The sequence below is a fragment of the Rattus rattus genome, chromosome 4, assembly GCF_011064425.1.
Source record: "Rattus rattus isolate New Zealand chromosome 4, Rrattus_CSIRO_v1, whole genome shotgun sequence".
Lineage (NCBI taxonomy): Eukaryota > Metazoa > Chordata > Mammalia > Rodentia > Muridae > Rattus > Rattus rattus.
The window spans coordinates 122,877,209-122,949,297 of NC_046157.1; the positions used below are offsets into that span (position 1 = coordinate 122,877,209).

Here is a 72,089-nt window from a genome sequence, read left to right on the forward strand (position 1 = left end):
GGGTAGGGGACAACATTTGAAATATAAATTTAAAAAATCTCCAATAAAAAAAGGGAGAGGGGGGTGATGTCAGGAGCCATTTTGCCTGATTCTGTGAAAGCCTACCTTTGAAGCTCAAGGCTAGGAGCTAAATGTTTTGTTAATCTTGGAAGAAGGTACAGGGAGGAATAGGGAAGTCTCTGGATTGGTACAGATATCCAATGTACATCAGCCATTGTCTCTGCTAGTTTGTGACTTTGTTTCCCATGATACTGTAAACTATATAAAGCCTAAGAGAAGTAAACTCAAGGTTGCTGCAGTATTCACTGGACAGCCCTGCCGATTTTTAACCTTTGTCTCTGTGTCTTCTTTTCCATCTTTCCTATAATCATCCTCACTACCCCCTCACAGAACTGATTGACTTCATACTAGCCAGGCCAATATGCTCCATCACCAAGGTATTTACTTAAGGAAAATATTTGCCACCATTGCAGATTTTGTTTCCATAGAAAAAAATTAGCGATCCATAGAAAATGACAAAATTAGAATTTTTAACATTTTCTACTATTGGGCCATGCGTTGTGCCCACTATAGTCCCAGCACTCAGGAAGCAGGGACAGGAGGATCAGCACACTTTGGAGATCAGCTAGGTCTATATGATGAGTAGAGCCTATCTCAACACACACACACACACACACACACACACACACACACACACACACACACACACACAGTTCTCACATATTATTAGGTAAGCCTGAGTAAGTATCAACTCTAAAAATGTAACTGCAATGGTATGTGATGAGAGCCACCCTCAGCACTTCTGTTTTTAGGAGTTTCAGATCTATGTAGAATATGTGCACTGTACACTGTCCTTTTAAAGTGTCATCTACTAATTTGTTGTGACAGTTAACCTGACTCATCCATATGAACGCTTGATATTTTTTGGTATCTGGTTGGATGTTCAGACAACACAGATGTTAACTACACTATTGTAGTCAAAGCTATCAGTTCATCTGCCTAGGGCTTGAACGCTTTTGCTTTTTTGTATGTGTGTATGTGTGTACACATTTGGGTGTGCACCTCTCTAAGGGTAGAGATCTGCAGTCTATATCACTCCTCATCTCATTGTTTTGAGATGAGGTCTGTCCTTGAACTGGGAGCTTGTCAGTTTGACTAGGCTGGCTGGCCAGTCTAGGTATCTATCCTGTTTCTGCTTCCCCAGCATGAGGTTATACACATGTGAAATGGCCATGAACTCAGGCTTTGTTCTTTCACAGCAGGGACCTTACTGACTGAGCTTCCTCCCAAGCTTCTTCCTTTGCTTGTTACACCTTTGTACTTGATACACTACCTCTTCTAGTTCTAGTTCGGTGAAACACTGAGATCTCTCTCTCTCTCTCTCTCTCTCTCTCTCTCTCTCTCTCTCTGTCTGTGTGTGTGTGTGTGTGTGTGTGTGTGTGTGTGTGTGTGTGTGTGTCTCCTATTAGTCTAGTCATCCTCTATTAGTCACTGTCTAGGCTCCACTTAATCCCTGCCCAGGCCTGGAACACAATTAGGAGGCTCTCTCAGAGGGAATCCATGTTAGCAGGATTTAGTCTCAGTCTTTTCTGAGGTCTTTGTCAAGGAAATACTGTACTCAGTACTTTTCTGTGATTTTTTTTCACCTCTCCTGTCTGCTTCAGGCAGCTCCTAAGTACACAGACACCTTTGTCTATTTCCTGCCTCTCCCCACCTTTCTCCAACTCTTGCCCATTTACTTCAGAAAAGCCTCTCTTCAATTCCATCCTCTCCCATGTTTCTCTTTTCCTTTCATGAGGCAGGAAAAGAAAAGGGCTTTATTTTTACTGCTGAGTCACACAGCTTTTGTCAAGAAAAGAGACACAATTTTTCTACCTACCCTTACATGGAGTGTTAGTGGGGCACTCCAGCTGTGTTCTTTCCTGCTGAGTGCCAAGCACCTAATGATGCCACTTTTCCATCTGGGAAAGTGGGCAGAAGATGCTAATCTCAGCAAAGCAGGCCAAGAAATCAACCTGGAGAGTGGGGAGAAGAGGCCAGAAACCAAAGGGAAGTGAAAGATCTATCTCTTAAAGAAGGCTTAAAGAAACCTCAGAGGCTAGATTTGTTCAGTTAAACATTTGGTTGTAATTACAGCCTAATATCATGTTTATCTCTTTGAATTAGCAGTATACAGTAAATATTTCCTTAGCTATAGAGATTAGATGACTTCTAAGATCCTGTCTAGTTCCCCAAACCATTATAACAGAATGACTTCCCATGCATTTCAAAAGCATTTGTACTTTGTTCTGAGAATTATTTCACTTGTTTGTTTGTATTGCACTGGGAATTGCAATATAAGTTCAATACTACCAATTTACAAAGAAACTACAGGGAGCCAAAATTACTTAAATACTTACTTTCTGCAAGGTATTTAAATATACTTTGAATATTCAAAGGAGGGAGGTAGGGGACCATTATAATAACTTACCCCTTAAAATTCTATAGCACTTTTAATAAAATTCAATGCATGCTAATTTGTTTGGTTTTGTTTAGCAAAGAAGCTATTTATGAATTAATGATTCTTAAATTCATCATTTATTATATTTATCTTTAACTTACTAAAGATAATAAACTTCTTAATTTATCTTTAAGGAACTTTTTATTTCCTCCACATACATGAAAGGGTCTTAAGCTTTCAAAGTCTATTTTAATCTTCAATATACTTTCAAGGTTTTAAATTTCATATTGCAAAGTAAGGAACATTAGAATTACATTTCTAGACTTATCAATGCTGACTATGACTCAGAAAATTGCAGGATCAGCACAGAGTGGAAAATATGTTAAGTATGAAGCTGTTGTAAGGCAGTAGTGGATAACAATAGACTTATACCGACCTTAGATCTTGTGGGTCATCAGCCTAATGCTACCTTCTCTCCTTTAAGAATGTTCAACACCGGTTATGCTTTCTTTTTCTTTTGTGTTGAGTCACTGAAGCATTTTAAAGAAATTGTCCTAAAACTAACAAATTAGTCCTCTTTCACTCACATTTCAGAGGTACCACCCACCAGATATTTTTATTAAAAACAGTTTTATCTTTATAGATTTTCAAATTTTATGTGCATTTGTTGAATCCTCCCAGAATTTGAATTATAGACAGTTGTGAACTACTATGTGTGTGCCCAGAATCAAACCTGGGCTCTCTGGAAAAGGAGTGTCTTACTGTTGGTTTTATTGCTGTGAGGAGACACAATGACCAGGGCAACTCTTATAAATGCAAACATTTAATTGGGGCTTGCTTATAGTGTCAGAGGTTTAGTGTAGAGAGAATCTCTTGTGTACCTGTCAACAAAAAGGCTGATGGCTTATTAGCTTTGACAGGAAGTAGAAGGAGGGAGTTCCAGGAGGGAGAGCAAGGAATTCTGAGGTAGAGTCAGACATGGGAAGAGATTCACCTGGAAGTCTGAAGAGACAGGTGCATGAAACTGAGAAGAGGTAAACAGTCATGTGGCATTCATAGAAGAGAATAAACAGGTCAACTAAGCTACAAACCAGTCAGAGAACAAGACCTAGCATATGGCATTTATTCATAGATAATATGTCTCAGAATCGTTATTTTGTGAACTAGATCATGAGTGGAGAAGCAGGCAGATAGTAGTGGTGCCCAATCTGGGGCTAGAACTCAGGCTGAGAGCCTGAGAAGTCACTAGGAACGATGGTTTAACATTCTGCTCTGTGAGCAGAGCAGCTGAACTCTGGCTAACCACACAAATGGTATGGGGAGGAAACCATAGAGAGGGGTACAGTAGAAGTGCAGGCCCATTATATCCCATGGTGCCTCCTGGAGCAAGCAGAGACCCAAGAGGAACTCAGTTGGTAGAACTCCATTGTCCTTTCTCTTGAGTCAGAGCTTTAGTGAACTAGAAAGGTCAGCTTGCTCTACTGAGCTGAGAGGGCAGAGTTAGCCACGGTAGACATGTGCTGGCCTGAGAAGCCTGCAAACTCACAGAGAGATAAAAGGAACCTTTTCCTGGTGGTGTAGTGGGAATGAAAAGCCCCAAACTTGTGAACTGTTAAGGCATTAAACTTAAAAAAAAAAAGAAAAGAGAAGAGAAACTGGGTATAAAAATAATAGAAAGAAATACTTAGTTTTAAAATAAGAAAGTGGCATTCTTAAGGAGAGTTAGAGATTAAAAATATTTTCTGTTTCAAAAACGGAGAAAAATGCCATGACAGAGGGCATCTGGATCCTAATTTTGTTTCACTCATCAGCATACAAATAATTATTTTTTCAGTAATGGCTACAATTTTATATATCATTTTTAAGAGAGATCAAAAGGAAGTAGACTTGGATAAGGAAGGAACTGAAAAATCCTTGCTAAGTTACAAACAGTAGAACAAAATGTAGACAATCCTTTGAGTTATGAAAAAATATCAATTGAATCCTATCTAAACTCTTCAGCAATACCTTGAAACATGATTGAAAAAAAGCAGTCTATATTTGTTTAAAAAAAAAAACAACAAAAAATCCTAAAGTGATTTTTTCCAGCCTTGGTAAGGCAATGACAACCAGATAAACAGGGTCCACTAGTTTATTAAGAATTTGAATGGCAGCCCTCAGAGGCACAAGCTTTAAAGTGATTTAAGGAAGCAATGACAACCTATTGCTTACATTCGATACATGTAAAACAGACACTTAATAATTAGGAAATGTAAATTTATATAATTCCAAAAGATTGGAGACATTGACGACAGCTATATTAGAGCCTGACCCTCAACTTCAATGACTAATGTGGTAAAGATTAAGTTTCATTTATGGAGCAACAAAATTGTGGGGCAGTGGACCGTGAAAGATAGCTAAGTTGAGCTAAGGCTAGCAGAAGCTTCAAAGACCCTGAAGAGACAGTAGGAGCTTTGCCTGCTCCTGGGCACCAGGCCCCTGTCACTACCCTTAGCCCCCCATAGATTTGTGGTCATCAGTCATGTAAGGGTAATGCCCCAAGACCCTCTATATATAGATGAGGAAAAGGATGTGACCTGTGATCACGTAGGCTCAAGACAGAGATTGCCATTTTAATGAGATACCTAGAGGCCTGGAGCACTTAGCCAATAAGCTTTCCTTCCCAGACTTTCCTCCCTGCAAAAGGTATTTAATCTCATGCCCACACTGAGAAACGGAGTATGATTTTACACATCCACTTTCCACCATGGCAATAAATGATTTAGAACCATGGACTGCCTCTTTTCATCAGGATCCCCTGTGGGGAGACATAAAGAAGGCCTTTGCCTATAGACACTGTCTAGTCTCCCATAGAAGGCCTCTCTGCACTCCCAGCCACCAAGCCCAAGCCTGTAGTCAAACCAAGAACTCTCCCCATGGGACCAACCAGAGCTCTCCCTTCCCACCTCCCATCCTCTGGCTCCAGGCTAGATCCAGCCCAGATTCAACTTCCCCTTCATCCCCGACCCAGCTAGCTCTGACGGTCCCATGCTTCAGACTATACTTCCCCATGCCCAGAGCAGTGTCTGGGTGCTTCATTGCGACTTACACTCACACTGTTGGTGGCATGGGGTAAGCACAGTCAAACTTTCTGCATTCTGCCTCCCCAAGCAGCCATGCACTGTGGCTGAGAGGATGCAGGACCCTCAACTCTCCATGAAATAGGACTAGAGACATTGATATTGTCAATAATCAGCTATTAGGTGAAGGTCTGTATTCTGTATTAAAAGTACATTACTCTTGATGATGCTGTTCTAAAACAATATAATACAATAGCCTTAAATGATTGAGACAAGTTGAACAGGGATGAGATGAATCATTTACCAAGGTGAACCAGGTTCAAATGAATCTTTCACCAATTTTTAACAAACACTATCCACAGCTCTAAAGAGAGCAATATCAGATCAAAATACTAGGGAAATTTTAATTGAATCTTTAGCTTTTGTAATGGTAATGATGAATTCAAATTGCTATTAGACCTTTAAGGGCCAGATCCACACCTCTTTATAAATGGATTAAAACTACTATGGATATAGAGCTTAATGCTCACATCTCAGTTATGGTTGGACAATTACAAGAGATATAAAAACACAAAATGCCCATTGCTGTGGCTGTGAAAGATGAGGCAATTCCCTAAACGATTGTAGACAAACATTTGCTAAGGATAAATTCTTCTCTAATTCTTCTCTAACCATAATTCATGGAGAAAGATTCCTGTGAAATGGAGATGTGGAAGGAATGAACATAAGGCTCACAAATGTAGGTCATTCAAAAATAATTGAGGCAATTCCTTAATGTTGAAAAACTGACTAAGGGGCTTTGCCTAAGTCCCAACAACAACAAACAAACGAACAAAACAAAACAACAACAAACAACAAAAACAACAAAAACCCATGAGCCATTGGTTTCCTGTCCACCAAGAAAGATTATTCTGAAAAAGAACCAAAAAGCCATTAAAACAAAAACTAAAAACAAAAATAAAACAAAACAACAAAGCATCAAAACCTAATAGGACAAACAGAGCTGCTCAAAATATAAATAAAGCATTTAACAGAGATAGAACATCTCCTATGAATAAAAACAAGAGATTCTAAAGATACCAAAACCCAGATATTTGGCAAACTACTATAAATGATAAGAGACCAAAGTTAAAATTACAGTTAGATGGAATTGAGAGTGAAGGCTTAGTAGATACAGAACCATAAATAACAATATTACAAGATTCCTGGACTCCAGCAAAGGGTATCTAAATAGCTCTTAGTAATTAAGGTATTGTCTCAAGTAAAACAAAGTCTGATTAATAGCATAGAACCACAAGATCAAATAGGAAAATAAAGGCCATATACAGCTAATATAGCCATAAATTTGTGAGGAAGAGATCTATTGCAACGGTAGGAAACACAGATTAGCATTCCTCCAACTTTAGAGACAGGCTCAAAGAGAAGAAATGTTCCTAATAAAGAAATTTAAAATTGTTATCAAATTTAAAATTGTTACAGACTGTCCAAGCTGTCCATAAGCAGGATAAAGCACAGGCTGACTCTACAATTTTATATGGGGGAGCCACTGCTGGCCTATCTCCAGCTGCCCTACTTGGAAAACCTGTCCAAACAATGGCCTATGACAAAAGAAAAGTTACAGACACTAGAACAGCTATTCCAAGAGCAGCTGGAGGCTCAACATATAGAAGAACCCTTGGAATTCTCCTGTATTTGTCATTAAAAAGAAATCTGGCAAATGGAGGATGTTGACAGATCTGAGAACAATTAAAAATATCATTTAGGCAATGGGCTTTTTATAGACTGGAATCCCATTAATTTCCTTGTTATTTAAGGCATGATCTATAATAGTTAATTTAAAAGAGTGCTTTTTCACAATCCCTTTACATGATGAGCATGATAGAGAAAGGTTTGCTTTTTCAGTTCTTACTTTTAACAGAAGTTGTCCAATGAAAAGATATCATTGGAGAGTCTTGCCACAACAAATGTTGAATAGTCCTACTTTATGCCAATATTGTACAATAGCCATTATAAATAATTAATAAGCAATTTCCTTAATCCATAATTTACCATTATGTGGCTAATATCTTATTGGCTGTTTCAGATACAAATACCTTAAGGAAAATGTTTAATGAAGAGAATTTTGCTGGGGATTACAAATTGATCCTGAAAAAAGGTGCAAACAGGAGATTCTATTAATTATCTAAGGTATAGTAAGGATTTAAAAAACATTTGACCATATCAGGTACAAATCAAGAGAGGCCAATTAGGAACTCTTAATGATTTTCAAAAATTGTCAGGAGATATTAATTTACTAAGGTCCATAATTAGATTTACTACTCAAGAACTAAATAATATATTTTAAAACATACAAGGTGATAAAAACTTAATTACCCAAGAAAATTATCAGCTGAGGCTGAAAAAGAATTGGCCCTGGTAGAAAAGGAACCACACAAAGCATATATAGATCATTTGGAAACAAAGATGGCTTGTATTTTAGTTATTTTCCCTTCTGGTCATTCTCCCACAAGAATTCTGATGCAGAGAGATTGTATCTTAGAATGGATAGTGTAGGATGATGTCATTGTGCAGCAAGGCAGGTCCAGGATAAGGCGAAGCCAATTATTGAATGAAAGAAAGGGTAAGCAGGGAAAAAGTCTTGGAAGGAGAGAGGAGGATAAGAAGTGAGAGACTCAAGATGGAGACAACAGAGAAGGATGATCCAGATCCAGGTGAACTAGGTCAATTTTATTTTGCCTAGGTGGACAGTTTATATCTTTATTAATTGGCAGTGAATTTATTGTGTGGAGGTATTGTGGATTGAGAATTTAACATATAAATCTAAGTGGTAAACTACAAGTTTCTAGAGCTTTGATTTTACTGGGCTACAGGGGATGTGAGCAAAGTTCCCGGTGGGCAGAGAGACAACCCGTCTCAGGTTTGGAAGCCATTCTAGGCTATAGAATACCTGAGGCTAGCATGGCATGGTGCCACACTAGAACTGCCTGCAGAATGCAATGTGTATGTCAGGCATGGTAACAACAAGGGGACAGTGTGTGAAAATGGCTGGCAGAGAAACAGTTGGAGCATGCCGCTCCCACAGATCTGAGTGGAGTGAGAATGCATGGGAACCGGTAGCCACCAAACCATTTTTTTTTTTTTACTGCAACAGAAAAGTACATAAACTGAGTGAAAATTTAAAGGCTTATATAGAAAAGGTTTCTGCATTGATTCTGAAAGGAAAAAATTAGATTTCATCAATCAGCAGAAATAGATCCAACAGAAATTGTGGTACCTTTTACTAACACATAAATTGCCTCATTATAAACAGAAAAATAACATTGACAAAGGGATTGCAGTAATTTTTTGGGAGATATTAACAACAATTATTCCAGAACAAGCAACTTCAGTTTATCAAAAGAAGTAATTGGATTCCCCCTCACATAGTAAGAGGGACACCAATTTCTGGAGCCCCTACATTCTATGTTGATGCAAATAAATCAGAAAAGGCAGATTATAAGTCAGAAAGTATAAAAAAAAAGTAATTCGGAGTCTTTATAATTCAGTTTTAAAATAATCAGAGCTATATGTCATTTTTATGGCATTATTAGACTTTCCAAAATCTTTTATTACAGTTATTGACTCAATACAAGAAAGAATTATCTTTTTATAGAGAAACCACTGAACTTACTCAGGATGATTCAGAATTAACTTCACTATTTTCTCAACCATAACAAGTAATCACAAATAGAAATCATTCACTGTACATAACACATATTAGATTCCACACAGGTCTAACAGGTCCTCTAGCACAAGGTAATGATGACATTGATTAGCTATTAAGCTTCAGAATTTCATTAAAAAATCATGTCCAAAGCAAAAAATTTAAGAAATATTTTTTCTAAACTTGACAGCAAAACAAAGAAATTAAAAGGCTATATCCTACCTGTTCTTTGTATAGCAAATCCCATTACCTGCAGGGAATAATTCAAAAGGTACCCAAAGAAATGAAATTTGGAAAATGGATGTGTTTCATTTTGCAAAGTTTAAAAAACTAAAATAAGTACATCATACCATAGACACATATTCAGGATTTCAATGCGCAATTGCTTTAAGTTCTGAAAGGACTGGTATATAATTACACATTTATTAGAAGTTATGGTAATTATGGGAATACCTGTACAAATTAAGACTGGCGAGGCTTCAGCATACATCTCTAGCAAAATGAAACATTTTTTGCATTATAATACAAAGCATATCACAGGTATACCACATAATCCTACAGGATAAGCAGTTGTAGAGAGAGCTAATCATACTTTAAAGGAGGTGCTTAACAACCACAAGGGGTAGCAGGGACCCCCAGAGATACGTTACATAGTGCTTTATTAACTTGAATTTTTTTTAAAATGCTAATGAACAAAACACAACAGCTGCTGACAGACATTGGATTATGAAAAAACTGCTGAACGAAACTGGCCCATTTATATTAAGGATTTCTTAACTTCAGAATAGAGCGCTGGGCAATGTCATGCTAGGAAAGAGGTTCTGTATTTGACTCCAGGGGAAAAGAAAAGCTGTGAATTCCTTCCAAATTGACAAAAATCAGATTCACCAGGGGAAGCCCTCTAAAGATCTAGGCTACGTCCATAAAGGAGAAAATAAAACTAACAAAAGACGTAAGATGAACTGCCGATCCCTCTACATGGAAACGGCTCTGAGACTGGCTAAAACATAGAAATGTCTCCATTTCAGCTAAGCGTAGCTAATAAATCTTGTTGGCTACAGAATCCATTACCATCATGGTGGGAGGCATGGCAGTGTGCAGGCAGACATGGTGCTAGGGGAGCTGAGAGTTCTACATCTTGATCCATAGGCTGCAAAGAGGAGACTGTCTTCTGCAGGCATCCAGGAGGAGGCTCTCTATCACACTGTCCAGACTTGAATGAATATATATTCATTCAATGGATATATATATATATATATATATATATATATATATATATATATATATATAAAACCTCAAAGCCCCGCCTTCACAGTGACACACTTCCTCTAACAAGGGCACATCTGCTCCAGTAAGGCCATGCCTCCTAATAGTGCCACTTCCCATGGGCCAAGCATATTCAAAGGACCGCAAGCAGCCAGTGTTCTTAATTGCGAGCCATTCTCTCCAACCCTGATTGGTTTTTGTCAGTACTTCCTTGGTTTTGAAGATGCACTGATCACCAGAGCATTTTAAAATTTTAAAAGCAAATTGTTAGCTGTGTGTTTACTGAGTCCCACCGTAGAAAGCACAGCATGGGTCTGCTTCCCAGGAGCTATCTTTTAGGAAGCTGAAAACCAAGGCAGGAACTTAAGATGCATAAATAACTGTGAGTCTTCCCTGTGACCCTCAGCTAAGTGCAATGGGATCAAAGGGATGTAGAAGCTGTTATGAACCGTGCTGGCTATGAGTGGTGCGTCTTGACCTGCAAGGAGAGCAGAATCATCGAAACTTGGCATTTTTAAAACTTTGGCAATGACTTGACATTTCAGGGCCCCACAGTGTAACAGTAGAGACATGGGCTCTGGGAAGTCCTATGGGATTTAGTACTTCAGGATTCACCATTTTAATTTCTCTCTCTCTCTCTCTCTCTCTCTCTCTCTCTCTCTCTCTCTCTCTCTCTCTCTCTCTGTGAGTGTGTGTGTTAGAGGTCAGAGTTCAAGTTAGATTTTTTTTTTTTTCCTTAGACATCTCTACCTTATTTCTAAGACAGAGTCTCTTGGCTGTAAAGCCTGAGCTCTTAGGTTTGGCTCATCTGGCTGGTCAGTAAATGCCAGAAATTTTCTTATCTCTATCTGCCCAACAATGGGATTATGGGTGTACTCTGCACCTTGCTTTTTAAGATGAGGGGTTTGGGGAATCAAACTTGGGTTCCTGTGTAAACGCATTACCAACTAAGCCATCTCTGCAGCCTCAGTTTTCTCCTGCTACAACAGATGATGGCGAGACTGGCAGTACGTGGTGTGATTCCCAGTATAAGCAAAGATAAAGGAAATTTATGCTTATAAAGAGTAACAGCGGGTGACTGTGGTGGTTTGAATAGGAATGCCCCCATAGACTTTGGTGATTAAAGGCTAAGCCCATAAAGTGTGGCACTTCTAGGAGGCATGGCCTTGTGGGAGGAAGTGCGTCACTGTGGAGGTGGGCTTTGAGGTCTCCTATGCTCAAGCTAGGCTCAGTGTGGCACACAATCCCCTTCTGCTGCTGGCAGATCAAGATGTTGAACTCTCTGCTCCTTCTTCCCTCACTGTCTGCCTGGAGTGCTGCCAGGCTTCCCACAATGATGATAATGAACTAAACCTCTGAGACTGTAAACCAACCCCAGTGAAAGGTTTTCTTTCATAAGAGTTGTCTGGGACATGGTGTCTTTTTGCAGCAATCAAACCCTAAGACAGTGATCAATATTTATTTTCTTGCATCACTAAAATAGTACTTACTAACTTTACTTTTTAATTGATACATTGCCTCAAGCATATACAGCATAATAAACACACACACACACACACACACGCACACACACACACACACACACACACACACACATGCACATGCACATTCTACAGTGTGCTAGTTGATGTCTAAAAACAATCTCAGGTATTAGTTGTTGCAGTAAATCTGCAACCCTAATAAGCCCGTGCAAAAACACACAACTCAGATAAAATATTTATAAATGGCACACCTAGATTGGGCAGGTAGATATACACTACTCTATTCTCCAGCTATGAAATCCCTTGCGACTGCTCTATCTTTCTTCCACCTCTTCCTTTTCTGTCCTCCTTTCTCTCCTTCATCCCCTCATCTTTCCTCCTCCTTCCACTTTCCCCCTCTCTAAAACTCCCAGCACCACCTTTTCCTTCCACTGCTCAATCGCAGGCTCTAGCCTTTATTTGACCAGTTAAATGGGGGAGAAGATTCACCTGAAATCACCTGAGTATGTGATCTACAATCACTCCTCACTGTGGTACCTCCTCTTGCAGAAGCAGAATTAACATCAAAATACAAACAGCAATCCACAATGATCAGTCCTCCCCTTCCACTTTGTTTGAGGAAAGATCTCTTATCTGTTTGTTTGCATAAGCACTTTAATGCACCCTGAATGTCCATCCAGATTATTTAGTCCCTGCCTCCCATCTTGTTGGAGGAACACTGGTAGAGTGTTATAGTTACACTATAGCTCCTAGCTTTTGTGTGGAATCTTTGTGTTGAAATCTAGGTCCTCAAACTTGCCCAGTGTGGTATCTAGTATTAAGCAAGTTGACGTGATCTAGAATCACCCTGGACAAGTCTGTAGACCTATCCCTGAGTTACTCCAGACTTTCCTGGAAGGATTCTCTTAATTAGGTTAACCCATGTAAGAAGGACGATCCTAAAAGTGGATAGCACCATTTCCTGGTCTTGGACCCTGAAGTGTACAAAATGGAGAAGGTGAGATGGGTAGAGCGCCTATCGTTTTCTGCTTTCAGGCTGTGGATATGATGTGACCAGCTGTTCCAGGAGCTTTGATTTCCTAGCAACAAGGACTACTTTGCCTGTGAACTGTGAACCAGAAAACTACAAAAAACAAAAACAGAAACAAAAACAAACAAAACAAAACAAAAACCTTTCTCCATTAAGTTGCCTTTGTCAGGGTATTTTGTCACAGCTACAGGAAAGGAAAAGTGTAAACACAGCAACTACTTTACACATTAAGCCACCTCTTCAGCCCCTGCGATATGATTTAAAATCTCCCACATATGCACAATGGGATGGCCACACTTATTACTTAGCAGTTGTCACTTTTGTGAAAATGTTACATTGCTAATTCTGTCTCCAAGGTCTACAGTAAATCTCCCAGACTTACTCCTTGTTCCCAACTAAAGCCCAATATCCTTTAGCCAATCTCTCCCCACTCACCACCTCTGATGGTTATTCCTAGTTGTCAACTTGATTACATCTGGAATGAACTACAATCCAGAAATGAAGGGCACACCTCTATCTTGAGGCTGGAAGATAGGTTTCTGACCTGGATCTTGACGTGGAGATCTTGAAGCACAGTGGCTGTGAAAATCTTAGGCCCAGGCCAGATAGTACATGCCTTTAATTCCAGGAGACTGAAGCAAACAGATCTCTGAATTCGAGGTTAGCCTGGGCCAAAGCAAGGTTTAGATCCAGACATGGTGGTACACAGCTTTAATCTGAGCCACACCGTCTGCTGGAGGCCTACATAAGGACACTGGGAGAAGGAAGACTCATTCTTTTCGACTGCTGGCACTTCCTAGCAAGCACATCTGTTGGAACCTACTTCTAAAAAAACCAGCTTAAACAACTAGCCTTGTAGAACTGAGCAACTACTAGATCCTTCAACTTTTCATTTTCAGCTGCCCACTGTTGGGTTAGTTGACTACAAGACTGTAAGTCATTACAATAAACTCCCTTAATATATAGAGGCATTCCATGAGGTCCATGACTCTAGAGAACCCTGACTAAGACACCATACCAGCTCTGATTCACCATCATTGTCCTTCTCCTCTGGGTTCAGCTTCCCCAGATTCCACATGTATGAGATTATGATGGATTTGTGTTTCTTTACCTGGCTTATCTAGTTCAAGGTTCAAGGTTCAAGGTTCAAGGTCCATGCAGGTTGCTGCAAGTGACAAGATTTTGTGTCCTTTGAAGACTAAATAGTATTGTGCATATATCACATTTTCTTTGCTCATCCCCTGATAAAACACTTGCTAATAGCATAGTTTGGCTTTTGAAGTTGGTGTTGGAATACACATCTGTCTGACATTGATTTCATATCTTTCAATCAATATCCAGTAACATTTTTTTAATTTGTCAATTCTATTTTGAATTTTAAGATAATTTTGTATGACTTTTCATAATTTACATTTCATAATTACAAATTTCATAATTTATATTCCTACCTTAGCAGTTTTCTTTTATACGTGTTTGGGTTTATTTTACTTACATCTATTTAAAAGATATTTTGATATTCTTACTTCAGTGAATTTCACTTGCCTCAGTAGAGGACAAACTTAAAAGGGAAACAATGTTTTCAAATTCTAGCTACAGACTAAGGCCTGCCAGAGGCTCTGAAGTAACCTGGTATCTCTATCTTTCTTTTAAGACAGAATTTAGTAAGTGTAAGAGGATTAGAGGCAGATTGGCACCAACTTGAATTTCTTTCTTCGGAGGACAGAAGGAGAAGTGCAAAGGGAATAATTTTCTCAGCATGTAATTTGCTGCTATCTGATGCCACCCTCCACTTCAGTCTTGATCCTTCTGGACTGGCTTCCTGTGCTCTGGAAGCCATTAGAAGACAGGGAAGGAGGGGCAGCATGCCTTTGCTACAGGCCAGTTTGCTGCTTTTTATAGGTGTGCTGTATGCACCAATTGTGCCTTTTTTATGGCATACATTTGTATGTATGTATGTGTGTATGCATGTATATAAATCATTTTGAACCCCACATCCAAGAACTCTACAAAAATTATAATTTCTAAGCTCAGAAGAGAAAATTCAGTGTTCTTGCAGGATACATATTAGATTTGACTGTATGAGATGACATATTTCACATCGATTAAAATTAGCAGTAGAGAAGCTTTATCTGGGAATGATGGAGAGCTAAGACAATAACCTAGCAGAGGGCTTTGAGACTCCTTTTTTAAAAAGTGTTTGCAGAACTTAGAACATTCTAGAAGTAATTTGTGAGAAGTAGGCCTGTAGAATCCTTGTGTTTGGAGATAAGGAACTACATCTGGGATATCTGCAGATGGTGTTCCCAAGGAGAAACACAAGTTAATAAGGGATAAGGGGTAATACTTCCTAGGCTACTTTCCAAATGAACTCAGCTTAGAACTTGGTGTATTTAACAACCTTTGCAATTGTTTTTTTTTTTTTAAAAAATTGTGCCTGAAAATGCAATATCAATAAGTTCAATAATCAGGCATTGTGTTGTAACTTATTATATTGCAATTTACATAGCATTTGTAAACATACTCTTACCCTTAATATTTTATTGAAGGTATTAGACATTTGCTCAGAAGTAGACATCCATTTTAGATTCTTCTATTAGGAATACAGTCCATACTAAAAACATCTACAAAGCACATAAGAAAGAAGTCATTTTCTACTTTCTATTTCATTCAGTGACTCAACAAATATTTACTGACTAGTATGTGTCAGCCATTGTTCAGCACCACATACAACTCAACAGATACTCTAAAAGCCAGAAGGGCTTGGGCAGATGTTTACAAACTCTAGGGGACCACCGATGCCAACTGAGCAAAACCTTCAGTCCCCTCTGATGGGAAAAAACAAGACATCTATCTGAGTTAGAATGTTACTGCTGTGAACAGACACCATAACCAAGACAACTCTTACAAGGACAACATTTACATGGGGCTGGCTTGCATGATCAAAGTGGGAGCACAGCTACATCTGGGCAGGCATGGTGCAAGAGGAATTGAGAATTCTTTTACCTCTTCATCTGAAAACTGCTAGGAAAAGACTGGCTTCTAGAAAGACAGGGTGAGGGTCTTAAGCCCACTCCCACAGTGACACACTTCCTCCAACAGGCCACACCTTCTCCAGTAAGACCATACCTCCTAGTAGTGATACACCCAGGACCAAGCGTATTCAAACCACCACATTATCCTATGACAAAATCAATTTGTAAGTATCTATCCACAGATCTAGACCTACAGAAGATACGACACAGAATACTGCATCCCAAAGAGGATAACTACACTTGTGAAAACACAGGAAATAAATAATCTCACACAGCAAAAGCAAAAGAAGGGAAGTGCATATGTAATACACACACACACACACACACACAGAGAGAGAGAGAGAGAGAGAAAAGACAAAGAGAGACAGAGGTTGATTAGAAACTATATTCTGCTATCCTTAAGGCTCTTTCTGGAATGTGGGATGAGACAGGTGCCTCCCATTTTAAAGAACATTGGTTCTCTTTTATGGTGACATGGATTGGTGACATGGATTCAAGGGAGTGTCACACTGATAGTTGTGTTGCTGGTCCAAGAATCTGTTAATATAGGAAATAAAGCACTGAAGAGAAACAGACCCTGTTCCTTAGCTTTCAGGCTTTCTTTTGTTCTCCTTATTTTTGCTGTCTTATAGAAAAGTTCTGGGAACAGAACCATGGTTTAAACTGTGGTTTAACCATGGTTATTTGTGTCCTCAGAACTTAAGTTTGGTATTTAATTAACACTAAACAAGACGTACTGGAGAAAATGAGTAACTTAAGCATACAGGTATTTATGGTAAAATCAAACCAGAAGAAACAAAGCGACTGCAGGGTTCTTTTTTTAACAAAAGATAATCCAAATGATCTCAAGAAGAACCATTTGTGTTGCCATGTTCTCTTAGAATGGCCTGGGACTGCCTCCAAGGAATTCTGAAACTGTCTAATCTCTCCCAAAGGGCCTTCAGGAACAACCCCAGTCTATAATTGTCACCTTACAGAATGTATCCCCTCTCCTCCCACTAAGGAACCAGGGAGGTAGAAGAACTCTGCACTGAGACCAGGGAGATGGTGTTTAGGGACAGGAGGGAAGGCATGCCACAGAATCAGTGTCTTCTCCTCCAACTTGTCTCGCACACAGGTCAATACCTCAGGCCTGTCCCACGGTCATGATGACTACAGTGTGCCCATAAAGAACCTGATGCCTAAAAGCTTACAATTTTTTCTTTCATTTTCTTTCCTCCCACCACCTCCCCCAGCAACCATGGGGCATTTAAGCAAAGCAAAGTGGGCCCCGAATGCCATTCTTAATGTGGGAAGAACACGCTATCTAATGTGCCCAGAAAATAAACAAGGAAAGACTTAAGTGGTTAGCTGTAGAGAGGACCAGCTCCAGACACATTTCCTTGTTCTTATAGCCTGCAGCACGGCAGAGGTCCACCCCACCAGAGCATAGCATGCTGGTTATGCCAACTGGACTCAGTTCCAGAGAGGGCTGTGCAGCGCAGGTGAGCTCACCAAGTTCATGAGTCACGAGGTTGCATAAAGCTACATGAACACCTCCCCCAGAAGCTTTTCAGAACCAACAATGTTTGCAAGCCATCCGAGTTCCCAATGAGGAATTAGAAGAATTTTATGGATTTCATTAGCCAGCCAAGAAATTGTCTTAGTAGCCCTGACTGTACTTTAACCACCCAAATCAAATTTCTCTTCACTGACCAGGGGCCGCAGCTGCATAAACACTGGCAATTGGAGTGGTGGGAGAAACTTTAGGCAGTGATTTCTTCTGAAGAATTTGAGGAACTAAGCATTTTTATTTAAAATACCAACTCTAGACGGGCTCGTCACCGACAGGGAAGATATTTCAGTTTAAATATATATTTAATATGTAAATACTTATATATTTTTGTATTTAAGTATATATCTACTCCATTGACATCACTCATTTGTAGGACATGTTTTTACAAAAAGAAGAAAAAAAGGGGTTTATTTAATAAGGTCTTTTTCTTTCAATATTATTATCCCATCCATTGTTGCAACATAAAGATGTGGTTTGAAGAATTTCTTTTCTCAAAGAATGCCTTGTATCCCCTTCAACCAAGTAGGCACACTCTGGGAGGCCAGCCAGGAAGTGGGGACGGCCTACTATATAAAGCTCTTTTTTTATATGTACATTAAAACAGGATTCTACCTGTATTGCAGTAAGAGCACACCATTAAAAGTTGAAATCTTTGCTTTGACACCCCTGTCCCCAAGGAAGGCAAAAACAGATTTAATTTTTTTTTCTAACATTTTGGCAATAGCTTCAGTTTTAGAGGTGCTTTAACACTTTCTTTGGCTAGAAAAGTTTATGCAAACCAAGCTCAAAATTTCTACACCTTGCCTTAAGAATTCTATTTTGACACATTCAAGACAGCACTGATGGTGTCATTTGCCTACAGGAAGACAACGGAGAATAGCCCTTAAAGTAACCCAAGGTTTCCAGACTTAACAAGGATGGCATTAAGTTACCAGGCCAGAGGTTTCCCTCCTCAAACAAGGACCCGGCGAGGGTGGGGACAGGGCGGAGTGGGCGAGGCGGGACAGGCCGCACCTGCGGTTTTGTGTCGCTCCCCCCTCGCCCCCCACTCTCCTGGGCTGGCCGGGTTGAGGGGCTTGGCAGGCAGCATTGTGAGCCGCTCCACCGAAGCCTGCTCCTCCGACCCGCGTGCGCGCCCCCACCCGCGCGCTCTCAGCTGCCGTGGGAATGGGCCACCCTCGGGACCGCGCCGAGCCTCAGCCCCGCCGGCCCCCACCCCCGCCCCGCGGCCGCCCACGCCGGGATCTGCGTCACTCGGCCGCGCGTGGGCGGGAGCCGGAGCGGCGAATGGAGCAAGAGCGGAATCTCCCGATGTGACAGCGCGCGGGGCGGGGCGGGGGCGGCGGAGGTGGCGGGGGAGGGAGAGGGAGAGGCCGAGGGAGGGGCGGCGGCAGAGGCGGAGGGAGGGTGCCCCGGGCCGCCGCCGCCCGCCTCCACCCGAGCCTCCACCCGCGCGGCGGAGCGAGCGCCGTCGGGGCGGGCGGGGGACAGAGCGCACGCCCACCACGTCCCTGCCCCCCTCGATGGGCGCGGGGGCGTCCCGGCCGCCGCAGCCGCCGCAGGAGCCCGGCAGAGCCGTTGTCGCGGAGCGCTCCGCAGCCGCGGGCCGCGTAGGTACCGGGAGGGCCTTGGGCCGGAGCGGGGGAGGGGGGCACGGACGCGTGGCTCGGTCGGGCCAACGCGTCCTGCCAGGCGGGGGACGCGGGCTGGGTGGGGAGGACGCGCTCGCGGGCCCGCGTGGGGTGCCAGCTCCGCGGCGACCGGGGACTTCCTAAAAGTGCCGCTGAGTCTCCGTTTTCTTCCTGTTATCCGCCCCTTCCTACTGTAGTTGTGCTTTCAAAGCGGAAGGAGAGTTTTGCTTGGAAGTGGCTTTCAGAAACTTGGCACCCAGGTGCAGGGGAAGCCGGAGTCGCCGAGCCTTGAGGCTGAGTGGGGAATGTGCAGACACGTGTAGGACAGAGAAGCTTTGGATGCAGGTGTGTGACCTTATGGGGACAGACACCAAAGTACAGTCAACCCGGGAGATCTGCAAGGAGTCTCCCGGGTAGAGCTGGAATTTGCGTTTGTAGGTTGTGCTGACCAAGTTTTGCGGCGGGCGAGCAGCAGGAACCGTGCCCTGGCTCAGGGAGGCTTGGGAAATTTTGGAGTGCCTGCTAATTTACAATTTGATCCGAAAGAGCAGGTTTGGAGTAAGTTGTCACTACCGATTGGTTTGCCAGTGACGTGCCTGCCAACTTTACGGAGTGTAAAGATCAGAATCTCTAAAGAGATTCTAGGATCTCGTTTAAAAATATTTTGGCAGTTTTAATAGTTAATATTAGATTGCATAGGCGCAGAGGAACCGAATTTAAAAATAGATTAGTCACATCCGAAATGGTTCGCTGTTTTGTACACGCAGCGAATTACCCTTTTTAAATATTCACTTTTTGAAAATTCTTTCTTTATACAAATATGTTATGGCATTTATAATTTATCTGCCGGTTTTAAGAAGAGATATTGGAGAGAGGATGTATAGGATCCAATGTATAGGATAGCCAACCAGAGTGGAGGCTCTCTTCCTGAGATTGAAAAGGCTGCTTCACACCCAGCTTCTGTGCCAGTACAAGTGACTTCGATCGAAGGTTTCTTCCTCCAGCTTGCATCTTTTGAGACATTTCATTCTGTTCTTTCATTAAGCTCAAGCAGATTAATAAATATGCTGTTGAGAATTTGTAGACGGGCAGCATGGTCAGCCTTCCTCGTCTCTGTTTCCTGTGTAGATATTGGAACATTACATCTTGAAAGAAAATAATTTCAAGGAGCGCTAGGGATCTAATTTGTTTCTTTTTTCTTTTCTTTCTTTCTTTCTTTTTTTTTTTTTCTTTTTTTGACTTGACCATCTTTTGCTTAACCTGCCATTCCACTTCTGAGCATACTTTTTCTCTCCTGAGGCCAAGTCTCCTGTATTAGTGGCAGCAGGAACAAAATTACACACGAGGCACTGCGTATTTTACTTCATTCTGGCCCTTAGATGTGAATACGTTTCAGATGACAAATTCTTAAGATTGATATAGATGATACTGAAAATTTTAGTGAGCTATTACAATAATAAACTCCATCAAATAAGTAAATGATTAATCTTGCATAATCTTAACCTAAACTAAAAGTTTTTCTTTTGTTACTGGTTAGTAACAACCATGCCCTGTAGAAAGCCTAGGCTTGTCTCCTCGTCATTATTTAAACAATCAGCTAAAGCACTTCCTATCTCTTATTTCAACTTTAAGAACATATGGTTTATTGAAATTAGTACTGTAGATGCTTTGAAGGAAGAATTTGTTTCATACACTCTAGATTTTAAGAGTAAAAAAATGGGTGGATAAAAGCAAGTGTGTTAGAGTTTTGTGTTTGGTGATTTAAATCTGTCTTAGAGTTAGGCCTTGGCTAGAGTTAGGCCTTGGCTATTTCATTGTAATAAACCTGTTTTTGTTGCATCTTTTAAAAAGGAAATCTCTAATTTTGACATAACGCAGATGTGTTCTGTATACCACAGGGCCATCATATATTTGCGTTACTTCCATGAAAGTGACCATCTTATGAACAGTTCCAAATGGTGCTAATGTGTGACTCTCTCCCATGCTCATATTTCACTGTGGATCTTATCAAACATAGTAAAGAACAAAAAGCAGCCATTTGAGTATCCTCTAAGGTTGCCAGCTCCTTCGCCGGCGTCTCACTCTTCTCTCACCTGCTTCTTCTCATCCTTGAGTAGTCATTATAGTAAGTGCAACTTTCCTTTCTGATCTGACACGTTCAATAACTCATATTGTAGTAGGATATACCCTCATCTTAATAATGGAACAATAGGGAAATTTCAGAAGCCGATGCTGGGAAAAAAAAATCATTACTCTTCATCTTGAGAATTCTCAAAGCTAAAACATATCATTAAGCTTTCAAATAATGTGTCATTTTCCAGCACATTACATCTAGGAGCTGTATGTTAATTCACATGGTATGTCAATACTTTTCACAAAGGAACTTCTGAAGAACGTGAGATTTATATATGTATACACGTTGCCTGCAGTCTACCTAGATGCTCTTAATGCCTGCCAAATGCCTTCTCTATTGGCTGAACTATTCGCAGCTGTCGCTGGTGGTGGTGGTGGTGGTATTTGTCTGTTGGTATTAATATATAGCTGTTTAGTAGACAAGTAAGTCCAATTTACCTTCTCCTAATTTAAAAAAAATGTTATAAACCTACCCTTTATTGTTTGGGGTGAATTTTAAAAGAGTCTGTTTAAAAAAAAAAAAAAAACCTATTCAGAATTGCAGGAAGAATCCATAGGGAAGAATACTTCAATTATCCCAAATCAGCATAAATCCCTTAGAAGCTGAGGATGTAATTCATAGCTATATGAGCAGTAAGACCTGAACTTGACTTAAGATTTGTCACTGTGTGCTTGAGAGTATAGCTCGTGTGGAGTGTGCACATAGCATGCTTCTGGTTGACTGTTCAACCCCCAGCACCGACAAAAGCCCAAATACTACCCCATACTTCTGAGTGAGTGTGTCTAGGGATGACTTTTTAGAACTTGATGAGTATCCAGGGAATGCATCAGTCTTACCTAACCCACGAAATGCAACCGAACCACATGGAAACGGTTTCTAGCCTTGAGTTCTGGATTTTAGTATTGGAAGCGAGACATCTGCATGTCCTATGGGGTCCTCCTTTTCTAGGCACTTTTTTTTTGAGTCTCATCCTTTGCTGTGGCTACTGCTCCCTTCTCCCAGGCCTCTCCGCTTCCGAGCTACACTCTGCAACTGGCTGGCCAATGTCCTCTTCATATTTGAAAGTTCACTTGTGGGGGCAGTAGATCTCACTTGGATGTTAGGGAGTGGAATTAATACCCCTTCATCTGTAAATGATGCATGATATCTTCAGTAAGTTTTACACAATGCTTTTCAAGAGGTTGCTATTAACTCAAAAGCTCCCAACCTGAAAGTTCAGGCTCTGTTGCATAGATAAGTCAGGGCTCATGGGAGATGCTGCTCTTGATTTCTTGCTAGTCCCGGAAGAGTCTTCTGGACTGCCCTGGACCTCCTGAGAGTATATTAAATATATATTCAGAGATGCTAAATGTGTATGTGGCAATCGTTTCTTCAGTATTGCAGGAAAATATTTAAGAATAGACAGGAGTCTGTTAAAGGGTAGTGTGATCTATAAGATGCTTGAAACACACTACATTGGACGTTTAGGAACACAGACAAAAATGACCCAGGATCTCTCATGGTCGAACCTCTAATTTCTTTTTTAAAAATGCTGACCTGGGGGATTGGGTTCATATACAATGAATGTTACGGTTCTGGGCATGTCTAGCTCCTGGACTTGGCTTTGATTCTTTGCTCTCTTAGGTGAATAGCCCTGCTATGAGGGTCTGCAGTGTAGCCTCCATGAAAGATGAGGGACAGGAAAGGATGCAAAGGAAGGCGCTGCTGCCTGATGGGTAGTTTTGGGGACACCAAGTTACTGAGAGGGTGCCCATGAAGTAGGAAAGGGGGCTGCTGCTGAGACTGACTCAGATATTAGGTTTCATTATATAGCCATGCTTGTAGAAGTAGTGTTCCACACAGAAAACTCTGCTCAGAATGACGGTGAATAAAAGGTTAATGAAACCTAATTCCTATCCTCAGGGTGCCTGTAACCAAACAGTGCCTGTCTTCAGAGCTGGGGTAAGCCCTTTGTTCTGAAGCTCCTTTTGTGCAACACACTGCATCCTATTTATCACAGCACTTAAACATGTGCTTCTGCTTAACCGATCTTCATGAAGGACAGCCTTTCTTCGGGGTCATCTTCATGAAGGGCAGTCTTCCCTCGGGGTCCTCAGGACTGGCTCAGGACTTCACTTACTGGAATAAGTTAAAAAAAAAAAGAAAGAAAGAAAACCAAAACTGGGGAGGGTGTTGGGCAGAAAGAAAGGAAAACATTATTACTGTAGGCAGCCTGAAAACCAAGAGAAAAATCTATAGCCCAGCTGTGTGGGAAAGGCTTTATGGGAAAGGCTTTATGGGAAAGGCTATGGAGCAATGCCCGGGATGGGCCCTGAGAGAAGGGAGGGTAGCTTACAGGACAGGGGAGGGAGGTACGGATAGTATATGTGTAATTTAGATTGCTTGTGTTAAGCTGTGGTAAACTTACAGAGAAGAGGGAAAAGCCATACCTCATTGAGTGGGAGCAGAAAGCAATGGAAACCAGGATTGAGTGCTTTGGGGACAGAAAGAAACAGGTTGATGCTGATGATATGGCCCAAGGACATGCAGAAGTAGTGAAAACAACAGTGGACCATTTTTATTAATCTGGGAAACAGGGAAAGTAGTACAATGGAAAAGACTGAGGGGCTGCAGAGAGCAAACCTGGGAATCCAGAAGTCAGGAAGCAGATGAAGCCATGCCCTGGGTTCTGGGCACCCCAAGCATGGATTTGGCAGTCTTCAGGTGGGATGCTAAATTACAGCCTGAAAGAACGGTTCAGGCTCATCACTCTCAAGTATTTCCGGTATGAGAATCACTTTTAAAATAAATACTCAGGATTATTTTACGTTTAACATTGTTCATTGAGAAAACACTGGGCATTCTCAGAGGAACAAGTTCAGTTACACTTTAAATTAGTGTGTACCTTGTAAAATAAAAGAAGTGTTCATTTACTTTCGTTTGTAATGAAAAGCTTCAATTTTACTTTGAGATCTCTTTGTTGTGACTCCATAATCCGCTCCTCCATTATCCCACTAAGCCACAGGTTCTTCCTTTTTTTTGTAAAGATCTATTTATTTTTATGTGGAGTGATGTTCTGCCTGCATGTCTATGGACGGATGCTAGATCCTTTGCAACCGGAGTTACAGAACAGTTATGAGCTGCTACGTGGGTGCTGGGAATTGAACATGGGTCCTCTGGAAGGGCAGCCTCTTAATCATTGAGCCATCTCTCCAGCCACCTAAGCCACAGGTTCTTAAACTATGGGTTTTGACCCCATGTGTAGTCATGAAATCCAGTGTGTGAGATGGTGAAGGTTTCAGCGTAGTTAAAAGGTTTCTGAACTCGGGGTTGGGGATTTAGCTCAGTGGTAGAGCGCTTGCCTAAGAAGCGCAAGGCCCTGGGTTCGGTCCCCAGCTCCAAAAAAAAAAAAAAAAAAAAAAAAGAACAAAAAAAAAAAAAAAAAAAAAAAAGGTTTCTGAACTCGAGAGAACCAAATAAATAAAGACTTAGAATTAATTGTGTAAAAGAGGCTGAGGTGTCTCTGGGGGGGGGGGCTGTTTTGCCTCTGTCGTCTTCAGTGAGGCCTTGGTTCTGAACACACAACATGCACCCCTTGCACTACACAGCCTTCAGTGCAGGGTAACCCTAAATGCAGCTAGAAACCTGTTGACTCACGTTCCAGACTATGGGTAGGTTATGAACTGTGTTATTTCTGCTGTACAAATTAAAGTTTTCCGCTTTTTATAAAACTGATATTTTAATTGCAGAAAACAAAGGCAGTGTCCTTCTGCCGTCATTTTGTATCACATTAGTATCTAGTTAGCATATCCATAGATTGTATCATGTTAAGATGTTTGAGTTTCAAAATTGCTGTTTGAGTTGCTGACAAGTTTCAAAAGCACACAAATTTATTAAATAAACTTGGGCCTGAGATTGGGACAGGGTTTCTGAAATGGCTCTAACTACACTGCTTTCATTTTGTTCTACATATTTATGTGAAGCACCATACTCAGCACGGACAATTTCAAAATAAAAATATTGATCAAGCCTTAAAAGTACCACAGAGGCTGTGTGTCCTGTGCTCCAACAATGTCCTCAAAGAGTGCCTGAACTTAGCATATAGTAGGGGGAGATGGGGGAGGGGAACCAGTGTGCCCTTATCAGATTCCAATGAAAACGCCTGAAGGAGTGACAGTGACAGAGTGATGGCTGGGACACCCTGGTGAAAACTTCGTAGTCCCTCAAGATTTCGGATATCCCAATGGGTCCTGACACAGCACACTGGATGGAAAGGCTCCCCTTTTTCTGTGAGACCATGAAAGGCCTCTCTCTGTCTTACTCTAAATCTTCAGCCCCAGGCCTGGAAAATTCTATTTCAGTAAGCGAAGTAAGAACGAAGCAGTGACTTTTTCTGCTCGGTTTCACACAGCACAGGTTGAGCTAGGCAGGTGCCCAGTGCTGTGTGGGCCAATGGGGAAAATGTGTAAGGTTTAGGAACTCGGTGTTACCATTTAGTGAGCAACGAGCAGTCTAAAATGAATTCTGAATGAACTTCTTTCTGCCTTTTAAATTCGTCTTTCCCGTGCTGTGGACCTTCTCAGCGACCAAGTTAATAGGGAATGAAATTTGCAGGGGTAAGCAGGGCTGGGTTATCTTTAGGAAACAGCAAAAATGAATGAGTCGATGGTTTCTTTAAATCATGGGTTTTATGAAAAGGGCAGAGTGGAGGTGATGCTCCATGGGGTCTTGGAACAGCCAGGTGCAGTGGCTTTTAGCTGAGTGGATTTATCGTGTTGTCAGTTACCGGAGTGTGGTGGTGTTACTATGACCCTTTGATTCCCGGTTCAGAGAGATACAGGCAGAGGTTGTTTCCAGCTAATTTGACCCTCGTATTGAAGCATGAATAGTTACAGATTTTGTGGAAACAGAAACTCTCATAGAAGTTTCAAGTCAAGTCAAGTTAACGTGTGAAGTGGTGGGATTTGAAGGAAGCTGACACAGTCTTCTAGGGGGAAAGCTTGGGGAGAAACCTTCTTGCCCAGCCCTTGAGGGTGGGTCTTGAGAAAGGCTTTGGGATTCCAAGTAGTGTGTCTGTCCTTCATCTGCTGTTCTGACTTTGGGAATGTACGCTTTCCCCTTCATTCTTTACAGTGTTAGCTGCTTTGCCAGTCCACAAGGCCCTTCTCAAGAACTAGAAGGTTTGTTAAAGTACATGAGAAAGGAGAAGACTTAGAAACTGCTGTTTTCTAAGCCCATTACCTTACCTCCGAAGACTATTCTCTAAGTCTGCATCTTTGGGTTCCTGAGGTCCTCTTATATTTTTTTATTTGTCTAAGAAATATCCTTTTTCTCTCCCATTGTTATAAAATGACTGAAAGATTCTGTTCATCTAAGCCATGGACTGTTTCCTATATTCCGTGATCTCGGAAACAAATATGGTGAATTAGTTTATCACTTAGTGGGTTTTGTAAAGCCACTGTCCTCTTATGGAAAGGACTGTGCATATACATGCTTTTCTGTGTGTGGATTTTTTTTTTTCTGTTGTACTGTGAAAGTATGTAGAGCGGCCACACAGGCGAATGATGAGAGAGTAAGTTTCTTTGCTTTACTTCTATTCAGACACTCCAGAAGCTCTTCTGATGGAGAGTGTAGGTTAATACAGACTTAAACTTGGTCTACCTCTCAAGACTGTTTTGAGGCCTAGTGTCCAGTTAGGTGATAGACACTGCCTAGATGGGTCATCACTGAGGTGATTGAGAAGAAGAACATTTTACTCAGAGGACTGAGATGGAGTAACTGTGTTGGTAGACCTGAAGCCCTGAGGTGCTCACAGAGCATGCAGCTTTTGTTGCATGGGTGTATAAAGTGAGAATCTACTTGTACAATTTGCCTCATTTGCCAAACCCAGACTCACATAGTGGAACTGAGGGTCTAAGGAAAGTGCTTTTCAAAAGCACACTAGATGATTTCCCACTAGGTGTTAGCAGAAGCCACTGGATACTCTCTCTCTATTTTTAATCTGTAGGACTTTTATTAAGGCCATGCCTGTACTAATCCATGTAAATATAGAGCCATTGCTGATAAGGGAAGTTGGAGAAGGTAGGTAGTTGATCAAAACACGGATAATTCAAAGGTCCTGGGAGATAGGACTACAGAAGCTTAGAATGGTAGACTCTTTTTGTATTGGGGTGGCTGAGATTGTAATTTTTGTAGCATTCTAGTTGGAGCTTCACAGCGACTTTCTGTTTCCCAGTGTTCTCTTAGTATCTCAGCTTCTGTTGTCTCCAGTCAGCTTCCTCCACACCAGCAGAGTTGGATTTCCTTTTGCCTCCATGGTGTTCATGTGTCGGGCTTCTGTGGTGTCTCATTTTAATCCATGGGTATATTGCTTACAAGGTTGCTTTGCTTAATGGAAGTCCTTGGCCAGTCCTCATTCCTGATCTCACAGGAAGTGTTGATAAGTGATAACTCTGTCTCTTCTGTGTTCCACATGCCTAAGTGATCACAGTTTTCCCTCATTCCTTCACCCACCCATCTCTAAGTATAACACTTATTTTCTTATCTTCAAGTCACATTGAAATCTATCTCTTTCACTGGCTAGGTCTAGAAATAACTCTGTCAGAGGGTTTACATGAAGATTAGACATAATAGTATTCATCATGTTGCCTGGCACAAAATAAACAGTTCAGTGGACGGTGATGTGATAGTGTCTTACTTCCTGCTGGTTTTTTATTCATCGTCACCACCATGTCCACACCATGAAGGGAAGAAAATGCAAAGCTGAAAATATGGGCTAACCCCTTTTTGAGCTTTGGTCTGTGTTCCTAGTTTGTGTTTAATGCCCGTTTTCCTTAGGGAACATGGGTGGGTTTAGCATGACTTTCTGAGTTATGAAGAGTAGGGCTTGATGGACTATGTGTGTCAGGATGCAGCTGTAACTACCAGTTGCTCTGCAGATACTTTGTGTCTTGTTTTGCCCATGTTACTTTCTAAGTAATGCAATGTTGCTATCTAAATAATACAGTGTTGCAAGCCATTTAAAAAGCTTAAAGCACTGTGATGATGAGTCTGTCTTTCCTTCCTTCTTTTTGTAGGTTAAGCCCATCCACAGTAATGGCCACAGCCTTACCTAGGACCCTGGGAGAGCTGCAGCTGTATCGAATATTGCAGAAAGCTAATCTGCTTTCTTACTTTGATGCCTTTATCCAACAAGGTGGTGATGATGTCCAGCAACTGTGTGAAGCTGGAGAAGAAGAATTTTTGGAAATCATGGCACTGGTGGGCATGGCAAGCAAGCCCCTTCATGTGAGACGGCTTCAGAAGGCTTTGAGAGACTGGGTTACAAATCCTGGCCTTTTCAACCAGCCATTGACTTCCCTTCCTGTCAGTAGCATACCCATCTATAAATTACCAGAGGGATCACCAACATGGCTGGGAATATCCTGCAATAGTTATGAAAGGAGTAGCAGTGCCCGAGAGCCACATTTAAAGGTCCCTAAATGCGCTGCCACCACCTGTGTTCAGAGCCTGGGTCAGGGCAAGTCAGAGGTTGGAAGTCTAGCACTGCAGAGTGTCAGTGAATCCAGACTGTGGCAAGGACACCACACCACTGAAAGCGAGCATAGTCTCTCCCCAGCAGACCTGGGCTCCCCAGCCTCCCCAAAGGAAAGCAGCGAAGCCCTGGATGCTGCCGCCGCGCTCTCTGTGGCCGAGTGTGTGGAGCGGATGGCCCCCACCCTGCCCAAAAGTGACTTGAATGAAGTGAAAGAGCTGCTGAAGAACAATAAGAAGTTGGCCAAAATGATTGGTCACATCTTCGAGATGAGCGACGAGGATCCACACAAGGAGGAGGAGATCAGAAAGTACAGCGCCATCTATGGGCGGTTTGACTCCAAAAGAAAGGATGGTAAACACCTCACATTGCATGAGGTAAGGAGCCTGTGTGTGTGTGTGTGTGTGTGTGTGTGTGTGTGTGTGTGTGTGTGTGTGTGTGTGTGGTGTTGGGGTGCATGTTTGCATGTTTGCATTTGCTGCTGTTCACTGCAGGGCACTGGTTGATGGGTTACAGGGAGGAACACTACTGGAGCAGCACTAAGAATGCTGACGTGTGCCATCTCTGTTCTGAGCAGAGGCTGCTTACTGCCCTAGGGCTGCCTTCTGTTGAACTCAAACACATTTGAGTTTTAAAACTACAGTACAAGGTAGGTTTTAGAAAAAAAATGTCAGACTTCAAGCAGTGAAGCATACATTTGCGTTTGCAATGTGATCGGTTTCCTAGTTAAGTAAAAGGGTTTTAAAACGTGATCTTCATTTAAAAAACCTTTTTATTAAACGTTATTTAAAAAAAAAAAAGAACCATAAAATGACCAGAACATAAGGCAAATTTCAGCTGGTGTGGGAAACAAACTTGTGTTAGATGAAGGTTGGGGTCGAGAGTAGCTTTGGCTCTTGTTTTAGTAGTTGGTTAGCACACAAAGGTCTCATTGTTTCATTTCCACAGTACTTTATCCAGAGTGTTCTGCTTGAGCATGTGCACGCGCGCGCGCGCGCGCACACACACACACACACACACACACACACACACACACACACGCACACACACACACACACACACGCACACCTCTTTTGAGTGTGTTCATACATCTTTGCACTTCCTTGTTTTTTCTTATGTATCTGGCCACACCTATCTTGATTATTCAGTGAAGATGTAGGCTTGTCTTTGCTGTGATCTTTTCCTCCAAGTAGGATGTCCCATCTGCTTCCTTTTTCCCTTTTCATCCTGCGTCTTCTCCTGTCTCAGTAGCTCTAGAACACTTTGTTGGAGGGTGTTGTATCCTGGTCTGTCTTTTGCTGGATGATGTCTTTTTTTGTCTTTTGTCCCTAGAGTCCAGTGCGTCCAGCAAGTGCTTAGAAATGGATTCATTTTCAGGAGCGAAAAAGACTTTCATAATGACATTTTAAAAATAGCCACCTACCCTTTAGAAGAAAGGAATAAACCTTCAGAAAGAAATATTAGGTTGACTGTAGTATTTTATTCCAGATCGTGTTTCTCTCCCCAGTCTTGTGCTTTAATATGGAAAGGAACATGTATTCACTGTGAAGGTATTCTGACATAAAAAGATGTAAATTACTGACTTGTAAACTTTCAAAGACTTACCTTTGCGTGTACAAGCGTGAGTTCATGTTTCACAAACTGTTCTCCAGATTCCTTTGTTGGTGGCGAAACTCCATGCTGCCACAGGAAGCTGCCCGCTTCATCTGCGTGCTGCCTTATGGGCCATTACTAGCTGTAATTCTTCACTTCCCAATGCCCTTTAGATTATTCCTAGTTTAAAAAGCTTATATACTGGTGTGCGAACATTATAATACTCCCTTAAAACATTTGTTGTTTTTAATTATGTCTGTGGCTCTGCTGTGTAAGTATGTCAGTACCTGTACAGGGCACAGGAGTCAGACTTCATAAAGCAGGGGTTCTAGGCAGCTGGGAGATCCAGTACGGGTCCCCCGCAAGAACACTGTGCTCTCCTGACCATCGAGCCAGCCCCAATCACACATACCCTTTTATAGTTTTACTCTTCTGCAGAATGGATGCCAACATGTAAATTGTGGGATCAAGGAGTATGCAGATGTAGTATTTCCATCCACTGTTAATTGCTGCTAACTTGAATTCTAAAAAGCTGGAAACGTGCTCCCGTCACTGCTATGCAAATGTCTGTTTATCTATGCTTGTTAGTAATGCATTTGACATTTAAACCTCTACCAGTCTCATTGGATGGAAACCTATATTCAGATTTGCTTCTCCTAGTGTGGATGATGAGTTTCTTTTCCTATAACACATGATCGATCTTTTGTCCATAAAACTATTTTAGGAGTTCAATTGTCTTTTAAGTTTTTGACTGGTTCTGGGTGTAATCCCAGCCTTCAGGTGGCAGAGGGAGACTGTGAATTTGAGGCCAGCATGGTCTATCTCAGTGACTTCCAAGGGTATGTAGTGACACTGTCTGTCTCAAACAAAAGGAAACAAAACAACAGCAAAACAAGAACTTCTATTTTATGGACATGGGCCATTTGCCTTATAGATACTAATTCTCATGTGGTCATCCTTCCTCTGACAGTTGACTGGTTTATCGAGTGTGAGTTTGGGTTTACTCGGTCTTGTCTGTTGATCTGTTTCTGCATGGCTCAGCTGACGTTGTGTTCCTCACTGAGATGGACTCCTTCAGCTGAGTGTCTTTACAGCAGTCTGTCGCATGGAAAAACACATCTTTATTACTCTTGCTCTTCCGGCTTTCTTTGTTTTGGTTTTCTTTTTTAAGGTTTTGTTAATCTTACATATTTTCCTTCCAAATAAAATTCTAGATACATTTACCAAGTTTCTAAAAAAAGGTGTGATTTTGATTAGGAATGTTTTATGTGTAAATTAACTAGGTAATAGATGGGATATTTATAGTAATGGAATCTATAGATAAGTACAGTATATGTTTTTTCCTATTTAGAAATCTTATTAATTACATTAGTAATTAATTTTATATTTCTTTTAGTTTACATGTATTTTGCACATTTCTTATTTGACCAGATTCTTGTCTGTTGAGTGTCTATATTACGTATATTTAATTTTTCCTTGCTCTAAGATGTACAGGTTGATGTAAATGAGATTTTTTTCTCAGTACATTTTTAATGTATCACCGGGTGAATTTTGTATGTTAATCTTGTTTTCAGCAATTTCACCACCTGGTATTTTAACATAAATGGTTTTGAAGGCTGAAGTTCATGATTACAGAATTGGTTGGCAGGAGCGACTGGAATCACAGGCCTGTGATTGGTCTCTTTTGGAGTTAGCTTGTGCCGTGATTGGGTCTCATAAAGCTTCCTGCTCACGGGGACCAGTGAGCCGTAGGATTCTGATGCTCCTTTGTGCTTTCTTTATTACCTGGGAACAATAAAGGTATCCAGCTGAAAAGCTGGAATTAGTAGGGAAAGACTAACATGTATTGGTGGTTTTAGTTTTATGCCTTAGCCTATCTTTATATAATTTTTAAAGTTTCTCAGATAAAACACAAAGTTGAGAAGAAAACCCATATTTTTATCAAAGTAAAAGTAATTTTTACAATGATTTCATTTTCATTATGAAAAAAATCCTTCCTTATATTAAACAACTCAAAAGAATTATTATTCTTTTTAAACATTCATTTGTTTACTTACTATATGTAAAGTGTTCTGCCTGCATGTATACTTACATGTCAGAAGAGGGCATCAGATCTCATTACAGATGGTTGTGAGCCACCATGTGGGTGCTGGAATTGAACTCAGGACCTCTGGAAGAGTAGCTAGCGCTCTTAACTTTGAGCCGTCTCTCCAGCCCCTAAAAGGATTCTTCTTGTACTAGGGTTTCACTGCAGTGCCCTTTGCTTCATTAGCTAAGTAGGGACGGATGAGTAAGGGAGTCCTCGGGGTGGGTGCTGGGTGCCGGAGCTGGAGGCGGAGCTTTGGGAAATCTGCTTCTGAACTTCACCTTGGACAGCTCTTGTTTACCGTGGCTCCAGCGTGCGACTGTAACCCAGTGGTGTGGATGAAAGGACAGGCTACAGAATCCGTTTCTCTTAAGCGCTCAGCCTCTCTCAGACCTTGGGGAACACTGGGAGTCTGAAATTATGTGAGAATAAAAAGTAGTGTTATCATGACCTTTCAGGAACCATGAAAATATTAGCTGCTTAAGTCAGAGAAAGACATTTTAGTATTTCTAAATATGTAAGATTAAAATAAATGTCACCAGTTTATTTTCAGTTTCCAAATAAGGGAATATGTAATTTCCTTGGCTCCATCTAACTGTTTTGAGAATTTTCTTTATTAAAATCCTGGATGCTTTATTTAAATCTTTCAAAGCTAAGTGTTGTCTGTAGTTTCTAATGATTACCAGCACCTCTGATACCTAGGAGGGAAAAAATCAATTCTAGCCAAGTCTACAGACTTGGATTTTTTTTCTTGTACACACTTTTGTATTTGTCCCCAAAAGCATTGTATTCTGTTCGGTAAAGAATTATACAATAGAACATTCACTTTTACTTTTAAAGTTAAGAAGAGATAATTGATGTACACATACACACATACTCCTGTGCGAAGACAAAACTTAAACCATACATACTCTTGGTATGGGGCCAGCGCTAAGGGGCCTGGGACAGCTGCAGATGTGGTACTAGGAATTTCAGCAGGTAAAATATTTCATGTATCCAGAGGTACAGTTGGAGACAAGAGATGGGAAGGTAGGCAGGCAGTGTGCTTTGGATCTCAAGTCAACGGATGATGAGAAGTAAACTGAAAATTGGAAATAGCAAGGTAGTAGAGAATGTGGACGTAAGCAGAAAGGGCGCAGAAACATAAGTGTGTCAGTAACGTCTACTGGGTGCTATTTGTTGCAGATAGCATCTTCTGGTGAAAGGACTCTAGAGCTTCAAGATGGAGAAGGAGAGTAGTCAGCAAGTAAATGATAATTCCACTGAAACTCGGTGGGAATATGGCTGCTAAGAAATTAACAAGATAAAATCCTCAGGGTCATGAAACAGTGGTGCCAAATGTGAGAGGTCAGCTGGGTGAGTGGTCAGCAAGATGAGAGATCAGAGGTGAGAGGTCCGCTGGGTAGGACGTCAGCTGCCAGTGCAGAGGTGAGAGGTCAAAGTTGAGATGTTTCAGAAGATCCCAGAAGTTCCAGTTTTGAGAGAAGGAACTGCATCTGGGACATTCACATGAGAACACATTCCGCATAGGTGACAAAATTTTCACTCTCGTGCTGTCAGCCTGACGGTTCTTAGCACCTTAAGGAGTGCCAGGTTTTCCTAAGATGACTTTAAAAAATAATCGTAGGACTTTTAAGGTGGTCTATTTCTTCTTGAATCACTTAGGAAGTTTACATTTTTCTAAACACATTGATTTCATTCATTTTCAAACACTACATGAAGTTATTTATAATTTTTATGACCTAACCTAGTCTATTTGGTCTTTTACCCACCCATTACATTTGCTCCAAAATTTGTAAACAGGTTTTCTTTGAGAACCATAGACAAGGGTCAGTGGGCCCGGTCTGGCTTCTGTCAGTTTCTATTGCTGTGAAGAGACACTACTACCACAACGACTCTTATAGAGGACATTTAATTTTTAGTCCACTGGCAGCATGCAGGCAGACAAAGTGCTAGAGAGGAGCAGAGAGGTCTACATTTCGATCTGCAGGCAGCAGAAGGGGACTGTGTGCTACATTAGGCTTAGCATATGAAACCTCAAAGCCTAGCCCAACAGTGACGCACTTCCTCCAGTTAGGTCACAGCTACTCCAATAAGGCCACATCTCCTGATAGTGTCACTCCCTACAAACAAAAGTCTATGGGGGCTGTTCCTCTTCAATCCACCAGAACTGCCTCCTCTATTTTGTGAATAAACTATTGAAACAGTCTTGCCTTTGTATGTAGTGCCTGTGGTTGCCATTAAGCTACAATGTTGTGTCTGTGGTTGTTGTTAAGCTACAATGTTGTGTCTGGGTTTGTCTTTAAGCTACAATATTGTGTCTGTGGTTGTCTTCAAGCAACAATGTTGTGCCTGTGGTCTCTTCTAAATTAAATTGGGTGTTGGATTCATTAGTATTCCATTGTTCTTATATTTCTGATTCAAGCAGTTGTAGCTCTTGAGTTTTCACTGTTCATGGGTTCACTGTTATTCTTAAAAGCTCAATATTTTATGTTTTATTTTATAATTACTGTCTCATGAGTTATTTAGAATTTTGTTTGCTTCTAAACATGAGTGAATCTTCCCTACCCCTGGTTTTTGTTTTTTGTTTTTTGTTTTCTAATTCTTGTTGGATTACATGGTTGGTTCTCTCTACCATGCTGGTCCTGGAGAATGAACTTAGGTAAGAAGGCTTGGTGGCAAGCTCCTTTGCCCACTGGACCATCTCATTGGCCTTGTTTCTCATGTCTAATTTCTTTGACTGAGCTCACATGTCTTAAAAGGTTTAGAAGTTCTTGGAAGGAAATAGCTTCCGATACCACTTACCTGGATTTATTTCTACAATTTAACAGGAGACACAACCAACAGTAATGTCTCAGCCCATTTAGTGTGAGTGAATTAGGGCTTGAGGAGGTCTATGTGAGGATGGAGGATTTGACTTTTGCTCGCTTCCACATAGCTCTGAAGTTCAGGATAGGTAATGCTCCTTGATGCCTCTGGTAAAGGGCGAGTTTCTAAAGCTTGGAGTTTTGTGGATGGTAGTGACTTAGGGCTCCTCCCTCTGGGGAGCACTGAACCATGCCTCTTGGTCCTTTCGCATACTTCCCAGCCTTTTGACACTGACTGATTTGGGCACTCCATCCTTAACTTACTTGCTCTTTGAGCACAGCCATCTTTTACTCTTTTTCTGACTCATCAAGCATTTCTGGTAATGTCCCTGCCATCGAATCTCTGTTTGTTTTAGTCAGCCTTTTGTTGTTGTTGTTGTTGTTTTTGGTTTGGTTGGTTTTGGTTTGGGTTAAGTCTTAATTTTTCTGTCCTTAAAATGTCCTGACAAAAGCAGCTTTAATGAAGGAAGAGTTTATTTGGGCTCATAGTTCATCATGGTGGGAAGCCGTCAGCAGGACTTGAAGCATCTAGTCACCTTGTGTTTATAGTCAGGTAGAACAGAGCAGTGAATGCTTAGGGCCAGTTCACTTTCTCCTTATGTGCATCCTCATCTCAGCTTGGGGAATGGTGCCACCCATAGTTGAATTTTCCTCTCAACTCCAACTAGCCCAGTCAAGATAATCCCTTACAGGCATGCCCCAAGGCCTGTTCCCCAGATCTCATCTCATTGACAATTGAGATTAACCATCACAGTTCATCTTATTCTCTGATCAAATAAATGTATAACAAATCAAAAGCCATCTAGATATATACGAAGTAGGTAAAGCTTTTTAAAAGATAGAAAGTAACACTGGAAATGATTCTAGGAATGATCTTCCTATGTGTGTTTATGGTACTGGAGTAGTTTCTCTAAAGGGAAATCGTGGTAGGACATAAAAAGTTAGTGAGTGCTGCTGATATGGCTTAGTGCTTGAAACTGTCTTGCTACTCTTGTAGAGCACTCAAGTTTAGTTCCCAGCATCTATATCAGGCAGCATTCAGTGCCTGTGAAGACAACTTTAGGGGACCTTATACCCTTTTCTGACCTCTCAGTATCTGCATACATGTAACATACATCAGGACAGACATATATAAATAAAAACTAATATTTAAAAAATCTTACTAAAATTTAGTGTGTTCTATGATCTAACAATCCATTTGTTAGTGCTTATGACACATAATTAGGTATGCAGGCAAAGATGTACATTTACGAATGTCCTTTTCTGCTTATAGTACTAGAACTGGGGTTATGTAGGTGACGTTGGCTTAAATTATATATTGCTCTTAACTGAAATAATGTTTTACATGTATGACAAAGACAATATTATTATAAAGGATTTTAAAATTATCAGTCAACAGTATTTATTGTGCATTGACCCTGTATCAGGTACTCATGTGAATAAGCCAAGTTTCTGTCAAAAAACATGGTAAAAATAAAATATTCAGAATTATATAGGTGAACAAAAGGGTTGACAGCTCTTCGTGTAGAGAAATAAGAAGTTATTAGCAGCAAAGGTGAGGTGCCTGGGTAGAGAGGAAAGGTGGATGACTAAACTTTTTGATAAAATAATAGAAGAGCTGAACACAGCAGCAGCTTCATACCAGGTATCGCTCCATTTCTTACTGTGACAGCCTTTGGAGTGGTACAGAGCAAGACTTAGGGACATCTCTGTGTGTCCAGAGTCACATAGCCATGAGCAGTTGAACAGAATTAGTCCCAGGTCTGCTAACCCCAAGCCCTTCTTCCCACCATGACCCACACTGACTAAGGACATTTCTTACTTAATAAGTAAGAGAAGCGTAGCTTATCTGCCAGCAGTCCCCTGCATCTCCTTGACACAGCTATGGGGAACATACGGGCATGTTGACAAGAAGTATTGAATTAAGCAAATATAAAAAGTCTAAGAAGTAGCTTTTCCAGTGCCAGTCTGACTTGTCACAACTTTGCTGTTTAAGTGATCTGATTAAGGAACTTTTGTGTCAGTGCACATGAGAAACACTGCCAGGCTGGGTATATTCAGGGTTGGCTAAAGAAGGATTGTTACCATTTCATAAATCAATTTTGTTTTTTTTCATAAGAGAAATGAGTTGAAGAATATCTATCATTCATAAACTCCCCTACCTAGTCAAAAATACAGAATAAACAAATACAGGTAATAAAAGTACGGTATTTTTTTCCAGATTGTTTGGTCTCTAGAAGACCGGAAGTCAGCTGTCCCTTCTGAAGGCTGGCATGAGCAGAGAGGGGGAGTTTAGGCATTATTTCTTTCTGTAATCTAATGAAGAAGAGATCCTTACACTTCTGAAAACTTTCTTTTGTATGTTGAGCTCACGGTTAATGAGGCAGCTGCTCAGCTGTGCGTGAAGGACAATGCCCTGCTGACGAGAAGAGATGAGCTTTTCGCCCTGGCCAGGCAGGTTTCTCGAGAAGTTACCTACAAATACACTTACAGGACCACCAGGTAAGGTGGGCGCCGGGCATTTGCACTGTGGGTAGAGGCAGTTTAGAACATGGCTCATAGAGAGACTATAAATGTTTCTGAGAAAGTAAGATTACAACTCATTTAGACCTTTCAAAACATTGTTTCAAAGATATCCTTTTAATTAAATTATTTTAAACTGGAACTTTAAAAAAATGTTTGTATCAATGGGCACCATTTGCTATTTAAATAGACGATGCACTGTATGATGTTGAAATCAGTTGCTAAATTTAGCTGCTCAAACATTTATTATGCATTCTTACTGAAGACATCCCAAAATCTGGGCTTTGAAATAAATCAACTGTATATAATTTGTCCGCAGTAACCCAGTGGAGCTTCTTAATCTTAACAGCAATTTCTGGTTTTTTGCTTAATCCTCTTTTCTTTCTCCCTTCCCTTTAGGTTAAAATGTGGTGAAAGAGATGAATTATCTCCAAAGAGAATTAAAATGGAGGTATGGATACATGAATTATATTGGTATGCTAATAAGTTTTGCTTTATTTATAATGAGATCACCAAAATAATGTTAAAATTTCCTAGTTCAGGCACAAAGGAAAGGCCCTATAATTCAGTAAAAAGGAAAATTTACATCTTAAAAGAAATACAGAATTTGTTATTCTGAAGTGCTTGTAGTCATCTCAGTGAGTAAACCGAGGAGATTTTTTTTACATGTTTTTGAGATTTTCTTATTTTTATTTTATGTGTATTGATGCTTTGCCTGTGTTTATGTCCTGTGCCACATGAGTGCAGTGCCCTGTGGACCAGGAGAGGGTGTTGGATCCCTAGAGCTGGGGATGTATCTGGTCATGAGCTACTTTGCCAATACTAGGAATTGAACCCATGTCCTCTGGAAGAACAGCCAATGCACTTCAACACTGAGCCATTCCTCTGGCCTCTTCCCCCAGAAGAATCTTAAAAGGAAACTGTGTTGACTACACTGATACCTAGTTTATTAATTTACAAATTAATTTATTAATTTGCAAGTTAGCGTCTTCTAGACTGGAAAATCCTCATTGGTTGAACAGCTCTTTCCTCTCCTGTTATTAGCCATCAGGTCCCTCAGGAGTTGACTTTTTCTGTGTTATCCTCAGGAACCGACAGCTCAGTAGCTACAATCCTGGAAACATTACTGTATTACAACCTTTCCCAAGGGACTCTGGTTGAGACTATTATTATCATTTTAACTTGGGAGTGGTAAGATGCAAACAACAAGAAAACATGCATCTCTTAGGGTTCTTGAGGTACAGATGGCTTCAGAACTACTCCTTCTCAGTTGGGTTGCGTGTCTAAGTCTAGCTTACGGCAGAGTGAAAGTTACAATCGCAGTCCCCACTCTCGTCCTTCCCTCTCGAGTGTGGATATAGACGTGGACTCTCTGGTCTACCCCATTATTTAATGTCAGTTCTAGCAGGTCAGCTCTAGCTGACCACCCCAGCTATCTATCACCATGCTATCCTTTCTTAATGTCTGTATGGCAGAACTCTTCATTGGTACTAAGCCAGAATTATCTTGTAAAACATACATTTTTCTCGCTTTAACCCCAGTGGCTTTTCATTCCTGTGAGGAAACCTAACATGGGAGGTGTCTGGGACCCTCACAGTCTGGCTCTGGCTTGCTTCTGGTCTATGCTATTTAACATTTCTGTTCCTACTAGTTCACCTACACAGACTAATACCAGCCCATGGCTGGGATTGACGAGCTCAGTGTTCTCAGCATCCACCACCGGATTCCAGCCAAGGCGGCCATAGCTTGGAGCGGGGCTTATGTACCCCAAATCACACTCTGGCTGTTGTCCAGCTTGTTTCATAGCACTTATGATTATGAATTCTTTAATGTTTGTGTTTAGTTTAGAAATGGTCTGCCCTGCTAGAGAAGAATAGGGTTCTTACCTATGTGTCTCCTCCCATACAGTAAGTCATGACTTGGTCATCTCTTAATGTCCGCCCTACTGTTTTACACTGAAATGTGGTCATGGCTGCCTCTGGAGCTGCCTTTATTGCTTTTTGGTTGCACGAATCTTTTTTTGAACCTCTCAATGGCCCTGAGCTGAAACTTAAGCAACTTCTTTCTGTAGCAATTTGAGTTTATCATTAGAAATTGGAGAGACTGTTGGGTCATTATCTTGCCTGTGAAATTTCAATCCCTTGACATATATCCTGAAGAGAAGTCGTTCAATATGGTTGGCTCATTTTATTAGGGTCACGAAGCCACTTGAATAGGTGAATGGTTTCGATTTAGAATTAAAACAACCACAGTTGCCTTTCCCTGTAAAAATCTTAGCCCTTCCTAACAAGGCTAGCGACGGACCCTCTCGAGTGTCCCATGCATACACCGGACTCCTAGCTTGTTCCTAGAAATAAATGCAATCCTTACCTCGAATACTCAATCATGCTCTATCGTTTTCCTTACAGTTTTGGGTTTGCTTAGTTTTGTAAAAGTACTCAGGCATCGCCACCATTCTCTTCAAAGCGTTCTCTGTGCATAATCCATGTCACTCAGCATTCCAGTCTGTAAGTCTGGCATTGTCCTTGCCAGGTTCTGTTCTGTGTTCTGAGTATGTTTGGGTGTTGGGGCTGTCCACGTGCTTCCAGAAGCTGATGCTGGAGTGGGTGGTGTTGGCTCTCATGAGGTCTGCTCCCTGTAACACTTGTCACCAAGATTAGTGCCTTCCATGAGGCAGCTGTGGCATCAGAGTGTTCGAGGGGTGAGTAGGGCCTCCCCTGGGAAGTTTCAGTTGAGCTGGGCTTTAAAGGTAGGAATGCCAGGGGTTATTTAGGGTGACATTCAGGCAAGACAGATGTAACAAAAATACCAATCGGGTTTAGAAAGGCAGTATTTGTCTAGCAATATTCCTGACACCAAGAACCTCATAAGGAAACCTGGAATCAGAGAGACTTTAGAACTCTGTAAGCCTATTTTTACTCTCACTTTAATAAACGTTTTTGTGCTTCTCAGCTTATTCCTTATTTGAAGGTAGTAACATAGAGACAGATGTAGGACAGATTTCCAATTGCCTGGGCCGAAATTAATTCAAGGACCACTTCTCTCCCTTGCTCCAAAATTTGCTCCAACTGCCAGTAAGCACACAGACCAAGTTGCTCACCTGTTTCCATGTTTAACACATTTGCAGAGAACAACAGAATGTCATGTCCAGTCCAGTAGGGAAGGAAACAATTTTGTGTGCTGTTGTCGGTGCCTTAGGATGCACTAGTAGGGCAGTGCCATGTCCAAGGGCAGTCTGATCTCTTCCTGTGGCTGAAGGCATGTCTCCCAGAGCCACACCGTAGGGGTTGGGTGCAGTAAATGAAGAACTCACCTCACTGTCTCCCCTGAGACAACACTGTTCTCCCATAATGATGGCTGTAATAAGTCAACCAGACTGTGTAAAAATATATGTCTTTTGTTCTTAAATGATGTTAGATGGTGAAATATGTAGAGATTTTGAACATTAATTCTTCAATTTCTAAAGTAAATAAGATAATCACAGAGACCCTTCCTGCTTGAGTGAGCCTTAGCGAAAGCACATAAAAGTGGACAGGTCCGGGGAAAGCCCCTCTCCAAGCCCCGTGCGACAGGGAGTCAGGCTTGGTAACACTTCTGCAGGGTTGAACAACTGCAGAAAACCCACCTCTAGCTAAACCAAGAGTGAACTGCGTGGTTTTATTCTTATTTTTACCTAGCGACCCTAAAGCATGCAGCTGTGGGACAATCATAATGAGGATGATTTTATAAATCACGCTATTATGTGCCTGTCCTCACAGACCTTCCTGTGTATGCTTTATGACGTCCATTTCACAGACAGGGAAGACCCAGAGTTGCCATGTTGCCATCCAGTGCAAGAACCAGGGTTTCCAGCTCATGTCTTACATCTGAGCTCCAGACAGTACCTTTCTGGGTGAAATGAGCATTCGCAAAACACCTCCTGCACACAACAGTTCTGTCGGACTTAGAATCTTCTTTCCGCTCTGTGGTTATGAAGGAAAAAGTGTGTGTAGGACTGGCGGTCTCTCATGAAGGCAAGGACAGTTACTGTTTTCGAATCTAAGGATGACTGCCTGGTAAAAACTGTAAGATTTGAGTAGAAAATTTAATAGTGGAGACTATAAAATATATTAATATGAAGGAGAGCTTTCTGTTCAGAGTGAGTATAAAGAGTACATTGGAAAGATATCCACAGAAGGTAATTTATACTCTCCTATGACAAGGTCAGGATGGCTTGACTGGCCAGCATGAGCATGAGGAGTTACGAGCCAGAATTCCTGGATGTCTGTCTTGTTCTTGCTTAAAGGTTTAAAATACTGGTTAAAAGGAGAGTCAGCTGGTAACCTTTCTTTTTGGTTTAAGAACAAACTGTCATTATCTCCAGTAATGGTAGTGTCATAAGGAGCTTCTTAGAGAGACTGCTGAAGACCAGTGACCGCGTGGATGGACTGTGTACTGTGTCCGCTTTCATGGTAGTTTTCTTCATTTGCCAGAACGGCTAGGATGAGGACAGACAGGAGGGGTGACAGCTCTGTCCTTGTGGAGTAGAGTGCAGGACAGACAGGAGGGGTGACGACTCTGTCCCTGTGGAGTGGAGTGCAGGACAGACAGGAGGGTGACGACTCTGTCCCTGTGCAGTGGAGTGCAGGACAGACATGAGGGGTGACGACTCTGTCCCTGTGGAGTGGAGTGGAGTGCAGGACAGACAGGAGGGGTGACGACTCTGTCCCTGTGGAGTGGAGTGCGACTCTGTCCCTGTGGAGTGGAGTGCAGGACAGACAGGAGGGTGACGACTCTGTCCCTATGGAGTGGAGTACAGGACAGACAGGAGGGTGACGACTCTGTCCCTGTGTGGAGTACAGGACAGACAGGAGGGTGAGGACTCTGTCCCTGTGGAGTGGAGTGCAGGACAGACAGGAGGGTGACGACTCTGTCCCTGTGGAGTGGAGTGCAGGACAGACAGGAGGGTGACAGCTCTGTCCCTGTGGAGGGGAGTACAGGACAGACAGGAGGGTGAGGAGGGTGAGGGGTGACGACTCTGTCCCTGTGGAGTGGAGTGCAGGACAGACAGGAGGGGTGACAGCTCTGTCCCTGTGGAGTGGAGTGCAGGACAGACAGGAGGGTGACAGCTCTGTCCCTGTGGAGTGGAGTGCAGGACAGACAGGAGGGTGACGACTCTGTCCCTGTGGAGTGGAGTGCAGGACAGACAGGAGGGGTGACGACTCTGTCCCTGTGGAGTGGAGTGCAGGACAGACATGAGGGGTGACGACTCTGTCCCTGTGGAGTGGAGTACAGGACAGACAGGAGGGGTGACGACTCTGTCCCTGTGCAGTGGAGTACAGGACAGACAGGAGGGTGACGACTCTGTCCCTGTGCAGTGGAGTACAGGACAGACAGGAGGGTGACAACTCTGTCCCTGTGCAGTGGAGAGGGCACAGCTGGACGGATGAGTTGAATCTGTTAACAGACCAGAAAGTCTTGAGAACTGGGTCTGAACAAGAAAGAGGAAACATCTGCCAAGCAGCTGCTCTGGGGCAGTGGGGAGTGAGAGGCAGGGTCAGAATATCCACCTACACTGTGACTCAGCTCGAGAAAGGAAAGCCGGTGGAGTCTGAAGCAGGCTCCTCTCTCTGGATCAGAAAAGCAGAAACAGTACAATCTGCTATTCATACAGAAAGCGTGAATAGAAAAAGGGGAAAATGCACACATGGGGTTAAGAACATCTGCCATCGCCCAGCAGTCCAAAACAGCTAGGCAGCTTTCTGGTGCTCGGTGGGAAAGAGGGGAGACCGGAGCGGTGAGACTAACTAGGTCACAGACAGCTTCCAAACATGTATCTTACTTTCTCATTGCTGAGACCAGAGCCTCATCACCAAGGGAACACTGTGATTAATGGCAGCAGCCATCCATGTGACATGGGGAGAAATCGCTCATAGCATGATACAGCTGGTGCCTAGAAAGAAGGCTACAGAGCCCGCAAAATAAGCTTTGTACCAAATACAGCAACTACCAAGCTATTCCTCTACCAATATACCAGTATCTTGGAGATGTTCTCCCTGTTGATTCTCTGTTGAATATGCCAGACACCCCGTTTCTTAACACAAACAATGAAGTACTAACCCCCCCATTTTCCAGAACGCTTTTATGTCCAGAGTCGAAGTTTCGCTCCCCAGCTTTGCAGTATTCTCATGGCTGAATAGTCCTGACCATGAAGGCACTCATGACAAGATTTGCCATCTGCGTCGTTCATTTAATAGGCACAACCCTCCCCTGGGCAGGCGAAGCAGGTGATACAATCTCCATGGAAAAATTGAGAATGCTGTAGACGATGCGGCTGACTTACCGAGACCACACATCTGGTCGTAACACAAGAAAACTGGCTAGCTTTTTCCTCCTTCACAAGCCTCTTCAAACAGCATTCAAGACACTGCGGCATCTGGGGCTCCCGTCAGCCGCTCCACCCACAACATACGGTTGAGCTGATGGCTGTTGTAAGTCTCCAGCCCTGACTTCATTTTATACAGGGAAGTCATGGCAGCCCTTAGAAAAAGATGTCTCTGCCTGCATCAATCCATTTTCTATGTCCCCTTGTAATCTATGCCTGGCCCTGTAGCCTTTATTGTAGTGAGTATCCCCAACGTCCTCCTAGGCCACTGTCGTCCGTCTTCACCACAGACATTGACCAAGTATCAGCTGTGTCTAGTGTAGCCTTTCTAAAATATGGCCTGGCAGTGTTCTCCGAGAGCATCAATGGCTTCTTTTTACCATTTAAATAAAGGGGATATTTACTTTGTTTAAGATAAGATTTAGATTTCATAGCATTGTGTATAAGGCTCCACAGAATCTGGCAGTGCCTGTCTAGCTTCACTGGACCCTTCCTTAAGATACTCCTAACTGTGACTGTGATAAGCTATGTGCAGCCCATTGCTTACCCTCAGGCATTTATCTAAGCCACCCTCTTTCTGAAGAACTCCTTCCTTTCAGCTTTCATGTGCTCTCTCTGCTCTCTCTCTCTCTCTCTCTCTTTCCCCCCTCCTCCCTCCCCCCTCTCTCTCTCCCTCTCCAGTGTTCTGGGTCTCTGATCAATGGCTTCTGTACACTGCTTGCCAAGGTGTGGCACCATGCCTTCCCTAGCTGCTGCTGTATCCCCGAGTGCTTCTAGATTTCCACTGTACTTTTCAGCAAAATATTCCCCTATCGGTGTACCCAACATTTTCTTGCTGGTTAGAGTTTTAAGTATATGGCGCCCCACTCATCCTTGGGGAGTTATACTATACCTAAAACACGTTCTTTTCCTCTACATAACAAAGGAATGGGTAAGTCACCTATACTGGGATGTTTTATGTTAATTAAACCTGGTGGCTTTGGGGCAGAACATTCTAAATGAAGAAATATTTTGTGTGGGTAATTCATATGTGCCAAGTACTGAGGCGCAAAGTATTTTCTTTTCACTTTTCTGTTTCCCTAAAAATGACTGTGTAAATTAGCCTCCTGGCTGCTATAGTGTCCCTCTTACAAATGGGACAATATATACTCAGGGGCAAAATGGTTATGTTCCACATCCCAGGATTAGCAATAGCAATAGACTTCAAACCCAGTACAAATTACAAAGTTCTAGTCAGTTCTCATGAAAAATAGCTATTTTTATAGTCAAGTGTCAGAAATACCCTCACATTAGGGGAGTATGCATCAAGCTTAGGCTTGGAGCTGATGTCTGTAGCTATAGAATGGGGAAAACGAGCATTGTTTGTGAGGGTTAGGTAGAAAATGCCTTTGAAATGGGAACCAGTACAGTTTGGGCTTCTGAATGCCAGCAGGGCTGTTGCTGGGCAATCTCCTTGATGCTTGATCCAAGTCTACTTTGAGCTTAAAGGAAGGTTTGCTCCAATGGAGACTGGAGTTGTAGGAGTAAAAGAAAATCTTAGAAGAAAAATGGAATAACCAAGAGAATGGTATATTTTCATGCTGTTTTATGAGTTGACTCTAGCTTACCTACTGTGTCAGTGTATATATTCTATACAGCAATGTAGGAGCTAGAAAGGCAAGAACCTTCAATACTCAGAAAGTACAGTTGGATATCTTCATATCTAGCATGAAGCTGACTCACAGTGTCAAAGTTACTCACTCTTTACTGCCAATCATGTCTTTCATGTCTGACCTCAAACAACAGATAATTAGCTCATTGTAGTTGCAGTGCCTTTAATCCCAGCCCTTGGAGCCAAGGCAGAAAGGTTAGGAGTTCAAGGCCAACCTGAGCTACAACCCGGGCTGTAAGATGAGACCATCTCAACACTGTAAAATTTTTAATTAAAAACAAAATAAAATTAAAATAAAAAATTAAAATAAAATAAAAATTAGATGTTATTTAGGAACTTGATTTGGTAGATTAAATATTTGAAAGCATGGCACGTAAAGACAATAATGGGAGACAGTTTCAAGACAATATTTTATATCTCTAATGAAATAAAACATTTTATTAATCACCACATCTTTTTCTCCTAAGTTACTGTAATAGTTTTGTTCTTTAATTGATAACCCTGTGTTAGAAGCATATAGCTGATCTTACAAAGGGAAAGCTGCATTGGTAATGAGTGTTTCTGTAAGGAGACCCGAGTGGCCTTCCTTAAGGCTTCCTTACTAAAGCCGTCATAGTCGCCGGTAGCTGTATATATAACAGCAAACAGGCAGCTAAAAAGGAACTTAAAACTAATGGTGGGTGGGTTTCCCCAGATGCACATGACGTGAACTGGCATAGAATGCCCTCCAAAAACCCTCTCCATAAGTGTCATATTCCATAAGTGCCATACTCCCTAAGTGTCATATTCCATAAGTATTGTAGTACTCCATAGGTATCCTATGTTACTGTTATCACTTTGTCCCTTTTCCCCACAGAGACTAGCTCAGGAAGACAGGTACTATAGGTTAATGTAGGTTCATCCTGTCAATGGGGACTCAAGGACAGGACTGGGAGATTCAAGTTAGGTGGCAATTTAATTGTTTTCTTTTACTTTAGGTCTTTACCAGATAGATTACAAACAAACAATAAAAACGGTGGCAATGTGGCTATTTACTGAATTTCTAAAACAAACTCCCTTTTGGACATTACAAAATCATGGTACAAATCATACTACACAAGCTTATGCAGCTGTCAGATATAAACCAGAGGGTAAGACACAAGCTTATGTATTGATTTGGTAGACTAAATATTTGAAAGCATGGCATATAAAGACCACAGTGGGAGACTGTAATATATTAATTTTTATATGTCAAAGCAAAAATAATTAACAAAAAATATTTTTAAAAGCCCAGCAGTTCCCAGTCCCAGCAGGGAAAGTCACACTGGATGAAGCACATAAACCATCCAAGCGAGGCCTTTAACCACTGGTTCTTAACCTGTAGGTCAGGAACCCTTTGGGAGTAAAATGACCCTTCCACAGGGGTCACATATCAGATATCCTGCATGTCACATACTTTCTAAGATTTATAACTGTAGCAAAATTACAGTTGTGAAGTATCAACAATGTAATTGTATGGTTGGGGGTCACCACAACATGAGGTGTTAAAGGGTGGCAGCATTAGGAAAGTTGAGGACCACTGCAACACTGTTAGAAGACAGCAAGGGTGGCTTCCTGCCTCTTGACGGTTTTTGTACTGGATAGTCAAAACTATAGAAAAATGCTATTTTCATGGAAATACTTCAGTGCTTTTCATAAAACTAGAAGTAGGAAATGTCTCCGAGTGTCTAGTGTGAGGAGGTGAGCACGGGAAGGGGTGAGCGTGGGAGGGGGTGAGTAGGTGAATCTGGGAGCGGGTAAATGTGAGAACATGTGAGCATTCGAGCTAGTTGAGTGGGTGAGCAGGTGAGCATGTGGGTGGAGTGAGCATGTGTGTGTGGGGGCGGGTGCTAGTTGGGACTCTTGGTGACTTAAAAGATTGAAATGCAATATTCTACATTAAGATCTCAGATCATTTAATACTCAGGGCAGAGTGTTGTTTCTGCTTTGTGTGGTAAAAAGTCTGAACATCCAGTCCTTATGATCTGCCCCACAGGATGGATTTCCAGACTTCCAGGAATCTGTGCCAACACTCTTCCAGCAGGCCAGAGCCAAAAGTGAAGAGCTTGCAGGTCTCAGCTCACAGGTAATGCACCTGCAGTGGACCGTCGTCATAGCTGTAGGTTGGGGGTAGGTGGGAGCTTCAGCTAGCTTCCGCGTGAGGTTTGTGAGGATTGAGTTTGTTTCTGGTTGTTGCTGAATGTCTTCTGCTCCTCAGCTTTATCTGTATGATGGGAGGAACATCTTGGTTTCATTTGGTTCATGAACAGAATCTGATAAGATGTTACTTATTCTCTGTAATTCTGTAGGAAGTGACACGTTCTTTGAGTATCTGGGAAAATAGCCATTTTGGTACAACTCTTAGGTAAAATAGCACAAGATCTCAATAACATATTGTCAGCATTGCCACTCTCACCCCATTTAAAGCATTACCGAAGAGTTGTTGATGTGTGTGGTTTTGGATGGTTGTATTAATTTCTGTGTATATGTGAGGGGGTGCATGCTTGTGTGGGTACACCTGTTTATAGAGGCCAGACGGAAGCCTTGGGTGTCGTTTCTCAGCCTCCGCCCACCTTGATTTTTTAAGACAGGGCTCTCATTGGACTTGTTCTTATTTGTTGTGCTAGCTGGCTGCAGAGCCCCAGGGACCCACCTGGATCCACCTCCCCACTGCTCTTCCTGTGGGCACCAGGGTTTGAACTCGGTTTCTAGGCTTATGCAGCCAGTACTGGGTGCCTCAATAGCCATCTTCCTACCCCAAAATCTTAGTAAATTTTTAACTATGTATGTGCTCAGAAATGTCCATTCTCAAAGTCCTTGTGTGGATGCCCCTTTTAGACAGAACTGCAGACCTGTTTACAGGCCCATGTGGTGTTGCCAAACCTTGCTACTGGAGAAGAGAGTGAAGGCTGTGTTTCCCTCCCAGAATGGCCTACCGAAATATCCTCAGTTAACCGGTTGAAACGAAGCCATTGCTACCTTTGATCTGGTTTATACCTGTTTAGAAAAGTAGTAAGGGCATTTCTCCTATTTTTTAATCCATTATGTGTTCCCCCTATTGATTTTTAAAATTGTGAATCATGACTTTTGTAACCAATTTTATAGAGTGGCATTCTTGTAGTACTTTTATATAACACGGTAATGAATCATATCTGCATTTTGACTATTACTTCATTGGCAAATGTCATAGATACACTGCTCTGAATACCACATGCAAGTAATTTAGACGATCATAGGAAAGGAGCTTCCGAAACATATGCAGAGGTGACTTCATATGTCACACGCCAGCCTCGTGTTCATCTATGCTTGCTTGGCAAATGCTGCTTCACTCTGGGACAGCGGCAGAGATCCTCTGCTGGCAGGGATGTGTCTCTGCATAATTTGCATTGTTTAATTTTGGTGGGAGGTGTGTTTGTCTTGTTCTTCTAGACAAGCATTTTACACCTTTTCTCCTCCAAGCAGGCTGTCATCACAGCAGAATCCGGGTAGCGCCAAATCCTAAAATAAAATGCCAGGATTTCACCCTGTGCTCAAAGCAGTTGACAGCAGATGTTGTGGGTGCTCTTGGGCTCCTTTTTTCCTCCTCCTTTACTTTCTTTTCCTTTTTTTTTTAGAAAGAAGGGGAAATCCTTTAAAGGACTCAGAACCTTGGGAAACCAAGTGAAGGTTACATTGGCTTTGGGTTTACATAGAATTCTCTTTATGGGACTGAAAAGAAACCTTTTGAATAGAAGGCATCTTACATGACACAAACATTTATTCATATTTATGGAGGCAGTCACCTACAAGGAAGTATTAGCTTTCTAATAAATACTAAATGCATTTGCTGGTGTCTTACCGTAGGCCATTGAGAAATCTAGAATGCTGTAGTCACTGCATGTGCTTTTGCTTTCCGTACTCGCAGGCTGAGAAGGGGATGGCAAAGCAAATGGAGCTCCTGTGTGCCCAGGCCGGCTATGAGAGGCTGCAGCAGGAGAGGAGACTCACGGCCGGGCTCTACAGGCAGAGCTCTGGAGAGCAGAGCCCTGATGGCGGCCTTCCTTCTGACGGCTCCGATGGACAAGGTGTGTCTCTGCTGTGACTGTTCAGAGCCACGCGCCTTTCAGAGACAAACGGGGAGAGTGGATGAGGCTGAAAGCTTGCTGCTTTGAAGGGATCATATCTGTGAAAATCCATTCTCACTAGTCTCTTTTCAAAGGAGAGTATTCATCCTGCATCCTGTGTATTTTAATTTTTGGAAATCCCTAAATTTTATTATTCCTATACCAGAGTTTGTACATGTGTCTTGCAGAGGCTTGGTCAGGACAGGGATGTGAGTATACAGCCCGTTTCCCCAGAGGACCAGATTCCATCAAAGACGCTTCCTTGCTGCTAGCTCCTGTTTCCCTGTGGTGCTGGGATTGAACGTAGGCCCTCGCTGAGGCACACCTTCACCTTTCCAGAATGAGCAAATCATCTTTCTTTAAACTTCAAAACTCAATTTGTCTACACAAGACTGTGTTAGAAAGCTGAGTTGTGAGTGTTTTTACTACTCTGAAATTTTTTTGGCTTTTCTCATGTCTTTAATATGAAGAAAATGCCATGTCATTGTCATCTACTCATTGAAGAGACCTTTTGAAGTGTTCTCTACATGCCAGACTTGCCTCCAAGCCCAGAAGGCAAGAGTGCAAGCGACATCCTCACTTATGCACAGCATAGGAGAGAAATAGCATATGTCAACCTGTAAATCGGTCCTGCAGCTTCAAATATCAGTAAATAGTATACTGAAGGAAAACAGCAGTTTCATATTGTTTTTATTTTATGTATTATTTAGTTTCTAGTGCTTAGTATTATTAACTTCTTTTATCAAGAAAGAGTGCATTTAAAAAATGATTTAAGTTCATTCAAAGTAACAGGTTTTGGTGAGGCATTTCATGCAGTACTTTCCTCCCTACAACAGCCCCTCTCATATTACTCTCTCTCTTCACCCTCCCCTAAAATCCCTTCTTCCTGTCATCCCCTTTCTGGTTTCATTACACAGACACACACACACACGCACACACACACACACACACACACACACACACACACACGCATCTCGGTTCAACATATAAAAGAAACAGTGGAATTTGTCTCTCAGTTTGGCTTACTTCACTTAATGTAGTACATAACCCCCATTCTGTCTGCCTCCTCGTGAGCATTATCATTTCACTTTTCCCTGGCTGAATAAAACTCCCCTGTGCACCTGTACCTCACGTTTCTCATCTGCTTTTCTGCTGCTGGACATCTGGGCCTGATGATATCTCAGCTGTTGAAGAGTGCAGCGATGAGCAGATGTGTGCACGTCTCTGTGGTAGGGTTTCCAGAACACCACAGGCATGTATGCAGTGGTAGAGCTGGGTGGCATGAAGGTGGTTTTTAGTTTTTTGTGACCCCCTCCATACTGGTTTCCAAGGTGGCTACACCAGCATTCACTGTCACCAGCAGTGAGTAGGAATTTCTTGCCTTGTGTTCTCTCTGGCATTTGCTTCCTCAATGTTAGCTACTCCAACTGAGGCGAAGCAGGATTTTAATTTTAATTTGCATTTACACAATAGCCGAGGATATTGAGCCATTTTCTAGATATTCAGGGAGCTTGTATATTTTTTTCCTTGCAGAATTACCTTGCTGTTTCACTAGTTCAGTTATTAATTGGAAGGTTAGAGGTTTTCGTGACTGATTTCTGCACTCCTTTATATGCCGTGGATGTTAATACTGTCTGACGTGTTTTGCAAAGATTTTTTTTTCCCATCCAAATAAGAATACCTTGTTAGTAAGCGTTCTCTAGCTGTGAAATGAAATGTCAACTTTGATCACAACTCCAGAGTAAAACAAAGATTTCCTTTCTAACGCTTGGCAGAAATATTTTAGCTGAGGTCTTCTTTAGCTTCTCTGACCCTTCTTAGTGGCTAAGAATTAACATACAAGCAAAGACAGTCATGAACGATTTGATGGTGATTGATTCACGACACTAGGATAACTTGCTGTGGGGTAGTAATTTGCTGCAACAGATAGTATGATATAATGTATAAAGCATTTTTACAGTATTTGTACTAATTATTTTTTCATGGATTGTGATAAAAAAAAAAAAGCTGTAATTGGCCCAAAGCATTCTCTGCCTCTCTACTATTAAATGTGTGGTTAGTTAATGGCATGCCTTAGTATATGGTTATTAAGGAAAATCTCTTACAGAGGCGCTGTATTAACTCAGTGTTAGAGGGCTTCTAGAAATGTCCATCTCTTGTTTGGTTCATCTTAGCTCTTAAGTATACCCCAACAGTTTGTATCCGCCAGGTACTAACATTAATGACTTGCCATTTTCCTCCTAAGTCACTATTTTAACTGTCATTTCCTGGCTATGATAAATGCTTCAGAGCCTCCTGACTCTTATAGTTCTCAGATAGGTGTCTTTTGGCAATATTTATCTACAAAATCAAACAGAAAGCAAACAACAAAAAACATGGGGACTATTTAAAATGTTACTTTTTTTCTTTTTCTTTCTTCTCTTTCATTAGGAGAAAGGCCTTTGAATCTCCGAATTCCTAGTGTGCAGAACAGACAGCCCCATCATTTTGTGGTGGATGGGGAGCTCAGTAGACTTTACTCCAACGAGGTGAAGTCCCACTCATCAGGTGAGAATGCAGCCTGCGACCAGAGAAAACCTGATCATATTCCCTTAGCTCTTATTCTCCCACTTCTGTCCCCCATTGAACCATGTTACCTGTCAGTTTCCCTTGGAAATTACTGATTGCCAAAACATTAGACAGCCTCTCTGAGAATTATAACATTATAAGGGATGTCAGGGAAGAGTTGTAAAGGTTAAGACAATTTGCCTAGCCCTGGATTTCGACTTGTAGTTTAAGCTGAATAGTTAGTTATGCTGAGCTGGACTGGCTTTCCTTTCCTGACAGTGCTGTGGTATGTCGCAGGCACGCTATGCATCTGTCCTCATGCTGAGAGAGCCTTTTGTACCAGGACTTGACTTTTTGCACAGATGCATTTTAGGATAAGGTTGATGGTGTCCCAAGTGATCAACACATTCGTGTACTCAAGTGAAATGAATCAGACAGCGTTAGATAATGGGTACCAGCACCAGTGAGGAGAGTATGCTATCATTCAGTCTTTGAAGAAAAAAGTAACTTTAGGGATCGCTTGGGGATCCGAGACTGGACAGTTCACTGGGTTTTACGTTAAGTCGGAAGGAACTCGTCTTTACGGCCAATGGTTGATTGAGGGTCTACTATGACATTTATCCAGACGGTCTGTGTTGTAATGTTCATGCTCTTAGGAGCAGATGCTAAAACGGCTGATGTCCTGAATGACGCTCTGTACCTTGGCCACTTGGCCACTGTTTCACACTGACTGTCAAAGAGTTGAGGATGGAATTACCCAAACTAGTAGCAAATCCATCTCGTATCTTTTTTTTTTCTTTATTAACTTGAGTATTTCTTATTTAAGCAACATGAAAAGGCAACCTCTTCTTTAACGTTCTTAACAAACAAACTCACATGCTCCCTACAAACCCAGATTGCTTTGAAAACCTTACATAAAAGAAAGTGCAATTGCATTGGTCACATTTGCTCACCATGGAGACACTTGGTATCGCTGCTGCACAGAGACTTAGTTAGGCTGGGATTTTGCATAGAACACAACTCTTCCTAAGGAAGAGTTTTGGCTTTTTTTTATGGTTTAATTTTAGTTTGGTTTTTCTTTGAGAGTTTTACACAATATACTTTGATCATACTTTTTCCTCCCACAGCCCCCCAGATCCCCCCCCAACCTCATCACTCACCCAACTTGTCTTAAAAAAAAAAAAAAAGCGGGGGGGGAAAGGAGGGCTGGAGAGATGGCTCAGTGGTTAGGAGCACTAACTGCTCTTTCAGAGATCCTGAGTTCAGTTCTCAGCAACCACATGGCGGCTCACAAACAGCAGCAGCAGTTACATATATAAAATAAATAATAAAGAAACCAAAAGTATTCCCCCAGACCCCACACACAGAACAAAAACTTCATGGAATTCTATTTGTGTTAGCCAGTGACTCCAGAACATGCCCCGTGTTCTGGACGCTGTGGTGGATAAGGGCCCAGTGTCAGTCCATTGAGAAATACTTTCTTTTTAAAAAAAATGAGTATATAACACAGTTTCCATGCAGCCTGGTAACTTGGCCAAGAAACCCCTGCTTCTCCCAAATGCATCTGTAAAGTGGGTACCTCAGGGTTTTTGTAAACAAGAGTGTGTGAGTTATATGACTGGCAAGGAAGTATCGGAGCTCTTTTCTTATTCCTAAGTGCAATGTTAAATCCCTTTCTGAATAGAGAGGGTGCCTGCCTATATTCAAGCTAGGAGCAAGCTTAGTTCCCTTTGTACAGCCCTTTCAAGGTGTGTGTATGTGCGTGTGTGTGTGTGTGTGTGTGTGTGTGTGTGTGTGTGTGTGTGTGTTTGTGTAGGGGGGTGTGTGTGTAGGTGTTGTGTGTGTGTAGGGGTGTGTGTGTAGGTGTTTGTGTGTTGTGTGTTGTAATGTCCATATGTTTGCATGTATGTAAAGTACAATGCATATATTGCTGAAATAACAATTCATAAAACTCCATGGAACCATTATTTATGAAGTAACCTTTATTCCCGCTCACCCCAATTTGAATGCCATGACTAGAGGAACGTTTAGAAATTGTTTTATTTTTAAAATCGAAAATGTGTTTCTGTCTCATTTTAATGGTAAATATTTTAGCTATTAACATTTGTATGTAAATGGCCAGTTTGATTCTATTACTTAACACAGTAAACTAAGCATTTTTTGGAAAGGTCTATCTGGAGGCTGGAGAGATGACTCAGTAATTAAGAGCACGGACTCCTTTTCCAGAGGACCTGGGTTCAATTCCCAGCATCCACATGGCAGCTCACCACTGTCTGTTAGTCTACCTCCGGGGTTCTAACACCTTCATGCAGGCAAAACACCAACACACATAAAATAAAATAAATATAGAAAGATCTGTCAGTTCATACCGTGCACTCATGTGTACTGTGCCCTTGCTGCACATCCTAGCCTATGTTAACACTCTCCTCATTTTATAGGTAAGGACCCAAAGCCCAGCTGTGTCACATATCCCAGTTAGTTTATACCTAGCAGTTCGTGCAGTTGGGTCTAAATAAAGCAGTGGGTTAGTTTTGTTTTTATTTGTCTGTCTGTCTGTCTGTCTGTTTCTGTTGTTTTTCATGACACAGGCTCTTGTGTGGCCCTGGCTGGCTGGGCACATAGCCCAGGTGCAGAGTGCAGTCCTCCTGACTTAGCCTCCCTGAGTCCTGGAAATACATCACTACCATGTTCAGCCAGGACCCATGCTTCTAACTCTGCAAATGAAATTCCATCTGGAACTTCATAATTATGAATAGTTAACGTTCGCTAGGAAGCTTGGGGTTTAATCACTTGCGTCTGCAGTCCGCTGATTTTCAAATTCCAAACCCTTTCTGGCTTTGTTTTACGCAGAGAGCCTTGGGATTCTAAAAGACTATCCTCACTCTGCATTCACCTTGGAAAAGAAAGTCATTAAAACAGAGCCCGAAGACTCAAGATAGCTGAGATTCTGCCCCCGCTCTCTGGAAACGGCACCAGATCCGAGGATATGCTCCATCGTAGATTAAGCCTTAATAACCAGTGTTGCCTCATTCAGCTCCCAGACCATAGCCAAAGCGTAAGAACTCACACAGTCGTCTGTGGACACCAGGACAAAGCAACAGCCACAGAAGAGGGAACCAAGATAGCATTGCAACGTAACGGGCACCGACCGGTTTCCTTCCTGTGTAAGTTGCTTGTGTGGAAAGGCTCAATACCGTAGGCATTCACTATTTAAGAATGTACAATGTGTCTGTAATTTATAGAAGCAAATCTAGGTGTTGATACCTTGCAGTCTAATAGACGTGGATCCCACTTATTTTACTTGAAATTCTGTTGTCGACTTTAAGTGTATTTACTGTAAATGTTACTTGTCAGCATTCAGAACTTTCACAGTCATAGAAAGAAAGCCTGGGCAATGTAGTTATTTGCAAGGTGACTGGAGAAAGAAGATAAATACAAAGTTTACACCAAGAAGAAGACCCGTGTGCTTGATACTTGATAACATTGATGTTGATCAATAGGAAATAGGTAGCTGTCAACTAAATAATGTCACTTTCATTGGTTTAATCAATGCACAAATTAAAAATTGGTAGTAGCATTCCCAAGATGAGGTCGGCTACATTTATGACAGCTGCTCAAGATGTAACAGAAGTTGGACAGAGGACTTGAAATAAATGGGTTAATGTGTAAAGCCTTGACTTAAACATTGATATTTCAGAATGTGTTAAACAAATTAAGGCATAGTAAGTTAACCCTAAATGTGATAAAGATGATGATGTTGGTGAATTGACATGGCGTGTGTGTGTTTTAGTTCTGTTTTAGATCATGCTGTCATAGATATGAGTTCCTAATCTGTTATACTGAAATCTGTTGGCCAGATGTTCGATGAAATGTCTGCACCATAAGCTCTAAGCACTGTCTCATAGATAATGACATTTCAATTTGATCTGTAAGAGTTTTACAGTAAAAACACCAGTAAACAGCGTTTCTACTATTACAAGGCTTTTTCCTTCCTAAATGTTTCTATTGGACCATAGATTCTTGCCCACTGAAGAAGTATCTTAGGGACCACGTGCCTTTGTTGCTACTGTGAGGTTGATTACTGTGGTCTCACTATCCACTGTGTGTAGAGCTAGTGCAATACCATTTAAATAGAGTGTTTAGTTCTAATCTTGGCCACAGCGTTGGCTAGCGCCCCTGTACTCTCATGAACTGTTTCCTGTGTTCCATAATCTATTTTGAGAAATTTTGTGGTCCTTTTTGTTTAAAAAAAAAAAAAACTATGCCATACAGTTCAAGTTTGTAGATTTTAACATGCAAGTTTTAAAAGATGCAGTGGTCTTCCAGCTAATACTTGTTTCTCCTGGACCTAGAACCTGCATTTTTAAATCCAGAATTAAGTCTCCTTAAGTAGCATACTTTTTTGACTTCCAAGCTTAGAGATAAAGAAGTGTGCACGCACACTCACACACACACACACACACACAAATTTTCAGTAGAATACAGTTTTTATCTTGTGAACACTAATGTATTAAACTTGCTATACATTAAAGCAAATAATATATATTTTTATTTGGTAAATATAAATTAGATGTTATAACTAGTTGGGTTTTTATTTTTAATTTTGTTTAAGATATTTCCACTGAACAAGGTCAATTGGTTACCTCAGTATTACAGCCAATATAACCCAAGGGACCATTTCTCCCTAAGTCTGTGTTATTCTTTATTGTGTGAATTCTGCATTTTTGTGATTCTTAAAACTGTTGAAGAGATGAGTGCACTTGCTTCCTGTGGCAATAAAGTTCTCTGCCTCACAAATCCTGGCTTAGAGTGCTTGCATAGCACGCGATGTTCATGCACGCCGCCTCCTTTACAGCATGTCAGGGGACAGGAAGAGCTTCTATCTTTCTCCTTTTTGTGACACTGAGAGTTGAACCCAGAGGCTCTACCACTGAGTGATAGTCCCAATACTCATGTTACTTTTTTATTCTGAAACAGGCTTACTAACTTTCCCCAGCTGGCCTTGAACTCACTTTGTAGACCACAAAGGTGGTGGTCACACAAGGAGGCCTTTCCTAGTGTGTGGTTCGTACATTTCAGTTTTGAAATGGCAGAGTATTTCTAGCACAGGACCATTTTGTTTTCGGCTTTGATGCTGCTCTGAATCTTCAAAGGAAAACCAACCAGGTTGTCAACCAAGTGAGAGCAGGAGCCCGTGTCTGTCTCTTGTAGATGGGAGAAAATACGACAGCCAATGTTTAATGAAAGCCCACTTCTGACCCAGCTGTGCGAAGTTGGTTCTGGGAATCCAAGACATTCATGAATGTCTCATGAATGACATTCTCCAGTGGGCTTCAAATTAGCAAAGGATGACTCAGCGTCCTGACACCATTATTGAAAACACACATCAATCTCAAAGACCTTGATGATAGCTATTTCCATAGTCACTTCACAAAACAAACGTTCCTGACACCTAAGTGATCAGAGGCTGACATTATGCTAATGTTTTCATTTCAGAATGTGTGATGGCTAAATCTTTAGATCTATCATCCCTGGATTCTCCTCTGACTGACTTACGAAAATGAAGAAAGCAATCACTTGGTTCTTGTGCAGAATTTAAGTTTTTAATTTTTTTAAACTAGTTTTATGTTTACTTACATATATTTTTCTGTCTTTTTTTTTTACCATGGCTTTAGAAAGAATGATAAATAATAGCTGGTTTTGTTATAAATTTGATAAAACTCCTTCTTTTTTCCTATTTTCACATCTGCTAGGCTACAGAATTCTCTTGCATTACAATATTCGTTTGAATTCTGGTCTCCTGGCACTGCCTGATTCGGTGGTCATAATTTCTAAGTCTGTTCGTCTGATAGCTCCACATATGTCCAGCTCTCACTTGGAAGACATAAAAGGGGTCATTTCTGCCAGTTCATCCTCAATCACAAGAAAAGTTTAATGTTTCTATAGTGATTCAGTATGACCTTTAGAACAGAAACATTTCAAATTATGCACCAGACACTATTAATCTATTAATCTTGGTTTTTTTCTTAGCATTCAAATGAAATGCTATTTACCATTAGCCTCATCTTTTTATTTTTATTTTTAAAACGTTTAATGATTATTTTTAAAGTAGTGAATTGGGCCAGTGCGATGATACCCACTTTTAATCGATTCTTGATGGTTGAGGTGGGGCTACTGTGAGTTAGAGTTTGGCCTACAGAGGAAGGCTTAGTTGCAAAAGGCAAAACATCAATTGGTAAATGAAGATTGTACATATTTAAGCACATAATGTGGGCTGTCCACCTGTACTGTGTGTGCATGATATGATATGTGTGTGTGTGTGTGTGTGTGTGTGTGTGTGTGTGTGTGTGTGTGTGTAGCGCATGTGCTGTGGCACATGTGGGGCAGAGGACAGCTTGGTGGAGCTGGCTTAAGACTGAAACAAGCTGCTAGGCTTGTGAGCCACCTTGACAACCCTGATTATTTACACCGTGCATCCTGATTGTCACAGACAAACTAAGACACTTCAGAGGAAAAGTGGATCCTGGCTGTGCTGGGCTGGCACTCACCACTCTTCAGTTTGCTTACCTTTGCTAAACTCTGTGCATTGTTAGAGACTGGCAAAGACATAAATACTACTTTAGGCTCCAGAACTTTCATCCATTTTTTTATGCTTCTGGAGTTGAACCCAGTGCCTGTATGCAAGACGAACACTGCCACTAAGCTCTGTTCTCAGTCCCTATGTTTTAAATCCTTTAATTGCTCTCTACTTACGTTTCTCATTGTGCCTTCCCCAAAGAATCAACTTGTTTTTTCACAACTCCCAAGAAATGTCATGGCGGGTGCTACCATCAAAACCTGATGTTTCAAAGTGTAGGTTATGCATGTGACATTGGTTCAAGAAGAATATGCAACAACAAAGGCTAAAAAATAACCAGGGGTCTTCTCTGTTAACCAAGGAGTGTTAAATTCCAAGTTTCCCGCATCTAAACAATTTGCTAGTCAACTCCATAAGCATTACTGTGGTAAGAACCCATGACATTATAAATTAGACTGTGCTTCATATTTACACATTCTGAAACCCTGTGAGTCATCTTTGTATTAAAAGTTTGCACCTCATAAATGTAGGTTTCAAGTGCCATGTTTAACACCCACACATAACCCTAGGCGAGGAAAGCCCTTCTCTTCTAACCGTTGCAGACACCTATCTTGGCAGGTCACTTGGTCTTAAGTACATAGGAAGCTACTTAAGCAGTGACTGTGTAGGTGGAGTCCTGCCAGTAACTGGCTCAGCATAAGCATTTGGTAGTTTTCTGAGGCTAAATGCTATCGTCAGCTGTCACCTGTGGTCTAGCACTGAGCCTCCGCTGGTCCTTCCCAGACAAAAATGATTTCTTTGTAAAGATGTTCCCACACACAGGCTCTGCTGAATTTCACCATTTGAGTTTTCTCTCCCTCTGACATGCATCCCTCCTACTCATGGGTCCTGACTCAGGCAGAGTGATTTCCCATCCACATCTGATGCTGACACGGCTGTCCTTGCCCTTTCAGATCTCTTCTGTCATTAAAACGTGAATTCATTGTATGACTCCATCTTCATTCATCAGCTAACACAGGATCTCCGGCTTTGTTGATAAGGCACAAGACAGGGTGTTCAATGAGATTGGACTATTGCAGCCTCAGCTGATACTGAAAGTTCTTAGGGTAGTCAATGGCAATTTCCAGTTAGAACTTAAACTGAGGGTGAAATGAATGGAGGGGAGTACCTAAATCTTTCAGAGAACATCTTCAATATTGCAAGGTTTTAAATGGGAAAAAGATGGGTTTCCTTTGCCAAGACTAAGTTTGTGTATGATAGTTGGTTTACATGGGAAAATGTCACAAGACTGGTTTCTGTTTGCTGAGGCACATGACCTAAAACAGATTAGTCTTCTTAAACTAAGGAACTTCAACAGTGGGATATGACAAATCCACTGTTTCCTGGCACAGGACAACAGCGTCATATTTAATCGGCATAATCAGTAGGTATTAATCATCTCAGCTATGCAGATGAGAAGATCCCTAAGGTGTTAGTAATGGTTTCTATACAAGGACCAATCCGTGCTTCTGGTACTAATATCCCTTAAACCCAAGGACATACATGATACATAAGCACTGTACAGTAAATATTACTTACAGATTACGCTTAAATATTCCCATATGACAAAACCACCAGACATGCACAGAAACGATCACATTGATAACAAGGTGAGCCAGTTAGCTAAGTGCCGAGATTCCGGCAGAGGTTCTCTGAAGGAACCCAACGCATCGAAGGCCAAGGTTGAAGCCAGAAGTAAAAGGAGCTAACTGCACAGGCCGATACTGTTACAGATGAGGTAGAGAACCTCTAAAGATTAGAGATGAGACAGCAAGGAGAATGCTGATTGAATCTAAACCCTAGAAACTCTACAGAGACTTATTTGGTAAACAGTTAGAAGCATCTTAAGGAAGGAGGTGAAGCTTCGAGAATATCCTAAAATAAAACAAACTGGATCCTTGAGTGTTTCGGGGATGCCCAGCTTAAGTGGGCCTCTGGCTATGGCAAGGTGTATGATACTGCTGTCGGAGCTGTCCAACCTCAGCTCAAACTTGAATGCATGGAGAACAAGTGCGGATAGTTCACTCAGACATTTGTTAAGTCTTTTGCCTAGAAATATCCAGGGACGGGATTAGGAAGTGAAGACATCAAAGATCTTCAATTGTTCCCATCTCCACAGACAGACTGTAATTAGAATCAGCTTTATAGGTTAAATGTCCAGCTGTGACCATTGGTAGAAATACCCCATGGCTATGAACCAAAGAAAAATAGAGGTTTTTCCAAAGGAAATTTAAGAAGGGAAACTGATACTCAATATTTTGTTTGGGACAATTCTGGGGTCGTTAGTGTATGTGCAGAGAGCTAGCATGCAGCTCTCAAACAATGGAGTAGGCTGGAAATAGGGGGAGGGGTTAGACAGAACAAAGACAGTGTAAGATCTGAGTGGAGTTGTGGTCTTGATCTGAGTCTGACTCCAGGACCTACATAAAAAGCCAGGTGTGGCGGCACATGGTTGTAGCCTACTTGGTGGTAAACAAGACTCCCCCTCTCCTCCCAAAAATAAAGGAGGGAGGGAACACCACAGGCTGTCGTCTTCTGGCACACACACACATACACACACACACACACACACACACACACACACACACACACACCCTCAGAGAACCCTATGACTAGTGGTTGATGTGTGTTTTGTATGCATTATATATGGAGTGCAAAGGAAGACATTATTCAAAAAGAAAAAAGGCAGCCACTTAGCTGTATTTCAGACATTTAAACCTCATTTGCATATGCAGATTTTAGTGGGGGAATTGTTTTATTGTCTGGAACTCTGTTCTTCTTTCCTGCACCCAGTGAGGAATTTCTACAAGCTCATTTATTTAAAGCTTGCAAGGTTAACTTTATCATTACAGTTGTAGGTTAAATAATCCAATTTATAAGCCAGTGAACCTGGTACTAAAACCTTCATTTTATGAAAGGAAAAACTACCAAGAGATTCCAGAACCCATTAATACTGAGAGGAGGAATTAATTTTCATGGTGTGTGTTGCTTCTGTTCTGGTCATTTTTTGTAATAAGGAAGAAAACGCCAGACTGTTTAAAAGTGTACTTCTCCAGCCCCTCCTGCCCCTCAATGCCAGCCAGTACATAGTGAGCTGCCTGTGTAGGAGCAGAGAGGAGCAGATACGTATGTATAGATGGCTTAAGATAACTTCAAGCCCAAATAGAAATATCGTTTCTTACTGGTTACTTATATTAAGGGCCTTTTTTTAAAGACAAAAATATAATTTTGGGGGTTTTGGTTTGGTTTTGGTTTTTATTTTGTTTAAAAAGAGAAGCTCAAAGGCACACTAGGTGTAATGGTGCACACCATTAATCCCAGCACATGGGAAGCAGAGGCAAGCAGATCTCTGTGAGATCAAGGCCAGGCTGGTCTACAGAGTGAGTTCCAGGATAGCCAGAGGTAGATAGTAAGATCCTCTCTAAAAAACAACAACAACAACAAAAACAAAACAAAAAAAAAACCCAAAACAAAAAAATCTCAAAAACAAAACAAAAATAAAATTAATTTTAAAAAACCTCAAGGATTCATTCCTTAAGAACAAGAAACTATCATCCATGCTTTTAAACACATTCAATGAGAAGAGAAAGCATGATTCTTGAACCAGAAAGGTTTACAATTGAATACATGAATTCATGAAAAATGCTGGGATTAGGCAAGAATTACAAACAATAACCAATGCACAGACCCATTCTTTGCATTGATTCAAAGGCATGATCCTGGAAAATGGGCATCACTGGAGGCCATCTTAGCCATCTTCCCCAGCAGACAGGAGCTCTGTTTGGAATACGCTCAGTCACTGGTTATATCATAGAGCTATTTGGGATTGTTTAGACACAAAAGCCCAGAGTGCAAGTAAAAAATCACCCTTGTGAGCATCAGCTTTTCTTAAAAAGCAGTTGAAGCTAGAACATCTAATGAGAACCTGAGCAATGAAAAGCTGATTATGGATAACCTAGCTAATATTGGGGTAGGAAGACAGGACACTAAGTAGCCAGAGAAGCGAGAGGACAGCTAAGGAGAGGGCAGGAAGAAGCCACAGAATGCAGGTCACCAGTAATGTCAGGTAAGGATCAAAGAGGAAAAATTGACTTAAGGAGGCCAACATAAAAATTTACAAAGTACCCCTTCTGCCTGGTCCTTTCTGCTGGGACAGACTGCTACATAGTCTGCTCCCCGGAAGAGGCTATATCTTCAGATGCACCAGAGATATGCTGTACTTGGCATTTGGTAAGAACCCCCCCTCCCCAAGTTCCACAGCAGCTGCTGGGGACCATTGGACTCAGGGACCCATTACCTCCCCAAACTCCCCACCTGCCAAATACCAAAACCCTTCCACCTGGCCTTTTGGCTGGGACAGACTGCTAGTAAGTCTGCCCCCTGGAAGACGCTATATCTTCAGACATTCCAGAGGATCTGCTGCACTCAGAACATTTGACATCATATCATGAAGTATATCAGAAGAACCACTGTACTCAAAACATTTGATAGCATATCCTGAGGCATCCCAGGAGATCTGCTGCCTCCAGGGCATCTAACACCACAACTGGAGACATCCTAGGAGATCCATTGCACACAGGACACCACAGCCTGAAGGCATCCCAGGAGTTCCTCTGTATACAGGGCAACTGGGCAATTGACACCATAGTCTGAAGACCTCTCAGGGGCTCTGAGGCATACAGGGCAACTGACCCAAAAAACAGAAAGCCTCCTTGGAGTGTGGCTACACAGGAGGAAACAGAAACCACAGTCCATTGACCCACCCCCACACCCCCAAGAACAGCTTCTCACAGGACAACAGTGTGGCTGCTCCTCTGAAGACCCAACAGTCTAAAGGCCTCCCAGGAGATCTACTGCAGCCAGGGAAACAAATCAGCAGCTTCTCTGCGCCTCTGAATACCAGTTGGAAGGTCCCACAGGAAGTCTGCTACAGCCAGGGCCACAGGCCTACTATGAGACCTGTTGCAACCCAGAGACGAAATAGGCAGACTCCAGACAAAGTCACCCAGACCAGCAAACACTAGGGACAACTAGATGGCAAGAGGCAAGTACAAGACCATAAGCAATGGAAGCCAATATATGTGGGCATCATCAGAACCCAGTTCTCCCACCACAGCACCTGAATACACTTAACACACCTGGAACTCAGGAAGCTGTCCTAAAATCCTATCTCATGAAGATAATAGTCTTTTAAGAAGGATATGAATAACTCAATGAAAGAAATACAGGAAAACACAGGTAAACAGGTAAAAGCCCTTAAATAAGAAACAAATAAATCTCTTAAAGAAATTCAGGAAAACGCAATCAAACAAGTGAAGGAATTGGATGAAGTGGTCCAAGACCTAAAAGTGGAAGTAAAAACAATAAAGCACAAATGGAGGCAAGCCAGGAAGTGGAAAACCTAGGAATGAGGTCAGGAATTACAGCTGTAAGCATCACCAATAGAATACAAGAGATAAAAGAGAGAATCTCAGGTGTAGAAGATACTGTAGGAGACATTGACACAACAGTCAAAGAAAATTCAAAACATAAAAAACTCCTAACCCAAAACATCCAGGAAATTTAGGACACAATGAAAAGACCAAATCTAAGAATAATTGGAATAGAGGAAAATGAAGATTCCCAGCTCAAAGGAACTGAAAACATCTTCAACAAAAACGTAGAAGATAACTTCCCCAACCTAAAGAAAGATATGGCCATAATGATACAAGAAGTCTACAGAACACCAAATAAATGGGAGCAGAAAAGAAAATCCTCTCGTCACATAATAGTCAAGACACTAAATGCACAGAACAAAGAAAGAATATTAAAAGATGCAAGGGAAAGGGGCCAAGTAACATAAAAAGGCAGACCTATCAGAATTACACCAGACTTCTCACAAGAGACTATGAAAGCCAGGTCCTGGGCAGATGTCATACAGACCCTAAGAGAGCACAGCAGAGAATGCCAGCCCAGGCTACTATACCCAACAAAACTCTCAATCAAAATAGACGGGGAAACAAAAATACTCCAGGAAAAAAACAAATTCAAACAGTATCTATCTACCAATCCAGCCCTACAGAGGATCCTAGAAGGAAAACCCCAATACAAGGAAGATAGGTATACCAAAGAAAAGACAGGATATTAAGCATCTCACAACAAAGCCAAAAGGAGAAAACCACAAGCACCTAAAGTTACCTACAAAAACAAATATAAGAGGAACCAACTATCTGTCTTTAATATCTCTCAATATTAGTGGACTCAACTCACCTATAAAAAGACATAAGCTAACAGACTAGATACAAAAACAAGAGCCAGCATTTTGCTCATTCAAGCAACACACCTCATTAACAAAGACAGACACTATCTCAGAATAACAGGATGGAAAAGGGTCTACCAAGGAAATGTCCCAAGAAACCAGCTGGAGTTGCCATCCTAACATCCAATAAAATAGACTTTCAACCAAAAGTTATCAAGCGTGATGAGGAAGGACACTTCATATTCATCAAAGGGAAACTCCACGAAGAGAAAGTCTCAATTCTGAACACCTATGCTCCAAATAAAGGGCACCCATATTCATAAAAGAAAATTTACTAAAGCTCAAAACACATTGAACTCCATACAATAATAGTGGGAGATTTCAACACCCCACTCTCACTAATGGACAAGTCATTGAAACAGTAACTAAGTAGAGACACAGTGAAAGTAATAGAGGCTATGAACCAGATGGATTTAACAGATGTCTACAGAACATTTCACCCTAAAACAAAAGAATATACCTTCTTTTCAGTACCTCATGGTACCTTCTCCAAAATTGACCATATAATTGGTCACAAAACAACCCTTAACCAATACAAGAAGATTGAAATAATCCCATGCATCCTGCCAGACCACCATGGCCTAAAGCTGGTCTTCAATAACAGCAAAAGCAACAGAAAACCCATACATGTGGAAACTGAACAACTCTCTACTCAATGATAATTTGGTCAAGGAGGAAGTAAAGAAAGAAATGAAAGGCTTCCTGGAATTTAATGAAAATGTTGACACATCATACCAAACTTCTGGGATATAATGAAAGCAGTATTAAGAGGAAAATACATACCACCAAGTTCACTGGTAAAGAAACTGGAGATGTCTTACATTAGCAACTGAACAGCACACCTGAGAGCTCTAGAACAAAAAGAAGCAAACTCACTCAAAAAGATTAGGAGGCCGGAAACAGTCAAACTCAGGGCTGAAATCAGTCAAATAGAAACAAAGAGAACAATACAAAGAATCAGCAAAACCAAAAGCTGGTTCTTTGAGAGAATCAACAAGATAGATAAACCCCTAACCAAACTAAATTAAGGACCCAGAGGCAGTATCCAAACGTACAAAATCAGAAATGAAAAGGGAAACATAATAGCAGAAATGGAGAAAATTTTAAAAAATCATCATATCCTACTACAAAAACCTATACTCAACAAAACTGGAAAATCTAGATAGAATGGATGGTTTACTAAACACATACCACATACCAAAGTTAAATCAAGAGCAGGTAAACTTTCAAAACAGGCCCATATCCCATAAGGAAATAGAGGAAGTCATTAAAAACCTCCTAACCAAAAGAGCCCAGGGCTAGAAGGATTTAGTTCAGAATTCTACCAGACCTTCAAAGAAGATGAATCCAATATTCTTCAAGCTACTACATAAAATAGAAACAGAAGGAACACTAGCTAATTCATTCTATGAAGTCACAATTACTCTGAGACCTAAAGCACACAAGAACCCTACCAAAAAAGAGAACTTCAGACCAATCTTGGTTATGAATATCAATGCAAAGGTAGTCAATAAAATTCTCGCAGACTGAATCCAAAACCACATCGAAACCATCATTCACCACGATCAAGTAGGCTTCACCCCAGGCACACAAGGTTGGTTCAATATATGAAAATCCATTAACATATAAACAAACTCAAAGATAAAAATCACATGACCATCTCCTTAGATGCAGAGAAAGCATTTGACAAAATACAACACCCCTTCATATTAAAATTATTAGAGAGATCAGGAATTCAAGGCCTACAACTAAACATAATAAAAGCAATTTACTGCAAACCAACAGCCAATATCAAATTAAATGGAGAGATACCACTAAAATCTGGGACAAGACAAGGATGCCCACTGTCCCCATATCCATTCAATATAGTTCTCAAAGTGCTAGCTAGAACAATAAGACAACAAAAAGAGATCGAGGGGATACAAATTGGCAAAGAATTAAAGGTATCACTATCTGCAGATGATATGATAGTGTATGTAAGTGACCCCAAAAATTCTACCAGAGAATTTCTCCAACTGATGTATAATTTTAGCAAAGTGGCCGGATACAAAATTAATTCAAATAAATCAGTAGCCGTCCTTTACACAACTGGTAAACAGGCTGAGAAAAAAAAATCAGGGAAACAATCCCCTTCACAATAGCCACAGATACTATACAATATCTTGGGGTAACTCTAACCAAACAAGTGAAAGATCATTATGATAAGAACTTCAAATCTCTCAAAAAGGAAATTGAAGTTCTCAGAAAATGGAGAGATCTCCCATACCCATGGATTGGCAAAATTAACAGTAAAAATGGCCATCATACCAAAGGCAATCTACAAATTCAATGCAATCACTATCAAAATTCCAACACAATTCTTCAGAAACATGGAAAGAACAATTCTCAAACTCATTTGGAAAGGTAATAAATCCCAAATAGTGAAAACAATTCTTAACAATAAAAGAACTTCTGGTGGAATCACTGTCCCTGACCTCAAGCTCTACTATAGAGCAATGTTGATAAAAACTGCATGGTATTGGTACAGAGACAAACAGGTTGATCAATGGAATAGAATTGAAGATCCAGAAATAAAACCACACACTTACGCCCACTTGATCTTTGACAAAGAAGCCAAAAATATACAATGGGGTGGGAGGAAGCATCTTCAATAAATGCTGCTGGTCTAACTGGATGTTTGTATGTAGAAAAATGAAAATAGACCCATATTTATCACCATGCACAAAGCTCAGGTTCAAGTGGATTGAGGACCTCAACATAAAACCAAATACACTGAATCTAATAGAAGAGACAGTGGGAAAGAACCTTGAACTCATCGGTACAGGTAGAAATTTCCTAAACAGAGCTCCTATGGGACCTCATGAAACTGGAAACTTTCTGTAAGGCAGAGGACATAGTCAATAAGACAAATTGGCACCCAAACAGATTGGGGGAAAAATCTTCACTAACCCCACATTCAATAGAGGACTAATATCCAAAATATGTAAAGAACTCAAGAAGCTAACCACCAAAACCAAACCAAAACCCCTAAACAACCCAATCAAAAAATGGGGTATAAAATTAAACTGAGAATTCATAATAGAGGAATCTCGAATGGCTGAGAGCAGCTAAAAAATGCTCAGAGTGGGGTTGGGGATTTAGCTCAGTGGTAGAGGGCTGCCTAGGAAGCGCAAGGCCCTGGGTTCGGTCCCCAGCTCCAAAAAAAAAAAAGAACCAAAAAAAAAAAAAAAAAAAAGAAATGCTCAGAGTCCTTAGCGATCAGAGAAATGCAAATCAAAACAACTCTGATATTCCACCTTTCAACAGTCAGAATGGCTAAGATCAAAATCTCAGGTGACAACACATGTTGGCAAGGATGTGGAGATAGAGGAACACTCCTCCATTGCTGGTGGGATTGCAAACTGGTACAACCACTCTGGAAATCAACTTGGAGGTTCCTCAGAAAATTGGAAATAGACCCTCCTAAAAACCAAGAAATACCACTCTTGGGAATATACCCCAAAGGTGCCCCACCATACCACATGGCACATGTTCCATTATGTTCACAGCAGCCTTACTTGTGATAGCCAGAAGCTGGAAACAACCCAGATGTCCCACAATAGAAGAATGGATACAGAAAATGTGGTTCATCTATACAATGGAAAACTACTCAGCTATTAAGAACAAGGACATCCTGAGTTTTGCAGGCAAATGGATGGTACTAGAAAATGTTATCCTGAGTGAGGTAACTCAGACCCAAAAGGACATTTATGGTATGTTCTCACTAATAAGTGGATATTAGCCAAAAAAAAAAAGTACAGAATACCCAGAATATCCAAGATACAGTCCAGAAAACTCAAAAAGGTCAACAAGCTGAAAGGGCCCAAGTGAGGATGCCTCAGTTCCACTTGGGAGGGAGAAGAAAACAACAACATGGGGGAAGGAAGGAAGGGACAGGGGAGGGAAAAAGGATGGGGTGAGGGTAGAAGGGAACATGATCTGGTATTGGGTGGGAGAAAAGAACTGAAGCCCTGAGGGCCAACAGAAATAATGGAAACAGGTGACCTCAAGAAGAAGGAGTTTGAGACCCTCTAGGATATACCAAAGACCTGGAAAGTGAGAGAATCTCAGAACTCAAAGGGGAGAGGACCCTAGATGAAAGACCCTACAGTGGGGAGAGTGAACTTATTGAACCTACCTCCAGCGGAATGGCAGGGCATCAAGTGAGAGATGGGGTTATTATCACACTGCCAAAGCACTGACCCATAATTCTTCCTGTCTGAAAGAAATGCAGGGATGGAAATGGAGAAGAACCTGAGGAAAATAAGGTTCAGTGACAGGCCCAAAGTGGAATCCAGCTCAAGGGGAGGCCCTAAGACTTGACACCATTACTGAAGCTATGGGGCCTTCACAAAAAGGAACCTGTCATGACTGCCCTCCAAAAGACCCAACAAACAGGTGAAAGAGTCAGATGCAGATATGTGCACCCAACCAATGATCAGAAGCTGCTGACCCCTCTGGTTTGAATTAGGGAAAAGTTAGAGGAAGCTGAGGAGGGCAACCCTATATGAGGATCAACAGTCTCAATTAACCTGGACCTCTGAGATCTCTTAGACACTGGATCACCAACCATGCAGCATGCACCAGCTGAGATGGGGCTCCAACACATATACAGCAGAGGACTCCTGGGTCTGGGTTCAGTCAGAAAAAAATGCACCTAACCTTCAAGAGACTGGAGGTCCCAGGAAGTTTAGAGGTTGGTAGGGTGTATGGGGTGGGAACAACCTTGTGGAGACAGGGGGTGGTGGGGAGTCCAGGGACGGTAGGGAGGAGGTATGGGATGTGGAACCCTTGGAGAGGGGGTGTGGACTAGAAAGGGAATAAAATCTGGAGTGTGGAAATAAATAAAATATCCAATAAAAATGTCCTCCATCTCCTAAAAAAAAATAGAAAAGAAGATAAAAAGGAAAAAGAAATACACAAAAACACTGGTAAACAAATAGAACCCCTTAAAGAGGAAACACAAAAATCCCTTAAAGAATTGCAGGAAAACACAACCAAACAGGTTGAAGGAATTGAACAAAATCATCCAGTATCTAAAAAAGGAAATAAAACAATAAAGAAATCATTAGAGAGATGACCCTGGATATAGAAAACCTAAGAAAGAGAACTGGAGTCATAGATGCAAGCATCACCAACAGAATACAAGAGATAGGAGAGAGAATCTCAGTTCGCTGCACCCAAATCCTGTTGGGAAGAGAGCTGAACACCCAGGAGTACATACCATATGTGTTTCTGAGGCCGCATGACAGACTGCCACCTCTGCACACCTTTGCCCACATCCCTGGTCCAAGGGGACACTGCACAGTGCCTCTGGACACAGGGATATAAGAACAGACAGCCAATGGTGCCTGCGGTTCTGGTCTGTGCCCAGGACCGAACTGAACTGGCCGAACAGCTCCCTGCACCCAATTCCTGTGTGGGACAGAGCTGGACCCTCAGAAGTGTGGATACTTCTGAGAAATCAAAGAAGACTGCCCTCTGCCCACAGTCCAGACCCAAGAGGGAATCACATAGTGCCAACTGGGCCCACTGGGTGCAAGGACCTAGGAGTAATCAGGGGCAGGACCCTTTTTTTATTTTTTATCTTTATTAACTTGAGTATTTCTTATTTACATTTCAATTGTTATTCCCCTTCCTGGTTTCTGGGCCAACATCCCCCTAACCCATACCCCTTCCCTTCTATATGGGCTGCCCCTTCCCATCCTCCCCCCATTACCACCCTCCCCCCAACAATCAGGTTCACTGGGGGTTCAGTCTTGGCAGGGCCAAGGGCTTCCCCTTCCACTGGTGCCCTTACTAGGCTATTCATTGCTACCTATGAGGTTGGAGCCCAGAGTCAGTCCATGTATAGTCTTTGGGTAGTGGCTTAGTCCCTGGAAGCTCTGGTTGCTTGGCATTGTTGTTCATATGGGGTCTCGAGCCCCTTCAAGCTCTTCCAGTCCTTTCTCTGATTCCTTCAACAGGGGTCTCATTCTCAGTTCAGTGGTTTGCTGCTAGCATTCGCCTATGTATTTGCTGTATTCTGGGTGTGTCTCTCAGGAGAGATCTACATCCAGTTCCTGTCGGCCTGCACTTCTTTGCTTCATCCATCTTATCTAGTTTGGTGGCTGTATGTATGGGCCACATGTGGGGCAGGCTCTGAATGGGTGTTCCTTCTGCCTCTGTTCTAAACTTTGCCTCCCTATTCCCTGCCAAGGGTATTCTTGTTCCCCTTTTAAAGAAGGAGTGAAGCATTTGCATTTTGGTCATCCTTCTTGAGTTTCATGTGTTCTGTGCATCTAGGGTAATTCAAGCATTTGGGCTAATAGCCACTTATCAATGAGTGCATACCATGTGTGTTTTTCTGTGATTGGGTTACCTCACTCAGGATGATATTTTCCAGTTCCCTTTGATTCCTGCCTACGCCTAGAGCTGAAAAACAGTCTCCAGCAGTGCCAACACACCTTGAAATCAGAGCACCTGTTCTCAGGAAAGGCTGAAAGAAAACAGAAAAAAGTTCTGCAGGAGTGCTGACACAGAGGCCTACAGCAGGGTCAA

The 72,089-nt window shown here is 41.6% G+C and overlaps 1 protein-coding gene across 3 annotated transcripts; it reads left to right on the forward strand.

Annotated features, from left to right (window-relative positions):
• The first annotated feature begins 18,950 nt into the window (after window positions 1-18,950).
• On the forward strand, window positions 18,951-56,874 carry Nab1 (NGFI-A binding protein 1). Of its 3 annotated transcripts, none has more exons than XM_032901083.1 (8): window positions 18,951-19,176; window positions 28,387-29,221; window positions 37,759-37,892; window positions 38,313-38,364; window positions 47,943-48,032; window positions 49,851-50,010; window positions 52,480-52,596; window positions 55,447-56,874. In XM_032901083.1, exons 2-8 carry the CDS (start codon window positions 28,406-28,408, stop codon window positions 55,533-55,535), a joined length of 1,458 nt encoding a protein of 485 aa, XP_032756974.1. In that variant the 5' UTR covers window positions 18,951-19,176; window positions 28,387-28,405; the 3' UTR covers window positions 55,536-56,874. The 3 variants fall into 3 exon arrangements, with proteins under 3 accessions (XP_032756974.1, XP_032756976.1, XP_032756975.1); XM_032901085.1 differs by having other exon boundaries at window positions 18,992-19,180; XM_032901084.1 differs by lacking the exon at window positions 18,951-19,176 and adding an exon at window positions 19,415-19,542.
• The last annotated feature ends 15,215 nt before the right edge of the window (window positions 56,875-72,089 follow it).

Excerpts from the sequence above, each read along its gene's own strand:
- Nab1 (XM_032901083.1), top strand. The coding sequence starts at position 28,406 with ATGGCCACAGCCTTACCTAGGACCCTGGGAGAGCTGCAGCTGTATCGA. Across the intron at positions 37,893-38,312 it reads TACACTTACAGGACCACCAG|GTTAAAATGTGGTGAAAGAG; the intron begins GTAAGGTGGGCG and ends CCTTCCCTTTAG. Across the intron at positions 48,033-49,850 it reads TTGCAGGTCTCAGCTCACAG|GCTGAGAAGGGGATGGCAAA; the intron begins GTAATGCACCTG and ends CCGTACTCGCAG.